This window comes from Sprattus sprattus (assembly GCF_963457725.1).
Source record: "Sprattus sprattus genome assembly, chromosome: 12".
Lineage (NCBI taxonomy): Eukaryota > Metazoa > Chordata > Actinopteri > Clupeiformes > Clupeidae > Sprattus > Sprattus sprattus.
Genome location: NC_137910.1, coordinates 13,244,268 through 13,314,938, shown reverse-complemented (window position 1 = coordinate 13,314,938; position 70,671 = coordinate 13,244,268). Strand labels below are relative to the sequence as shown.

General features: G+C 44.8%; 4 protein-coding genes and 1 pseudogene across 7 annotated transcripts; 1 reads left to right on the top strand and 4 right to left on the bottom strand.

The window, feature by feature from the left end:
• Positions 1-9,986: 9,986 nt before the first annotated feature.
• On the bottom strand, positions 9,987-20,876 carry LOC308373515 (uncharacterized protein; the record flags this gene model as incomplete). Its single annotated transcript, XM_080849089.1, has 20 exons — positions 9,987-10,119; positions 10,395-10,593; positions 10,799-10,973; positions 11,309-11,404; positions 11,690-11,848; positions 12,039-12,209; positions 12,458-13,060; positions 13,673-13,753; positions 14,432-14,588; positions 14,815-14,894; positions 15,710-15,823; positions 16,612-16,635; positions 16,828-16,865; positions 17,369-17,446; positions 17,986-18,124; positions 18,587-18,660; positions 18,987-19,137; positions 19,384-19,467; positions 19,694-19,755; positions 20,864-20,876. 20 exons carry the CDS (start codon positions 20,874-20,876, stop codon positions 9,987-9,989), a joined length of 2,631 nt encoding a protein of 876 aa, XP_080705215.1.
• A 2,175-nt stretch (positions 20,877-23,051) lies between these two features.
• On the top strand, positions 23,052-24,815 carry LOC308373514 (annotated as a pseudogene). Its single transcript has 2 exons — positions 23,052-23,711; positions 24,394-24,815. The product of its transcript is annotated as an uncharacterized misc_RNA (transcript).
• A 5,940-nt stretch (positions 24,816-30,755) lies between these two features.
• xpo1b (exportin 1 b) lies at positions 30,756-50,262 on the bottom strand. Of its 3 annotated transcripts, XM_080848780.1 has the most exons (25): positions 49,956-50,262; positions 47,522-47,653; positions 47,214-47,315; positions 44,130-44,202; positions 41,708-41,769; positions 41,549-41,593; positions 41,152-41,333; positions 40,814-40,862; positions 40,602-40,721; positions 40,325-40,453; positions 40,016-40,174; positions 39,363-39,560; positions 38,770-38,908; positions 38,332-38,513; positions 37,912-38,068; positions 37,604-37,767; positions 36,729-36,863; positions 36,178-36,361; positions 35,285-35,391; positions 34,561-34,755; positions 34,151-34,319; positions 33,889-34,023; positions 33,515-33,674; positions 33,258-33,354; positions 30,756-32,365 (listed from the first exon to the last, which is right to left on the bottom strand). In XM_080848780.1, the coding sequence occupies exons 2-25, from the start codon at positions 47,645-47,647 to the stop codon at positions 32,219-32,221; spliced, it is 3,216 nt and encodes a 1,071-aa protein (XP_080704906.1). In that variant the 5' UTR covers positions 47,648-47,653; positions 49,956-50,262; the 3' UTR covers positions 30,756-32,218. The 3 variants fall into 3 exon arrangements, with proteins under 3 accessions (XP_080704906.1, XP_080704908.1, XP_080704907.1); XM_080848782.1 differs by lacking the exons at positions 44,130-44,202; positions 47,214-47,315; positions 47,522-47,653; positions 49,956-50,262 and adding exons at positions 42,269-42,372; positions 42,625-42,890; XM_080848781.1 differs by lacking the exons at positions 44,130-44,202; positions 47,214-47,315; positions 47,522-47,653; positions 49,956-50,262 and adding an exon at positions 42,269-42,890.
• A 4,706-nt stretch (positions 50,263-54,968) lies between these two features.
• On the bottom strand, positions 54,969-62,289 carry sanbr (SANT and BTB domain regulator of CSR). Its single transcript, XM_080849275.1, has 22 exons — positions 62,197-62,289; positions 61,741-61,848; positions 61,318-61,468; positions 60,778-60,967; positions 60,530-60,623; positions 60,153-60,391; positions 59,670-59,728; positions 59,299-59,459; positions 59,081-59,167; positions 58,673-58,783; positions 58,387-58,510; positions 57,872-58,024; positions 57,554-57,702; positions 57,228-57,327; positions 57,101-57,139; positions 56,899-56,998; positions 56,659-56,747; positions 56,539-56,567; positions 56,104-56,177; positions 55,725-55,813; positions 55,428-55,519; positions 54,969-55,306 (listed from the first exon to the last, which is right to left on the bottom strand). The coding sequence occupies exons 3-22, from the start codon at positions 61,465-61,467 to the stop codon at positions 55,270-55,272; spliced, it is 2,166 nt and encodes a 721-aa protein (XP_080705401.1). The 5' UTR covers position 61,468; positions 61,741-61,848; positions 62,197-62,289; the 3' UTR covers positions 54,969-55,269.
• An 896-nt stretch (positions 62,290-63,185) lies between these two features.
• Positions 63,186-67,425, bottom strand: pex13 (peroxisomal biogenesis factor 13). The gene is made up of 4 exons (XM_080849407.1): positions 67,279-67,425; positions 65,877-66,601; positions 64,674-64,796; positions 63,186-64,372 (listed from the first exon to the last, which is right to left on the bottom strand). Exons 1-4 carry the CDS (start codon positions 67,347-67,349, stop codon positions 64,065-64,067), a joined length of 1,227 nt encoding a protein of 408 aa, XP_080705533.1. The 5' UTR covers positions 67,350-67,425; the 3' UTR covers positions 63,186-64,064.
• Between the last annotated feature and the right edge of the window lie 3,246 nt (positions 67,426-70,671).

Here is a 70,671-nt window from a genome sequence, read left to right as displayed (position 1 = left end):
TTAAAAAATTCAATTATTTGAAAAGCAAAAAGGTCAGCCTCATAGTTAAAGGTTGTTTCTCAAAGCACAAGTATATGTTCCAAAATGTAATAGTGGAGTAATTGAATAAATGATATGGTCATGATAAAATGTAAAGGCTTAAATCAATAAAATCAAAAGTAACAGGCTTTTCAATATGAAACAGACACATGGCCTGCCATGCAGGCCCCCTAAGCAGGGCACATTACCCCTCCTTGTGTTGTACAGGGCTTTTCAAACCTGCTCCTGAGGCTTGTTCTCCCTCTTTCCCTGCTCTGCATACTTCATTTACTTAAATACTTAATAATTCAAAAACAAACCTGATTTAAGGAAAATACTCCTTTAATGTGTGCAGCAGGGCTAGATTTGGCAGGTGGCTTTAGTTGAAGTGGAGCGCAAGAAGGGTGGAGAACAGGTTTGTATATGTGTACTGAACAGGTTTGTGAATGTGCACGTGTGTGTGTGTTTATGTATATGCACAAGTGTGTGTGTGTGTTCGTGTATGTGCACGAGTGTGTGTGAGTGTGTTTGTGTATGTGCACGAGTGTGTGTGTATTTGCACAAGTGTGTGTGTTTGTGTATGTGCAAGAGTGTGTGTGTTTATGTACTGTATGTGCACATGTGTGTTTGTGTATGTGCACGTGTGTGTTTGTGTATGTGCACGAGTGAGCAGGGCACTGCGGAGTCAGCCTTCCCTAGTTAAATAAGGGATGAATACATTTGTTTTTCATTCCAGTTCAGAGAAAGTCAGGAAGAAGAGAGTGATGGATTGGATCTGACTTTTCTGTTTTGGCTGGCAACACATACAGTACATGACAAACATTATGGGAAAAGAAAAACTTTACTTTGTGCCAGTGTGTGTAAATGAATGTGTGTGTTTATATCTATGTGGATGCTTGTTATTATTTCAAATGGAGACACACCCCTCAATTTATCCACATTTCATAATCTGTCTCGCATCATAAACACTTCCTTTTTATCCCTGTGGTCATGGCACTCAATCTATCAAAGAAAGTATCTCAGTGAAAATGGCCGTTTGGAAATGATCAAACATTTCATGGAATTTGAGGAAGTGTGGTCAACGTGATAAAATACTCGAGATTCCACACAAAGTTGCACATCCTGAGGGCACATTTTCTTCAGCTAGGCGGCCAGAAGAACAACCAAGAGTGTCTTATCTGTCTATCCAATGGTGTGTGGGACTGTGAGGACTGGAACAAACATATCCTCCCGAGACACAGGTGTTCCTGTTCTCTCTTACAGTCACAAGAATACGCTGTGCTCTGTAAGATCAATACACATTATGTTTTTACAACATCGAGATGAATAATGAATGGCATCCCAGTGTGGTTTTCTTAATGATTCGAGGATTCAAGCCAAATGCTTCACAGGCCGAGCCTCCGCCAATTAAAGGAATACTAAGCCCACTTCCTACGTAGCTTTTAAGAGAAGTGAATACGTATCCCCGGGAAGGACCTCTGTATAAGTCCTAAAAATGTAAACAGCCAATGAGGTCTGGGAAGAGACTTGAGCCAGAGAGATGAGTGCAAGCTTTTGAGAGAGGAAATGGTTAGTGGTTCAAGTGAATGTACACTCACACTCCGAGGATCGTCTTGACTATAAAAGGCAGTGGTCTCTGTCTGTGTCTTCCCAGGAATTGATAAGAGATGCCTTTTCCAGCAGAGAGTCATGGTGGTGGTGGTGGGGTCTGTGGAGCAAGCGATGAGCATGTCAAGTACATATGCCTGACAGAAACATGTAGGAAAGAATGTGTGTGTGTGTGTGTGTGTGTGTGTAAGGCTAATCTTTTGCGGACCACTCACACCAGTCCCCCAGGGTGTTGTCATGTTCTGTTCTAAATCTGGAGAGCCCTCTGTCCCTTCTGAAGTGACTGACTGCCACACCAGAGTCAGAGGGCATCTTAAAGCAGCCTTGGCAACCCTAACAAAGGAAAAGAGGGAGGGCTTCTTTTAACTGACAAAAGTCTGAGAAATAGCAGCCGACTTAATATAAACTCAGCAAGGAATGAATAGCTTCGTTGGGAAATAATAGAGAAAAAATAAGTCTGTGTGTTCTTTCTAAACACTATTAATCAACTGAGAGACAATTTGGTGTTTTACAGAACACAGGTTAAAAAACAGTCACTAGGGCTCCATTTCCAGACAGAACAGTTGGCTTGTGACACGCGGGTACATAATCAAAGTGCTTCCAGCTGAAAAGCTCAAGAGTTGTGCCATAGCATTTTGGTGGCAATGAAGACGACCACATGTGGAAAGCACGCAGGGCATGAACCTCCTTCCTGATGATGCCTGAAAGAGGATTGGCAGTTGCTCTGCCTGCCGGTGTTTAAAAATAGGTGACGTGCGTGGTGAAAAACACCATTAGCTGAACCCACAGCGCTTCACGGGAATAACAGGCTCGATTTAGTCTGAAGGGGGTGGGTCTGCCAACACCCAAAATGAAATGCAAACACTGGATGTTTTAGCCGCGCTGAATTTAATAACCCAGACGACAAAAATAAAGTCACTGTCGTGCTACTACATCAGACCTACGACAACTGTGTTTGTATCTTGATTAAAAGAGAGCATCTTTTCCATGAGCTCTCCTCTGTACCCTGAACTAAACTGATATGATCTTTTTAGTGAAAAGGTCTGTAACAGAGACACGACTGAAAAATAAACCATCAGCTGTACAATGTTGTCTCGCACATTTACACCTAGTCTCGATAGACTACACAGTAGACTACACTGGACTTCATCGCCTAAGGCAACGTTATTTCCCTGTTTTGAGGTGCTAGGTGAGTTCTCCAGTGTGTTCCAGGAACACTCATCGGGGTGTGACTGTTGGCTAGCGTCCTCTGACGGCATACGGTGATGCCAAAGAACATGCCTGCTTCTTAGTCATGAAACATCTTCATTTGAGGAGTCTTACTGATTGTGATCTCACTGCATTGTGTTGGCAGTTAAATTCATATTAATCACAATGATGTCTTGCTGTCTTATCATATTAATCAACTGTATTACCCGGATGAAAATTTGATTCCAAAAGCCATCTGATTAGAGCACATGGAGTGAAGTTAAAGGTCAAGAGTTAGGTGGAGCTACACAACGATCCCACGAAAGTATTGTTGGAGATTAAGCTTCAGTAAATCCACCTTCGGCAGCGCACAATCAATCAGCCCTCTCCTTAGTTTTCATAGTCTGTTTACAGTGTTGGGAGGGTTACTTGGCAAATGTCCTCTTCTACAGATCACCGAATACATGTACCTACTATGTTATTTATAACATTTAGTTAGATTACTCAAGGTGAGTAACATATTCAAAATATTTAGGATTACATCAGCACTGTCTTACATTTTATGAACTGTGCATGAAAGAGTTATGTCAGACATTGAGGCCCACCAACAACAACAACCCATGACCCCCCTTTGCAGTAAAGATAGATCGCTTAATAGATAGATAGTTATTATTATTATAGGCCTATGTGCCCATGAAACATTGTTAACATAATGTGTCAAAGATCCTACAACAACCAATGTGTTGTCTGCACATAACAATTAACGTGACCAACACAGAGTTCCATGCCTTTTTGTTGAACATTGTGTTACGAAATATGGACCAATGACTGACTTATAGAATAAAATAGACTTTAGAATAGACTTAATTTATCATGGTGCATTAGATACACTAACGGGCTGACTGGATATATTGGGCTACAACATGATGAAGTGGTTGGACATTATAATATTTTGGCTATTATAACCTCAGACAAAAAGAGAAAGGAGGCACCTGAGAGATGCACCTGAACCTGAATAGCTTTTGTAGGCTGGTCTCCACTGACCCCTCAAAGCAGACTATATAAAAACATGGTTTGGCCGGATATAATACAGTGAATTAAGAAGTCAATGGTGTCATTTTAAGGTTATAGGTGCACCTGCTCTCTCGCAATTGATCATCGAGGAATACATTATGACATGGACTCTCAAATGCAAATGCAAACTTGCAAATGTGTACATTTTGGTTAAATTGTTTTTCAGTACTTTAGTTTTTATAAGCTAATTCATCTCTTTTCCTTTTTGATAGCCTAAGTCCTCCAATTTGTCTTTCAAATGTGCATGTTATGATTTGTAAATGCCGGGGAAATGCAGTCACATGTTCTTACGTTTCTGCTCAAAAATGTCGGTCTAGGCCGACTGCATGGGTGCTACTGCATGGGTGCTACTGCGCTACTGTGCTGCGAGTGAACAGCTGTTTACATAGGCTACCACACCTCTGACCTCCAAGCATGTGACCCACTCTGGTTGGTGGAGTCAGGGCTTCTAGAGAGGAACAAACAAACTGTAAGAGAACACAAGCGCCATTCATGAGTGGGGAGAAAACAAGACGTATCAGTATAGGATATGGCCAACAGACAGAAATGAGACAACATAATGAAACAAGGGAGTCATGGCTACAGCACATTGTGTACACAAAGCTGTAACTCAAAGCTCTTTACAAACATTACAAAATAACACAGAAGTGAAGAAGTGAATATTACACTCTAGCAGTTTTGTTACTCACGAGGGCACATCACATTCCTGAAGTCAAGACTTATTTTTCCCTTTGTACTTTTTGTAGATTTCAATATAATTTCCTGTCTTTGTCCAAAACAGGTGGGTAGGCCTATGACGCAAAAATAGCCTTCATCTTTTCATGCTACACTCATCAAGTTCTACAAGTCCTCCAAACAAAGACCTTCTTCTGACAGGTACTGGCAGTGGTATTCAGACATAAAATAAGGTACAGGAAACTGAGCAGGCAGGGTATTCCAAGACATGGTTTAGCGACAAACCTGGATAAGTTAACTCAGAGCAAGTGGTCAACCTCCTGATAGAAGTGTAGTACATTGGGCTGTGTTGTGTTCTGACAGCTAATCACGTTGGATTAGGAAGTTTGGGTCCACTGTTCTAGCTTTCATACACGTTGTAATCGGTTGCTACTGAACTCTGTCAGTAAAGCTAAGCTAATGATTTGCATTTAAGCCATTGTGTTTTCAGGTTGGAGAATAACCATGGGTCTTATCAAATAAAAGCCAATACAATACAACCATACTGTCTCAGTGTACTGTGTTTGATGGGCTTGTGTGGTGTTTGGGCCTGTGTTGAATTGAAAAAGAAAAGAAAGGGTGATTATGGCATTTGGTCTTGCACTCACATGACAGTGGATGAGGCAAGATCCAGTGCTGTTGTCTGTGTTGACAGACATTACCAAGATTACGAGATCACTGAGATTACCACGTGGTTTTCTATGTCTGACAGGGTTTGCACACGAGATGCCAAGAGAACACATTTGCCAATGGCGCCCCCTTTTGAACAATAGTAGATTTTCAACAGCATGTGAGGGCAAACATTTAGGCGCTAAAGTAGGCAACAGTTACAGTTGCTTACTTAAGGTAGGCTAGATTTTTTGCGAGCCATCAAAGTAAACACGAGTATAGAAGAATGCAATGAAAGTATAAAATACAAATAATAAATACATACAAATGGCGAGTAGCCTATGCTGAACGTCTCGTTTAAATGATTCAGTAAGTGGCTATTAGCCTACTGTCTGTCTTGGCAAATCCTATTTAAAGCAACAAGTCACATGCCGGATAAAAACGAATACGCTGAGAATGTAGGGAATCCGAAAGTATTTCACAGTGAAAATTAATATTTTTGAATATTCCGTTTAGTTGGTGTCTATCTAGCACTCACTTCCTGCCAATAGGCATACTCAGTGTTCTGCATTCTCCCGCTGGGTTACAACTTTCGACCTTGTCCCATGGAGGTACGTGAGCTGTGCTGCAGCGATCAAGCGGGTGGGCAGATGGATCACCAGATTGCGTGGCGTGGTCTCTGACAGATGGGCGACTCGAGGTGAGTGTGTGTGTGGTCCCTGTTTGGATTTTTTCAACCCGGATGAACAGATCGAGACAGACTGCACCGGTGGCATCCGTCCATAAACCTCACTAATAAAGCCGCTCTGTCTTCCTAGTCGGGGTCTTAACCGGTACAAGAAATGAACCTAGTTGTGTGACGCTGGGTGGAAAAGAATAGTGGATACTGCTGGAGTACCTGAGACGAAGGGAAAGGTCTTGGGAACTCTCCCATATTATATCAGCAGTAGCCTACAAGCCTTGAGCACACAACAAACACAAGTCAAGTGTCTCTTTTTATCCTACAAATACTCCAAACCAGGGGTCCGCGACGGCATTATAGGGGATCCACGACATGAGCCTATGTTGATCAGTTCACCATTGACTTTTTTATATTTTTTATAAATTCGCTTTGATATTTCAACACATTTCCAGATTACTCTTGAATATCGTGAAAAATATCTAAAATAAGAAAACTATGTCAATCTAAATAGTCTGAATAGCCAAGTTCGCATTGCCTGAAATATACTGATGTAGACCGATATTCAGCGAAGAAATTACACTGACAAGTGATACAGGCGGTATATGCACGTGAGGAGGGGGCGTGGCGGCACGCGCGCGCAGGCACATCAGTGGGCCGCAAATTACTTTCTAGTCAGAATGGTGGTCCCTGGGACAAACCAGATGAAAACCCCTGCTCCAAAACTTTACATGCGCTGCCTTCAGTTCTGCTGAATAGCCTACTTTCGTTTCAGCTACTGAAAGTTCCCGGCTGATCTGTACTAATATGCAAACCAGTCAATCAGTTGTCTGCATAGTGTGGCATATATGTGTAATGCCGTGACCAGGTCATAGAGATCAACACTCAACACTCACTGTAATTAATGGACGTAATCTCTAAAGCTGATTAAGTCACATGTAATGGGACATCTCACTTCAAATCATGTCTGATGGCTTGATTCTGCCCTAAAGCCAGAGAATAGCATATGGAGGTTTGGTTTTTCAGGCTGTAGTCCTCTCACATCTCTACGGTCAAACAGCAGTAGGGGAGGAGAGACCATGTGTCCGTGCGTACGGGAGGGGGTAATGGCATAATCTTACATTAAACAGCACTCTAATGATTTCTGCAGAGCAGTGTGCTTGCTTTGAAGCCACCTGGCAGGTTTCGTATCACCTGCTCCAGAAGAGAGGGAGAATCCTGACGGAGCACTGGCAGTTTGAAGATTGTGGGCGATTGGATGAGCTGGAGATGTCGGCGACGGTGCAGACGCCCAAGCTGCAGGCCAGCGAGGTATGGGCGCTGTATGGAGGGGAGCTGGAGTACTGCCTGGGTGGCGAGGGAGAGGATGAGGAGGAGGAAGGAGAGGTGAGAGAGGTGACCAGCCTGGCACCACAGTTTTCCGCTCTCACAAACAGGGGCTGGCAGCGGTCACAGGCGGTGCTCTCTTAGGGTTATATTTTAACGTGTCTTGGTGTGGTTGCAGAAGTTCTTCCTTCAGGATCAAATATAGTAAGAAAAGTGTAGAGTGAGAGCGAGAGTGTAGTCATTAGCACTGTCTTTCATGGATTAACTCTAGGGAGGACAAACTAAATAGGGTGTGCAGTCTTTTGTTGTCATTGATGTACAACGACCCCCCCCCCCCCCCCATTTTAAGTGCTCTATATCTTGATTCTTTGTAACAGGCTGTATAAAATGGAAAGGACAACTGTGTCTTTCTTTTGTAATATCCTTTAGATGTGTTTCTCCATCATTACATTATCATGGTCAGTCAGCAGAAATGTATGTTCTGACCACAAAAATGTGACACTAAACCTTTAAATTGAGCATTTAGAACTTCCACATTATTGTCACTGGTTTCCTGAGGCACTGTTACAGTCAGTTATCCCCTCTGTCTCCCCTCACTCTCTCAGGACTTTGACCAGTGTGGTGCGGAGTATCAGAGCCTCTCCAACCAGGACTACTACTCTCAAATGGAGGCTCTGAAGAGAATGCACCTGCAGAACATAGAACAACTGGACGTCATGTACCTGAACGAGCTGACGGCTAGCAAGGGCAAGGCGTCGCAAGAGGCTGAGATGAACGAAAAATATGAAATAGACAGGTATGTGTATGGAGAAAGTGAACACTGCACCTTTAGGATTGAACTACCAATGAATTCATTATCCATTCATTACCCGTGTAAAAGCAATAAATAAGTGAAATGTTGATACCACCATTATCCTGCTATGATGGTGACAAAAGTCTTCAGCAGTTGGGAACATATTAGTATTGTTTCTTTCCATGCTTTGAGTCAAAGGTGTTGTACTACTTCAATTGTAAGTAACCTTGAATGATCCCAGTTGTAAAGTCTGACGGTTATCTGATTATCTCTGCAGTGCTCAGACTAACACCACCCCCAGACAGGACATAAAGCTTCAGCAGAACTCCGTCAACAAGTCAGACATATCTGTGAGCCGGGCATGGGAGGTAAAGAAGGAGAAGAAGAAGGCGATGGAGGAGAAGGAGGAGAAGGAGAAGAAGGAGAAGAAGGAGAATAAGGAAGAGGCAGCTGGGCAAGCTAGCAGACAGAGCAGTGCGGTCAGAGATGAGGCTAAAAGTTCAAAGCCACAAACGCAGCCAGAACAATGGGCCGCCTCCAGGCCAGTCAGCGCCGCCGCAAAACACCAGCCGAGGGCCCTCAGCAGACGGCCCTCGGGGGCAGAGCCTTCCAGCAGGATCGCCAAGGTGACCTTGCCCAAGCCCTTCAAGATGATGCTGCGCGAGGATGACAAGAAGCGGCGGAACCTGAAGACGCGCTCCGAGATGGAGCTGGAGAACACGCTGCTGCGCAAGGAGCTGACGGAGCTGCGTGAGTGCCAACGCCAGTTCCGTGCCACGCCCGCGCCACCACGCACGCGCTTGCCCCTAAGTGAGGTCATCGGCCAGAGCGCCACTGGCGGCAGAAGCCGAACAACCTCTCTGGACCGCGCCGCTCGTGCTGAGCCGGGCAGCTACCGGCGCGCTGGCGGCAGCCGAGATATTTCACCAGAGCCATTCAGTTTCATTGAGCGTGAGCGCAGAAAGAGGGAGATGAGGCTGGAGTCAGTCCTCAGCAGCCCGACCTCCAGGGAGGAGCGCTGGGTCTTCAAGGCCAGGCCTCTGCCCCGGCTCTACAGGGCCGCCTCCGACGACCACCACCTGTTTGGGGCTCCAGACAAGCACAGCAGAGGCGAGGAGCAGCACCGCAGGCCAGACGTGAGCAGAGAGCTCCACAAACATGCAGGGAGGCTGGAGGACGAGAGGGGCAGTGTGGAGGTGGAGAAGGAAGCTGACGAGAAGTCTGAGGATGTAGAACATGGAGCGGAGTCCACTGATGGATTGGAGACGCCGATACTATGCAGTAACTGGAGGCTTAGGAGGAAGCCGTCGCTGGCAGGCAAAGGGCTACTGGTGGAGGGGGAGACTAGGGGGGTGCGGAGGGGCAGGGAGAGGGACTGGTCCTACATTCACCCCATCCGGCGCACCAGCATCAGTCTGAACCTTGCTTCCTCTTTCAGCCAGGAGCCGCTGCCAGCTGGCAAGAGCGACTACATCAGTGTATGAGAGCCGGCGGGGGCATTGTTATGGCAGTACACAGCCCACTGGTTATGCACTGACAGCACTTGCTCCAGAAAAATAGAAAGGCTGACATTTGATCCTACAGGCCTGTACGAAACTATAATCAAGGTTCATGCACAGTACGTATATGTATGTTTATAGGTGAAGTAGATACTTCAAAATTCAAGTTTTAGATTTTAGATTTTTATCGATGTACATGTCCATATATGTTTTTCATGTGCAAAATAAAGCAATGATCTTTATGTTCAATATAAAACGTGTTCAACAGGAATTCTGTAAACTAACTCAAAGTAGCTTTTTTTGTGATGCCACTCAGTAAACTCCTAAATGACATAAACTCACTCAGTGATTACAGACACCAGGTTCTGTGTGTTGCAGATATCAAGGGACAGTGATATACATGAGCGATGTACTGAGTTTTGAGTTTTCCGCTTGTCCTTCTGTCACTCCATCTTCTTCAACCCCTTCCGGGTGTTATTCAGTTCATCTCATCCACCTTCATCCCACACTTGCTGAGCGTGCGTCTGACATAGGGCACGGCCTCCTGGGCGAACCACTCCCTCTTGTACAGGACCAGCATCACATCCAGCAACAGGCTGTGCTCCCTCCTCCTGCTCAGAAACAGGCCAATGAAATAAATACATACAGTATTATGTATAACCTATAGGTAATATAAACCCTAGGTAACAGCGGTAAATTATATTTCTGTGCTAGGTCTGTGCTAAATGTTGCGTTACACTGCATGGATGTCAAGTGAGCTGGTAGATACTGCAAGGTAGTAGAGAGCCATCAGGCTGATTTTTACATTTTTATTTGAGGCTAATGTCCTGACGAGAAGTGATTTGTTCCTTGTCAGTTTCCTGGATCTGAGAAGCACATGACTCACAGTTGCTTGAAAGCATCTTTGGTCTTGAGTAGACTGGGTTCCTGTTCGGTCCTGTTCTCTGGGTCCTCTGGTGGTTCGGTCCTGGGTGGGCTGGGTTCCTGATCGGTCCCGTTCTCTGGGTCTTCTGGTGGTTTCTCTGGAGACGCAGGCACAGGTCTCTCCTGGAAGCCACTACAGCTGGTATAGCAGCATTTGCTGTCTGCGCACAGTGAAACATTTGCCAAAAATGAAATTGTGATGGCTCTTGTTTAACTTGTGATCTACACACATTTTAATAAACCTTGCACGTAATAACTCAGCACAATGCAAAATCACATCATTTCAATGAACACATAATATTTAATACAGAGAACGTGTTGATGTGTGTGTGTGTGTGTGTGTGTGTGTGTGTGTGATGCTCCTGCCTGTGTTCACCCGCCCCGAACACTGCTGGGACACGTGGTGGGACACCACCAGCATTTCAGTGTTGGTGGTGACTGTGTGGACATGAGAGGGCCCTGAGTTTCCATGGAGACCATAGTTCACCTCTCTCTTCAGAGTCTCCACTCTCTCACTGAGAACAGCATTCTCAGATTTCACCTGTAGGGGGAAGCAAACACATTCTATCATGGTTGAGCTACTCTTTAACTATGCTCTGATTTTCATGCAATGGGAATATAATTGCTTCTCACTTTAAAAGATTTAAGAAAATATATTTTTATGATTCTGAGAATAATATTTCCAAAAGTATTCATTTCAATATTTATAATGCAGCTTACCTTTTCATAACATTCTCTTACTTCATCAAGATTAGACATCAAATCATCCTTTTAGAAAAACACACAAAACGAATATTGACACATTCACACGCTTGAGTAAAGCCAAAAGTAGAATAAAAACAGGGCTGGTGTGAGAATGAAAGACAGGCAGAGCACCTTATCTTTCTGAAGCTGAGCCACACTCAGGGCAACATTCCCTTTAAATCTCTCGTGCTCGGCCTTGAAAGTCCGCAGCTCTGACAGCAAGCCCTCCTTAAAGGTGAAGAGAGATGGGAAGCCTTTCAGATAACACAAACAGCACACTTTTATTTGTTTAATCTACAACTCTCTCTTCGACTAGCGCTTCTGCTTAAAAACTCTCACAGTTGCATCTCTGCGTCAGTTAAAAAAAACAAAACAACACAAGCAAAAAACGAGAGTGTGGAATGAGTTTGGCTCAGGCGAGAGCCAGGCTGTCTCTGCATCCTCTTCTTCCTGTGTTGTGGAGGCTTAATTGTGTTGCTGTGATTAAGGCGCTTCCTGTGCTCTGGAGCCTACCGTCTGCTGTCTGGCCTGGTTCAGCTGCCTTTGAAACTCCTGTGTGTCCTGGGCAGCCTGGGCCTGCTCGGCGTGCCGGCGCTCGCTCAGGAGCTTCTCCCGCTCCGCGCTCTGATCCAGCTGCTCCCGGGACACCTCCAGCTCCCGCTGCAAGGCCAGCTATGGAGAGAGGGGGAGCAGAAGAAGAAGAAAGTCAAACAGCAGATAACCAGAGACATGGAATTGGGAGGGAGATTGGAGGGAAAGAGGAGTTAGACAAGAGAAGGATGGAGCAATAGAAAAAGAAACTAAGAATAGAGAGGTGAAAACTGTTGCTGAGGTGTCTTCTTGATGATCTCTATGCACTCACAATCTGCCCTTTAAGCTGGTTGTTCTCTTTCTCTAGCTCAAGAAGTTGTTTTCCGTTGAGCGTGGAGCTCACGGCCTCTCCCCGAGTCTCCACATCATCTCTCGGAGTCTCCACATCATCTCTCAGAGTCTCCATGTCCTGTGGAGCTTCAGCAGAGCCTGGTGTCTGCTCCTACCCAAACACAAGGGCACACTCAACACAAACTCAGCCACAGAATAAACCCCTGAAATTCTGTTAAAGATCTACAGTTTGATAGTTTATCTGAATTCTCAACTGAGTATTAGAACTACCTCTGCATTGACAGGTATCTCAGCTGTGTTACATCTTGAAATCTCCATGGCCTCTTCCTCCTCCTCCTCCTCTCTTTGCTCGTGTTCTTCCATCACCCTCTCCTGCTCCTCCTCCTCCTCCTGCTCCTCCTCCTCTCTCTCTGCTCCTCTCGTCAGGAGCCTGGCCTCCAGCTCTGCCACTCTCTGGTTGAGGGAATCTCTGTCCCTGCGCGCCTGAACGATGAACTTGTCGTACTCCTCCCTGATCTTCCTCTCCCTCTTGCAGTTGGGGCACACAGCAGGAGCGCTGGAGAGGGACGCAGGAGCACATGGACCCAAAGCAGAGGAGGAGGAGGAGGAGGAGGAGGCAGATAGTCTCTCCACAGAGCGTCGTGGGGAAGGGTACACCACCTTCTCCCTTCCCGCGCCTCCCCCTCCTCCGTCCTGGGGCAGAGGGAGTGGCCCGGACAGGCTGCTGGAGTAGGATCGCGGGCGGGAGGAGAGCACGCGAGACGCCCTGCTCTCCGTGGTCCTTCCTCCAACTGCTGCCCGCTCCTCTTGTGGACAGTGGCCTCTTCCTGCAGGAAACCCAAAGTGGCTGCTGCCACCGCAGCTACCCTCGTGCTGGCTCTGTTTCTCCAGATGGGGCAGGAATGCTTTTTGCTCGGGATCATCCGGCTGTCTGTGGCCTGGTCGGAACGGCGGAGAGGACGGGCCGGACGGGATGGGAGGCAGGCAGGTTTGAGCCGTGGGCTGAACAAAGGCAGAGTAAAAGAGTATGGTGCAGACTTCATCATCACATGCCATGACTCATACCACACCACACTGTCACCTCATCATAAATCATTCTCAGCATAGTTACACAGTGCCCCGTTCTGACCCACTGAAAAATAATGTATTTCATACAATACCTTAATCTGATGTAAAGGACAAATGCAAAGAACAATCATCTATTCAGCCCTATTCTGTATACTATGTCCAGTACACCTGTTTCATTTTTGGCTGGCCCTCATCTGTAGGAGTTGTGAGCTCTTCTCCCCCACTCCCCTAAGGCCAACATGCAGCCTGTTTATGGTCCTCTGTGCTGTCGCTGCTGGGGAAATAAAATCCTGTAGCTTTGGGGAATGGCCACGGAAACTAAAAAATTCCCATAAAAAGACCATTGCGAGCACTCACTCACTCACACACACACACACACACACACACACACACACACACACACAGGGATGGGTGGGAGAGGCAGAGGCTGGTGGGGGGTCCACATTAAGGTTTATGAGCCCTCCATGCGTGTGTGAGAACACTTGAGAAGACAAACTCTGCAGCCCTCTGGGTCTTGGCTGTCCACGCAGGCTCCACAGTACGCACCCTTTTGTCCCCGCTGAATGGTGTGTGTGTGTGCTGTCTGTTCGCAGCGGGCACGCTCCGCTCCGTCACCGTGCTCTGCACCTGTGTGAGACAAAGAGACACCACTCACACACACTTCCCCAACGGCATAGTCATATTACCACAGGCCCGTATAAACAGCATGCTGTAGAGCTCGTGAGAACTTTAATACTTTAGCAAAAACACAGACATGAAATTAGCTCTGAGGTGGAAATGTGACACCTGAGCACGGCACGTATGCTGAGCAGTTGTACGTTTGTGGGAGTGCTTTATACTGCGCCAAGAAAACGTTTTATTTATAGCCAACACACACATTCAAACTGTGTGAATTGAACCGAACAGCATATTTGGTGTTCCAAATACTACAGTGGGGAAAATAAGTATTTGACCCCCTGCCGATTTTGCAAATTTGACCTCTTGCAAAGAAATATGTGACCTATAATTGTAATGGTATGTCTATTTCAACACTGAGAGACAGAATATCAACAAAAACATCCAGAAAAATGCATTTTATTACAGTTATGAATTGATTTGCATTCGTCACGGAATCAATCAATTCATAACTGTTATAAAATGCGGTTTTCTGGATGTTTTTGTTGATATTCTGTCTCTCACTGTTGAAATAAACCTACCGTTGCAATTATAGATCACGCATTTCTTTGCAAGTGGCCAAACTTGCAAAATCGACAAGGGGTCAAATACTTATTTTCCCCACTGTATGTTCTACCACTGTTTCTGTACCTGGACGAGGGCACACTGCAGCTGTGAGCGCTGGACTGGTCTTCCAGGGATGGCCATAGCACGAGACGCAAACTGCAGGCTGCTGAGGGTCTCAGTGACCGAGGACAAGTGGGGAGACACCGTGACGATCAGAGACATCCGGCAGTTTCCTCCCAGGCTGCGTTTAACAATCCAAGAAAAAGAACCATGGTGTTGAAGAGACAAATGAGTTTGTAGGTTGCATCCAGAAATATGTCAGTACAATTTCAGGCAATGGCTGATTGGGAATGCAACGTGAATAAAGCAAATGAAGACTATATTGATGTAAGGTGATATTTGCCGTGCCTTAAAGCAAGTAGAACTAACTTCCGCATTGTGTTAATAGACAGGAGTCTGCTTCTTACCAGTCCCTCAGAACCCTGGTGAGCTTTGACTCTCTGTAAGGAACATGGTGACAACCAGCCATGCTGAGGGCGAAGATGACCTGAAATGAAATGGAATAAAATCAAAGTGCGTAGAAATAATGTCGCCATAGAGCGTGTTTAAAAAAAAGAAACAGTGTGGATTCAGAGAGTCGGGTAAGTCTCTTTCATGCACTTGCACACACCAGAGTGAAATACTATATTCAACACATGTCAAACATGCTCCTTGCAGTTCAATACAAATGTCAAAACCTTGTTATATCTACAAAATCCATATGGACTTCTTCTCCAGCATTCACTGAGGGGAAGCCAGTCAATCTGCAGCGTAGTATTACTTTAAAAAGGAAAGTGGGGGGGGGGGGGGACCAAAATTCCTTTCACCCTCTCTTGCCTTATCCCCTTCTCTGTATAAGCCACCTTCATTCAAGTGGGGAATGTTCATTGTGTTTTCCCTTGCTCGTTACACTCAAAGAAGCATTCCACAGGGGAAAGAATGGGCCTCCTCTTATCTGCAGGTTGCCATGGAGATGGGGGCCAATATCCTCCTTAAAATCGCTTTCACTTTGTTTGGTCTTGACACGTCCCTCTCCAAAGGAAAGATGTTTAACTCTTAACATAATTTCCTGAGTGGGCAGGGAGTGGGGGGATCTAAAATGACAGATGTAAGATGACAGCATGAAGCCTGACCTGTGAGGGGGACGACTCAAAGCAGTGGGCTGCATGTGATTATCCCCTCCGCTTCACACAGGCTGATGTGTGCGCTCGTTTTTTGGGTGAACGTGCCATAACCTCCGATTAGCAAATTGCGCAGGGGAGGGTGGATGTTTCAATCAAAACAAGGGGAGTTTTGCGAAAACACGAGAGAAATGTGACTCACATTTCCAAATATTGTGAGGGACCGCTTGAGAGTTTTGGCCTCCTGTGGGTTTTCCGGGACTGTTTGGAAACACCTCTTGACTTCCAGGGCAGCGTTACTGCGTTGACTGCGAGCCTACGGGATTGGACACGAGAGCGTCACATAGACTCACATGTCACAGGGCCAAGAGGAACAGTACATTCCTGTCAATTAGCATTACATCACTGGTCTGTGCATTAAGACCTGTTATCGCTCAGACTACGTTAAACAGACGACCCACGTCAGAGGAAATCAGAAAGACGTTGTGTTATCATTCTTGTAATTATGCTTACTCTGCGCAGTATGGATGTCTGGAGGTACTTTATCCTTTGAGTGTACTTCTGCATACAACGTTTTCTCTGTGTGATTTGTGTGTGTGTGTGTGTTTGTGTGTGTGTGTGTGTGTGTTTAAGACTGTATGACTAGCTTTGTGCTTATAAACGAGTGCATTGGTGTAACTGTGTGTGTGTGTGTGTGTGTGTGTGTGTGTGTGTGTGTGTGTGTGTGTGTGTGTGTGTGTGTGTGTGTCTGTCTGTGTGTTTAAGACTGTGTGACTAGTGACTAGCTTTGTGCTTATAAACGAGTGCATTGGTGTAACTGTGTGTGTGTGTGTGTGTGTGTGTGTGTGTGTATGTGTGTGTGTGTGTGTGTGTGTGTGTGTGTGTGTGTGTGTGTGTGTGTGTGTGTGTGTGTGTTTAAGACTGTGTGACTAGTTTTGTGCTTATAAACGAGTGCATTGGTGTAACTGTGTGTGTGTGTGTGTGTGTGTGTGTCGGTGTGTGTGTGTGTGTGTGTGTGTCGGTCTGTGTGTGTGTGTGTGTGTGTGTGTGTTTCAGTGGGTGTTTGTGAATACAGAGATATTGAGAAATGACCAAGGGACTTACTTTCCCTGAGCTCGCAAGATCCACCTATGAGAGAGAGGTAGAGAGAGAGAGAGAGAGAGAAACGTCAACAAATGTTTGAGGACAGCCTGGATTGCAAGTGAATTTAAACACACACACACACTCATCCCACACGCGGCGTCTTACGACCCCACGCCAGGGTGTGCGCAAGAATGCAACACTTCCAACCATTTATCAAGAGACTCATTAGACGCTTACCAGAGTGAGCTTGCTGGCTGTCAGGCCTCCCCCCGGTGCTGAAACATACGCATGAGGACAGGGATTCCTCTGTGTCAGTTCGGATAATACAACCCAGCCCTGCCACGTCAGGGCATATTTGCACAGACAAAAAAGTACGAAAACAACCCCAAAGTGGAGCCTTATGGAATTTAGGTATGCACATACATACATATCAGCTCCAAGGCATGATTTCGAAACACACACGCACGCACACACACACACACAAGGGGAATGAGATTCCAGTTAACGCACGTGATCTTTGTTTTTTAATGTGGTTTATGACGGAGGAGAATTGCAATAATGAGGTTATGAGGAAGAACCGTAGTGAATGTTATCACGCTGGTTTCACTTCAGCCTCTCTGCTGATGACAGCTGTTTGAGCGGAGATGGACAAAGCGCTCAGAGTCCCTACAGTTTCTGGCTTCATTATCTTTTGTGTCTTGTTTTCGTGGGTGGAAACAAACTATATGTCAAAAGGTGTTTCTGGAAAGTAAAACTTGTTTGTGAAATATAAGCTCACCATGGCTGGCCTTTATGTTGATCACCGTTATGTTGAATATAGCATGACTTCTGCTGGCAAAGTCACCCTTGGAGGTGCCTAAAACACAGAACATATTGAGTAGAGAGGAACACTGCTATGGGAAACTAGAGACGACAACGTCAAACATATTTGTGGCAACTCCTCTTGGGAGCATAACATGGCAATTTAAAATGATGAATATGAAGACAGCACAAGGCAACTTTACGCAACAGCGTCACCACAATTAACAAACTAAGCCACAGCATTATGCAAACTCAAATAATTCATGTCAGTCTATATCACAGTCAGTGAGGTTCAAAAAAAGCATTTACTTGGTCATTTTCTTCTGTATCTACCAAAAGCATTTCCCCATGGTTCAAGGACAACCATCATCAAATGATAGAGAGATGCTCATTGTGAACACTCGCTCCACAGGTTCACACTGTGGAAGCTGAAGAAGACTTGGGAGACGCGGTCCTGAACAACTCTGCCACGAGTGAGCCTGACAGCTTTAGTGCACACACACACACACACACACACACAAACACACACACAAACACACACACATACACACACACACAAACACACTCACACTGGACACACACATGTTCTCACACCTGCTTGTCTCTTGGTGGCCCCACATCGGTACACCTGGAGCAGGGCCTGTGGGGAGCTCACCTCCACCTCCTTCAGGCCCTCCAGCACCACTGCGTCCTCCCCCTCATGGATGCGGCTCACCTCCGAGGGCTGGCTGTCCTGTGAGAGAGAGGAGTGCCAGAGGGTAGTGTCCAGTGTCCAGTGGTCACTACTCCTAAGGCGTGCAGGCGTGTTTGTTGCAGGCGTGTTTGTTGTGTCCTTGTTGTCAAAGTGTGGTGGTATCCTTATGTGTTTTAGATATCTCAATTCTTTGCTTCAGGTTATGCATTCGGTTTACATTTCCCAGTGCAGGGGAAATGTATACAAAACCGATACAAGGTCCAAAACAGGCAAACAACTTGCATATAATGCACTTGAATATTGTTAAACTCTGCATTTACATCAGGCTTTCATTTTGGTAAATCATGATTTTTTTTTATATTACCACAAATCTGACTCTAGATGGCAAAACCTTCTGACTGATGCCAGAAACTTGAGTCACTGATGCAAGGAGCTGTAGTTGGTATGGAAATGGAATTGCAAATACACAAACACACACATACACACACAAAAACAACGTACCAGCAGATCATAGATCTTCTCATTGGAAATGTGATAGAAGGACACTCTGACACTGCAGGTGGAAGCCTCGGGCGCTGAGTAGAGCCATGTAGTTAAGGGAACAAAAATATTGTTTTCATCACAGTCGGCTGCTGTCTAAGGGGTTCACTGACAGCAGATTCATAACCTCCGTCCTGCAATACGATCTTGCTTAATACGATCTTGCTTAATTTAATAATACGCCTTGGAATGATCCATCACCTGAAGGCCTACAAAATACACAAACACTGCTCAAACACCAATTTAATTCATATTTCCCTCAAAAGGCCCACGAAAAACGTCCAGTCCAAGATACTGTCCTATACTGGTGCGCCTGACCATACAGGGAGCAGGGGATCGAATGACTACAGGAAAAGGATACAGTTAAAAATGTCCTCGGCTACGCGGCTGAGGATACCCCGCTGCTTGCCCGTCAAGCTCCCGCCAAGCATGGTGTAGGTCTTTCCACTGCATGGGGAGCCGTACGCGATGACACAGCCGTTGTAGCCCTGCACGAGGGACCCCACCAGAGGCTGAGGAGACGCACTTCACGTTACACACGTCAGACTCAGACCTGAGTCATAGCGCTTTCCCGACCTCACAAATCACTATCTCCCATCTTTACTGCACTACATTTCAATTACATGTTTCTCCAGAGACTTCCAGTCCGGTAAGTCTTTCGGTGAGTGAATAATGTACTGCCAAAGTTAAGCATGACTATGCAAAACAAAATGTCTTAAACAATTCGATTCTCTTCAACATGTGGTGTGATGATCTACCCTGGCTGTCGATTCATAAATATCCTTCTGGTTAGCGCTCTCGTTCCACACTGCATCAAAGAGTAGAGAATGGGGCTGATGACCCTGAAATGCAGAATATTAAAAAGATGTGATGTTACGCGTCCTTATAAGAAACACATTAATAAAATGAAACTTCAGACCAGGACTCATGCCTCTAAGGTTGTTGTCCTACATTGGGTAGACTACATCATCTCTGCATAACTTAATCTGTAGAGGAAGCTATTTGAGGTCACTGCTCTAATTAAAACTGCTGTTTTGATTTGGACAGTTAGGCTACACAAACACTTACCCGGCCAGTGTCAACAACAATCCTGTTCGGTTCAACCACTTTGATAGAGCATCTTGCCTCGTCTGAAAGATTTCATTATGAAAGGGTGCTCGTTAGCGATTATTTGTACTGCTCTGTGAAGACATTTCCTTCTTTAAATGAATCTGCAACAAATGCCAGTTTATCAAAGACTCTAATCTAGTTTGGGAGTAGACTCGATTTATTCGTGGTTATGGAGCCTATTGTATACATATTCTACACGCACCATTAATTTACTCAACAGAAATATGCTGATATGGCATAACGTTTGTGATATGGCTGGATCAACAGCATGTGTGTGAACGCCACACTGGGCCAGTGCAAGTCTGCAAGGGGATATCTTAGAAAACGTGTGACCTGTTTGTGGGTCCCAATGTCGCTGGGGGCATAAGCGAATGGCCACTCGAAAGTTTTTCCCTGGATTCCCGGCTGCGCCCTCTTCGTTACTGTCTTTTTGTCTGTGGATACAAAGTGCAGTGTCGATGAATACAAAACAATAAAGTCGACTTGCCAAAAACCTTGTGAATTTACAATTGACAGAGTATTAACAGTACATCAAACTACACTAAACAATCAAAATGTAGTTGTTAAGCTTATTAGCTATATTAAATCATGATATGGGATTTTGAATAAGAGAACTCAACCCAGACACTCTGTCCATGACAGGCGCTCAGATCTGCCTTTTTCATGACAACAGGGAGGCTACCCAAATGAGAGTAGGTTAACTGCACAAGAAGCAAACAGAACCTGGTTAAAATAGGCAACGCTGCACATTTTGTCATCTAATAAGGAACGGGCATATTCCATATGGGTTACACTAGGCTACTCACCGGTTGGATTTCCTTAAAATCTTTGTTGCGGGCTGATAGAACTCCATCAATTGAAGGCTACCTGGAGACTTTCTCTAACTTGGAAACACTGGACACCGTGCGATGAAAACTACACCTCCAGCGGAAACGCGTTTTGAAATTTGCGCTCAGATAATAACGAACAGATAGTCGAAAATGAAAAGGCTGGGGCTAGAAAGTTAGTATAACCACAACTGCATACATCCTACGACTGTTCCTTGCGAACAAATGAATGAGTCCCTGACCCGCACCTTGACGTAGGCTAGACTGCAGCTTAGAAAAAAAACAAAGACGACTCGCTCACTCCCACCACGCATCCTGACATGTCCTCGTGAAAGCTGACAGGCTAAACTGTTCTTCAATACTAATGTGACTTGAGGTTATCAGTTACTTTAAGTAACCCTGTCAGTATTATATTTTGAAAATGTCACGAAAAGACAACAAGCAAACTGAAAACTTTGGAGATACGGGGAATTTTATTTTTATTTTTTTCAGGGACCACAAAGAACTCCCGTAGTGAATGCATCACTCTGGTCTTTTCAAGAAAACCTGAAAGAATTCCTCATACACTTAAAATAAATGTCAAATCAGATAATCAGCGATTGAAACATGTCATATTTCGGTTCTTCCGGGAACATTGTTAAAGACAATTCATAAACACGAATCAGGTCTGCTGTGGAAACGGCCTGATTTGCGTCACATCCACGGCTACCTTGACCTGTGTCTCAGAGGACATATTTATGGCCGGTTGCCTAAGAAGCGCCCTGGAACGCTGAGCGCGAGAGCGCTTACAGGCTACACTGTTCCGATACCCTCGTGCGGATCCTCTGGGTTGTTCTCATTGTTGTTGTTTTTTTGCAGGAAGCTAAAGGAAAATAATAAACTGAGTCAGAATTAGGCACTTCAGTTTTTGTGTAACCAAGGTTGGAATGAAGGTTAACCAGAGGGCATATTCTGATGCATTTTTTTCATTTTTATTCTTAAATGTTTTGTCCTCTCTGAATTTCAGCTGAGACAATATTCTGAAAAGGCCCATTTACATCTTGCCTGTTTAAGTGCGTGCCACATTTCACTGTACTCAAGGACATATTAAAGTGACCCAGAGAAATGCTTCAGTGGTATAGAGCAGTAAGACAGTATCCAGTATACCATAGCGCATATCAAGTAATGTAGCAGGTGTATTGCATAGGGCTCTGTGTTGGCAAGAATCTGGCAATACTACGTTTCATGATACAGGGGTTATGATTCAATGTATTGCAAGATATTGCGATATTATAAGTAAAGCGATAAATTGTGACTTTAAAATATCAAATTCTAAGAAAGCTGTCACACCACCAAAATCATTTGCGTTACATTTGTTTTACTTTTTTATGCTATCAGAACATGACTGCTTTCTAGCAGACGGGGTTTTAATCACAACACAAACTGAACCACTACAAATCTTTACATGTAAACTACTAATTAGAAATGGACACACACACACACACTCAATTTGAAATGGACTTTGTGTTTTTGAGAACCCATACAGTATCACAAAACAACATATCATGATACTCAAGTCTATCAATATTTTCTTAAACTCCTAGTATTACAAGGTCCTATCCCTGCCACCAGAGCCAGGCACAGCAGAAGACAAACAAACACAAAGGAGGTGGTGTTTTTGACACAATGCTGACCAGTAAGGTTCGATTTAGAAACAAACATTTATATGGGTGTTCATTATTCACATGCTATAGATGTCAACACTCTTCACAGTGTTGAATGGAAGTTCACACCTGACCACACACACACAGCAATTGCAATCACCTGAAGCTAGTTGGTGAATTAGGATTCAGACAGAGAAGCTGTGCCTATAAAAGAGCAGGTTGGGTGTTTGGGAGTCAAAGCTAGGGTGTTGCTGTTGCAGTGGTGAGGAGAGTGTTACTTTTGGATCTTTGATTCAAACCACTGACGTTTGCAACGTCTCTTGGCATGATGTTCAGGTACACATTCAATTGTTTGTCTTTAGGTATATCTTTTTCTACTTGGTCTAAACAAAGTGTATTCTGCAGGTTCCCTTGGATATGCCTATACTTAATAAGTGAAATATGCTGTCAACAACTTGAACAAGGTATGAGTTGGTCTTTTTTTGTAAATTTGCATGTAGAGTATCTTTTAATTGAAGCTCTTGTTTTGTTCTAGGGTTGGAAGTTCCCCAGAGTTTTGGGTACCATGGTTTCAGGCCTGGGACTCCTGGCAGTGGCTCTGTACCCTCCATGAATGACTTCAGCTCTATCAAAGGTGAAGGTGTCAAAAGTTACAATGAACCTTTGAAGATGCCCCCAGCATGGGCCCAGGTGAACCAGGCGGCCAAGATGCATCCAGTGAGCCAGGCAGCCAAGATGCCCCAGGTGCAGGCCCAGATGCCCCAGGTGCAGGCCCAGATGCCCCCATCATGGGCCCAGATGCCTCCAGTGAGCCAGGCAGCCAAGATGCCCCAGGTGCAGGCCCAGATGCCCCCAGCATGGGCCCAGATGCCCCAGGCCCCTGTGAGCCAGGCAGCCAAGATGCCCAAGGTGCAGGCCCAGATGCCCCCATCATGGCCCCAGATGCCCCTGGCCCCAGTGAACCAGGCAGCCAAGGTGCAGGCCCAGATGCCCCCATCATGGCCCCAGATGCCCCTGGCCCCAGTGAACCAGGCAGCCAAGATGCCCCAGGTGCAGGCCCAGATGCCCCCATCATGGGCCCAGCTGAACCAGGAGGCCAAGATTCATCCAGTGAGCCAGGCAGCCAAGATGCCCCAGGTGCAGGCCCAGATTCCCCCAGCCCAAGTGAACCAGGCAGCCAAGATGCCCAAGGTGCAGGCCCAGATGCCCCCAGCATGGCCCCAGATGCCCCTGGCCCCAGTGAACCAGGCAGCCAAGATGCCCAAGGTGCAGGCCCAGATGCCCCCATCATGGGCCCAGCTGAACCAGGAGGCCAAGATTCATCCAGTGAGCCAGGCAGCCAAGATGCCCCAGGTGCAGGCCCAGATTCCCCCAGCCCAAGTGAACCAGGCAGCCAAGATGCCCAAGGTGCAGGCCCAGATGCCCCCTGCATGGCCCCAGAAGCCCCCAGCCCCACCAAGCCAGGTGCAGGCCCAGATGCCCCCAGCATGGGCCAAGATGCCTCCAGTGAGCCAGGCAGCCAAGATGCCCCAGGTGCAGGCCCAGATGCCCCCTGCATGGCCCCAGATGCCCCCAGCCCCACCAAGCCAGGTGCAGGCCCAGATGCCCCCAGCATGGGCCAAGATGCCTCCAGTGAGCCAGGCAGCCAAGATGCCCCAGGTGCAGGCCCAGATGCCCCCTGCATGGCCCCAGATGCCCCCAGCCCCACCAAGCCAGGTGCAGGCCCAGATGCCCCCAGCATGGGCCAAGATGCCTCCAGTGAGCCAGGCAGCCAAGATGCCCCAGGTGCAGGCCCAGATGCCCCCTGCATGGCCCCAGATGCCCCCAGCCCCACCAAGCCAGGTGCAGGCCCAGATGCCCCCAGCATGGGCCAAGATGCCTCCAGTGAGCCAGGCAGCCAAGATGCCCCAGGTGCAGGCCCAGATGCCCCCTGCATGGCCCCAGATGCCCCCAGCCCCACCAAGCCAGGTGCAGGCCCAGATGCCCCCAGCATGGGCCAAGATGCCTCCAGTGAGCCAGGCAGCCAAGATGCCCCAGGTGCAGGCCCAGATTCCCCCAGCCCAAGTGAACCAGGCGGCCAAGATGCCCCAGGTGCAGGCCCAGATGCCCCCAGCATGGGCCCAAATGCCTACAGTGAGCCAGGCAGCCAAGATGCCCCAGGTGCAGGCCCAGATGCCCATGCCCCCAGTGAGCCAGACTGCCAAGATGCCCCCAGTGAAGCAGGCGGCCAAGATGCCCCAGGTGCAGGTCCAGATGGCCTCCGTGCCGGTCGAGATGACCCTGCCTCAAATGACTCAATCCAACTCTTTAGGTAGTCTTGGCAGCTCCTCCATGGATGTCAGTGGAGAAATCACTTCTAATGGTGGTGCTGCTGAGGGTCCCTCATCAGGGCAAGAGCGCTACCTTGTGATCACAGAGCCATCAGGTTTTCAGGCACGCTACGTGGTTAAATCCTTCAATCGTTACGTGCGTGGAAAAATTGTCTTTTCCCAAACCACCTACATCCCACTGGATGTTCCTCCAAGTGATGCTGAGCCTGCTCCTGTCCCAATTTTTCTTGGACATGAAGCCCAGACTGACCAAACTGTAGACTACACTCTTTCAAAGTAGGCATGGGTTTTTCTGTATATCTGTTCATAAGTGAGTGTTTGAATTCTAATGTGTTTCTTTCTCTTCAGGAAAGGCTAGATTTGCCCAGTTGATCTTAGCCACGGAGGTATCTGTCTACTTTTGTTCTCAAATTCTGTTTCATGTGGGAGGGAGTCTCTTCTTACTTTGTCTTCTTTTTTCAGGCCCTGAACTCAAACCTAAATGGATATCAAGGATGCACTTTACATTTTTGTTAAAACAATAAAAGTCTTTCTCTAAATTTGCATCTCCAATTTCTTGAAACCCTTTTATGGACTTGATGGGTAAAAGGCAGGCCATCCATGGATACCATTGAAATCTTGTCCTGCTGAGGGAGGTTGACTCAAATGGATTACTGGAGAAAATCGGGATGTAACTTCAGGATGTAGAATGTCTTTATGGGGCTCTCTATGGCAAACCAAATTTATAATCAGCATCCTTGAGTAAAGGGTCTCTTTTGAATCGTTGTCCTTAAGCTTTAGGTGTGTAACGCGTGCCATGTGTTATTCCAGAGAAGCAAATCATCAGTGTTTCAATTATATTCTGCGTCAACCATATATAGGGAAGTGTTTTACAGCTAAAATGGTTCATACACTTTAATGATGGGTAGTTCATTGATGCTACCTCTTGCATCCCTAGAGATGTATCAGCAATAAGTAGCTATGAAGTTGGCAATGTAACTGAGTTTGTGAATAAAAGGTTATTTAAAAAGGAACTAGTTTATCTCTTGTAATAAGAACATTATGTGGTTCCAGGAAGCGGTTTAACTTAGTCAACTGAGGAAAGCGACATGAAATGGATGCACTGAAACCGCCAGGTCTGTTAAAATTGACTGGAATTGCTGCTGCTAACTAGAGGACATTCAAGGAGCAATTCAAGCTGTACGTTGCCACGCTTGAAATTGAGATGAGCAGATGAGCGAAAGATGGCCACTGTTGCCGGCAGAGAAGCATTTAAAGCTTCAACACATTTCTGTTCGCTGCAAACTCCCCTCTGATCTGTGATCAGAATTCCGGCCCCTCTCGACGACCTTGAACAGGGTATATAAACTGACAGATTTCTCCAAATGGCTGCAATATGAGGCATGGTGCCAGGACCGTTAAGGCCAAGCCAGACAGTAAGCAGAAGAAGGGCAACAACAACATATATGTTTAAATTCTTTCTTTTCTCTTTTTACCTACATCATTATATGTGATTTTGTAAGTTATGTGAGCTTTATCATAAATGAGAATTGCTACTGCAACAACACTAAAACGGCTGAATTGGCTGAAGCTGATATTGACAATCAATTTTTTCAACCACATTTTTTTAAATCACCACAGTAGGGGTGAGGGGGCAGTTGGGAGGGTTAAGAGCATTTTTGATAACACACATTTGCATATATTGTCATTAAGCCAGGGCTGAGAATTAGCTTTTGGTCGAAATAGTGTCAAGAACTAATGTATACACTGAGTTGAAGCAAGTAACTAGCTCATCGATGCAAGACTGAGAATGAGACTGATAAATAGGTATCACTACAACAAAATGTGCTGCTAATTTAGGCCAAACAATGATGCTGCTTTTCCCTCTTGTATTGTAATGGCAAAGTGACATTGAATATTGTCAGTGATGTCTTGATGTCTAGAAAAGAAAAGCTGCTTATCACATATAAATAGATTACCATGTTATGTGTCATTAAATGACACAGGATCTTGTGATATTTCCTTGGAGTTGGCTAGTAGCACCTCGTAGTGCTGGGCAGCAACAGACATTTAGAGTGTCTGACAGTGATGGAGGAGGTATGAGCAAAGAACCCCTGTGACGGGCCTGTAATGAGACTGGGGTAAGTTATGGCACCATGAGATGGCCAGTAGCCACAAGCTGACACAGCCAGCTGTGCTCTCCCTAACAAATAGCCAGCCTGCCGGGACGACTGTGGTGCTGCTTGCTTCAAGAGAGCACATTCAGACACCAGAGGTTACTTTCAGACATAAGAATGCTTCGAAAGATAAGAGGGAAATTATGTAGCCTTGCAGGTTTTGACTTTATGATATTACATGATTAATTCCATGTTAATAAATATTATTAGTGAGAAGGGAAGATTTAACAAAAGCAATGCCCCTCCCCCTAGACAGGCACAGTCTGAGACACTGACATAAGTTGAAATTCTTGAACATGTCAATCTGTCACAAATAGAAGTACTATAAAACAAATGTATTGGATCATGTGGTGAATCAAATAAATAACTATACTATATACTTTTAGGTCACTGTAATGTATTAGCTTCAAACATGCCCTGCAGAGATTTCATTCAGATGTCTGTATTATGTGTTCAGCTGACCGATGAAATTTAGATCTCTGGTATGTTACCTTTCCTTATATCATGACTGCAACAAGACACAGGAAGTTGCATTTATCAATCAGTTCTTCATCTATAAAGGCAGTTGGTGATATGGTTGGCATCATTAGTTTCGCAGATAGATAGATAGATACAGTAGATAGATACATAGATACATATAGTGTTGTCTGACTAGTAGGTTGTGAAGGGGTTTGGGGTGTTGTCTGACAAGACCATTGAGTAGGGGGTGTGTAGCGTTGTCTGACCAGTTGAGTAGGGGGTGTGTAGTGTTGTCCATTATGTTGAGCAGTATGAGCTCACAACCAATAAGGGCTCCAGAGCCCTCCCCAGCACAGAGCCCTCCCCAGCACAGAGCCCTCCATAGCACACAGCCCTCCCAGCACAGAGCAGTCCCAGCACAGAGCCCTCCATAGCACACAGCCCTCCCCACACAGAGCCCTCCCCACACAGAGCCCTCCATAGCACAGAGCCCTCCCCACACAGAGCCCTCCATAGCAGAGAGCCCTCCATAGCACAGAGCCCTCCATAGCACAGAGCCCTCCATAGCACAGAGTAGTCCCCAGCACAGAGCAGTCCCCAGCACAGAGCAGTCCCAGCACAGAGCAGTCCCAGCACACAGCCATCCATAGCACAGAGCCCTCCCCAGCACAGAGCCCTCCCCAGCACAGAGCAGTCCCCAGCACAGAGCAGTCCCAGCACACAGCCATCCCCAGCACACAGCCATCCCCTGCACAGAGCCCTCCCCAGAACAGAGCAGTCCCCAGCAAAGAGCCCTCCCCAGAACAGAGCCCTCCATAGCACAGAGCCCTCCCCAGCACAGAGCCCTCCCCAGCACAGAGCCCTCCCCAGCACAGAGCAGTCCCCAGCACAGAGCAGTCCCAGCACACAGCCATCCCCAGCACACAGCCATCCCCTGCACAGAGCCCTCCCCAGAACAGAGCAGTCCCCAGCACAGAGCGCTCCCCAGCACAGAGCGCTCCCCAGCACAGAGCAGTCCATAGCACAGAGCCCTCCCCAGCACAGAGCCCTCCATAGCACAGAGCCCTCCCCAGCACAGAGCCCTCCCCAGCACAGAGCCCTCCCCAGCACAGAGCAGTCCCCAGCACAGAGCGCTCCCCAGCACAGAGCAGTCCCAGCACACAGCCATCCCCAGCACAGAGCCCTCCCCAGCACAGAGCCCTCCCCAGCACAGAGCGCTCCCCAGCACAGAGCCCTCCCCAGCACAGAGCAGTCCCCAGCACAGAGCGCTCCCCAGCATAGAGCCCTCCCCAGCACAGAGCAGTCCCCAGCACAGAGCCAGCCTTCTTTATCAGCTTGTTGAGTTTCTTGGGTCACTGGCTCTGATGCTGCTGCCCCAACAGAAGCCTACAGAGAAAATGGCAACTGCAACAACAGACTGGTAGAAGAAAGGCAACATCCTGATGCACACCTTGGAAGACCTAAGCTTCTTAAGAGCTTCCTAGAGGTTGTTCTGTCCCTTCCTGTAGACAGCTTCAGTGTTACGTGTCCAGTCCAGGCTGTGTGAACTGGGTGAACGCCCAGGTATCTGTAGCCCTCCACCACCTCTTCTCCCTGGATGGAAATATTGTTCATCTTAGTCCTGGTCCTCCTGAAATCCAACACAATCTCAGTTGTCTGGGTCACATTTAAGAGAATGTTGTTGTTTCTACATCGCGCCACGAAGAGATTGACTAGTTCCCTGTATTGTCAAAGTGTCATACCAAAATATTCTTTTTAACATGGCATACAAAATGCAGACCAATTGTATAATTAAAACCCTTGTTCACATAAGACCACTGTATGATGGGGCTATCAAAGCCTCACATATGTGTCATAAATGGCGCAACACACAATCTCCATTAGGTGGCAGTGTAATCATAGTAGAATAACAAACAACTGTTGTCGGGCAAACATCACGGAACTTTATTATGCTCTGAATGGCATTTTGGATCGTGTCGTATTTCTACGATGTCTATAATAGACCTGTTGAGTGTAATGATAAGACTTTTTCTTGAGATATTTCCAAATATCTGTGAGACAATGACAGAGCATTTGATAGTTTTTAAGTGATTATAGGTAATTGAGAATGTGTTGTTTTATCTTCCACAGGTTGGTCTTTCTCTGAAGAAATGCTACGCACATGTTGGGTGTGGGGTCACGCATTCACCTAAATTGCCTGCGGCATGGCCACTATAGGCCTACTCTACGGCGCTCTCGGCGATGTAGCCTATTTTTAAATCGAACAGAATGACGGCCAAACTGGCTGGCAACCAGTTTTCTACAAGCGATTCAGCTGTACCCCCGGATGGCTCCGTCAAAGTGGGTCAAGAGTAGATGCATCTCATGTTTCCCTGGAGGTGCATCCCTCGACCAGGTCGGGGGCGTGGAGAGATCGGTGGCTATTTCGCCACATGTGTGACGGGATGATTTACCAGCAAAACGACGACACTTAACTGCTAACCAAACACCATAAAGTATTTGAATAACTCCCGTTCCACTGACAGTGAAGTATGTTTAACCCGGTTTGCCGTTAGATATGGTTCCGTGCAAAACATATGTTTTGCAAGACAAGGAGCGTTGGACCTATTCAAGGATACTGCATCAACGGAGAAACCGAATACGTAGTTTCCTTGCCAGACAATCATTCTTCGGCCTTAATCAAATGCCAACATGTTATCAGTGATTAGTAGCTGTGAAGTATCATTTTACTGCGAGCCGTGCCTGGGCGAGCGAAAGTGGAACGTTGCCACAGGAATAACCAAGGCATGTGAAAGAAGTTTCTGAAACGGACACCACACAAACGAACTTCCCTTACCCGCGCGCTGTAGTTACACGTTCAGTGCACGCGAATACATTTCATGAATGAATTTCATTAGAAATAATGTAATTCATAAAGATGTATGGCATCTGCAGCAGCAGATCACGGTCCCAATTAATTATCCAAAAAGGACCTGACTAAGCCACAATTTAAATGAGCTTAATATTTCAATGGAGATGTAATGGGCCCGGTCTCTTTTAAGACCATTGCAGATTAACTTTATTACTACATACTGAAAGTTAGACGTGGGAACTGTGGACCTGGTTTTCCTTTGCTACGTATCCTCTTCCGGGTACCAACTTTACCGCCTTTTCAACTAAATCATGGAATGGAATTTTCAGAAAGAGTGATAGAGTAATAATCACAGCAGTGTTATACTACTACTAGACATTTCTACAAAGAAAATATGAACTACAGTTCATTTCAACTTTGGAGCAGACATTTGCCTCTGCACTTAATGTCCAGCATCTAAAACACACTTTAGTTAAATGATTTCACATCAACATTCCTCTTACCCATGTCGCTGAAAGTAAATGTAGGCCTATTACTATATCAGTAGCATCTCTTTGCACTACTGGAGCCATTTCATAGCATTGTGCCAGGCACATGTCTACCATAGGCAACCATAACGTTGACGCAACACTTTCAACCGATACAAAGTGCTCTCTGTGAAATAAATTAATCCAGAGACGTGATTATAAAATTCTTTCAACTTTAATCAGTTCAAAAAGTCTCACAACAAATGTAACACTTAGAGAAGGGGACTGCCACTAGCCATTGGTGTTTGATTTATACATTCCTTGCCTAATTAGATTGTTGGCAATTACATTTTTTTCCTCTCTGGATAAAAGCAATTTTTAATTTGAACAATTTAAAGATAAAAACGAAAATGCAAAAATACAAAATTAAATGTAAACCGAGTTTTATTTTGCTCTAAGTAGTGTCTTGAAGCACTACCGCATGGTAAACAATGAAAATTAGTACAATTCATTCTGAAAAAAGCTGAGTTAACATGAGTTGTTATAAAGAGGTAACCTACATTAACCCATAAATATTTCTGAACCACTTTCTTATACTTCGATTTAATGAAGGCTCACAAATGAGCAACAATCCTCATTGAGGAGAACAGAAACTTGATGTCGGCAAAGCGACAGCACACACGCACACACCTACCAAAGAAAAAGAAAAAAAAAAGGACAATAACCTTATGTTCCCATGGTATGACAGATGCTATACAATTGGGATGATATGCACATAATCCAAACACTCCTCCAACCTCAGCAAAGAAGTGCCTAGAGAAAGCGCGCAAACAAACACGACCCTGACACAACTGAAGAGGAAGAAGACCACGGAGACGAGAAGAGGGGAGAGGGAAGAAAAAGCAGCATCTTCCAGACCTTCATTCATAATCACATTCTCTCGTCACCGGCAGCTACAGAGGGCCACGGGACAGGGTTTAGGCTCACTTCCCTCCTACATACTGACATCACTTCCTGTCGGCAACATCATAGGGGGACTTGGAGGAATTCTGCAGATGACTAGAGACACACCTTTGCACAAAAGAAAGAAAACTAAACAAAACAAAACAAAAGGAAAAACAAGGGATGTCCTGCTGCCTTATATATAATATAATATATATATAACAAATACAAATAAGGGAGGGGTCAGTGAGTTGTTAGGGCAAACAAATCCAAACAAAACCAAAAGTTTAAAATGTCTAAATCTTACAACCTCATGCAGCTCGTAGATAAGGTATGTCCAACTGTATGCTTGAATGAACAATGCAAAGATATTACACAGAGGTCTCCATATAAAACGCATACTATGTAAAAAGGGCCACTGGGTGACTAGCATTTACATATTGGCATTGTTTTGGTCGACAACCGCTAACCTCACCTCTCCGCAAGACAGGCTAACCACACACACGCGCGCGCGCACGCAACCTTCCAAGAGCATGTACACACATACATACATACATACATACATACATACATACATACACACACACACACACACACACACACACACACACACACACACATGCTGCACAGGGAAGGCGTGCCACCTCAGCACTCGGCTCTTGGTGGTGTGCATTCTAGTTTATCATTTGTGTCCTTATGTACAGTTGTAGGTGTATGAGTGTGAGTGTGTGTTGAGTGTGGGTGAGACTGATTTGTTTGTGCGTGTGAGTGTGTGTGTGTGTGTGTGTGTTAGTAAGTGTGAGAGATCTCAGTCACACATCTCCTCCGGGATCTCGTGGGGGTTGAGGATGCCGGGCACAGACATCTGAAGCTTGTGCTTCTCCTCCTGGGCCTGTCGAAGAGACGCCTCCCGTTCCTCCAAGAACAGGTCTGTGGTGTCCTCGCCTGCAAACTCCTGCAGCCCAGGGAGACGCAGAGAGATGGCGAGGGGAGGATGAGGTGGGAGAGGGCAGGAATGATCAGGATGAAGGGAGACAGAAAGGGAATAGGGAAGGAAGTTGGACAGAGGGAAGAGAGACATGGGAAAAAAAAGTGTGAGTGAGCTGCCCTGGCTTAAAGCTGAAGCATGTCAGAGGCTCCGGTTCTACTGCCTCTACTGCCCTCCCTGCCAGAGATCTGTCAGACCCCCCTCCACACATGCAGACACGCAGATACACACCCAGGCCCAGTTACAAATTAATCCTACTGTACCCCTCTCCTACACACACAGGCAGGATTACATAGTGCACCCATAAACTGGAGCGCACACACACACACAGCCTGACTTCTGGCCCACTAAATCCTGTCCCACTGCACTCTGCCTGACAGTAAATCTGTACTCAGTGACCCTCAGAGACACACACACACACACAGGCTGCTTGCATTCAGGCGTACCCCCCCTGATCCCTCACCCTTATGCAGCTCATGGGAAACCCTGGACCAGTGCTGCGCTTTGTATTTATAGGAGGAGGAAAAAAAAACCTCTACGGCAGCCTGGGTCAACAGCAATACAAATTTAGCAACATTGTAACCGTTCTTTCCCTTTGTATTTATAGGAGGAAAAAAAAAACACTATGGCAACCTGGGTCAAGAGTAACACAGATTTAGTAACATTGTAACCGTTCTTTCCCTTTGTATTTATAGGAGAGAAAAACACTATGTTAACCTGGGTCAAGAGTAACACAGATTTAGTAACATTGTAACCGTTCTGCTCTTTCTGCTATCAAACCCTGGATACAAATGTTTGTATTGCTGTGACCAGTGGAGTGATGGCACTTCTGCCTGGGGTGGCCATAGTAACCGCTCACCTTAATCTGGACCAGGAAGTCCCTCAGGTGCTCCTTGAAGGCTGGGATGTCCTGGTTTAAGCTGAAGAGGCCTGTTACAAACACCTTCACTTGGGCACTGTCAGAGAGAGAGGGGAGGGGGGAAATGAGAAGAACATAAACAATTGCACAATATGCTCAGGTGCCTGGTTTCTTGTGTGTGTGTGTGTGTGTGTGTGTGTGTGTGTGTGTGTGTGTGTGTGTGTGTGTGTGTGTGTGTGTGTGTGTGGCTGGCTTACTCCTGCAGGTGGGGGAAGGCCGTCTTGAGCAGGTTGGCCACATACTCCTGGATGAAGCCCTGGTTGTTGACTGGGCTGGAGGGATTGAGGGCTGTGTTGATCTTGCCCTCCTCCACCAGGTTGAACATGTACGCCAGGATGGAGGCATGCATCGTCAGACCTGCCAGAAACACCAACGCTTGCTTTCACTCATTTTGTTACACACTCTGAGCCAAAGTCTTTCCGGGCGGCCAAGTGAATTTAGGCCCAGTGCAACTACTGGGGAGGGGGTGGGGGCAAAACCACAAACAAACTACATAAACAGCCCTGATCCCTGCACAAGTCCCGCAAGCCGGCAGTCATACACAAACAAACATGCACACTCGTACACTCACCGGCAGTATGCGACGTATCCGTGACAACGGAGAATATGTGCTGCAGGATGTCACAGAAGTAGGTCTGGTAGAAGCTCTGCGCCGCTGCCTCCTCCTGCGCCACGTTCTGCAGGAGTGTGTAGAGGATCTGCAGACCTGCAGCAGAGCAGGCGGAGGGGAAGCATAGCAAGGGTCAGAAGATCTCCATTTAAAAACAATAAAAAAATGTTTTGACACTCAAAGTTTTTTTTAAATTATCGTGTCATTCGATTTGGGGGCTCACCTGTGTCGGCCACATTCCTCATAGTGTGCTTGAAGGCCCAGATGATGGAGTCCAGCACCAGCTTGAACTGGGCTGGCGGGATGGCCAGGAATGCTGGGAAGCAATGGGAATTCACTGCCTGGAGCAGGTAGAAGAAGTGCGTCCTGTGCTCAGGGTATTCCTCAAAGTCCTACACAGAGACAGAGGGGAGAGGAAGAGTCAGGATCTCGGTCAGCAGCAGCAGAGCTTTTTAATTGGGGAGAGAGAGTCCTGTTGTAGACAGTGGAGGGAAGGGCCTTGTTTTAACAACCTTGGGGATCTCACACATGGCCGCTACCTCGGACTGAATGGCGCCTGTGGCACGGAGAGCCGAATAAGCACACCTGGTGAACTAATCTATTTAAGGCAGTGTGAGGTCCAGAGCGTGTCACCTTGTTGATCATGTTCAGAGTGCACTCGAAGACAGCATCAAAAATCTGTGGGATTTCCGTGGTGATGTGCCCGCCAAGTTTGTTTACGATGGTTGCCATGGTGCTGAGCACCTCAGGTTCCCTGGCAGCCGGAACATTCCGCTGGTAATCGATAAGCACAGCATCCAGAAGTGGAGGAACAAAGTTCTCCCCCACCTGCACACACACACACACACACACACACACACACACACACGCACACAGAAACAAATACACAGGGATTAGACAGGATCAGTGGCAGGCACCAGACGTACGCCTGCTTGTGTCGTGTCACAACTAAACTAATCTCAGACAGGAGGTTACAGTCAGGTGCACCCTGGGAACACACCTCAGCATGTACATTTCTAGGTCTCACTCAAGGTTATTTTGCCCCCAAAACAAGAAGAAATAAAACTTACATCTCAAAAAAAGAACTAACAAGTATACAAAATCTTTCTAGTTAACTCTCAGTGGAAATACAGCTATTACCTACAACAGCTACTCAAACTGCACTTGCAGAAACGACTAAAATAGCTTTGGCTGTGAAGTACGTTTCTTAATGCTGACACTTAATCGGTCTCTTCAAACTACTGTACTGAAATTCCTGTCACTGACTAGTCTGGGCGAGTGCATCCTGGGGGTAAGAGCATGCATGCCCACACAGCGTTGGTGCACTGAGCACTGGTTCGGGCCGGGTCAAGCTCACCATCTGTGGGTCGTTGGAGCGGCTGACCCAGCCAGAAATCAGCTTTAGCGTCTCCCGCTTCACTGTCCTCATGCTCCTGATCAGAGGCTGCTTAGTCACCATCTCACCTGTGGCACAGGAAGGAGGAAGGACACTGGTTAGAGAGTACACACACACACACACACACACACACACACACACACACACACACACACACACACACGCACACGACAGACACACACACACACACACACGACAGACAGACGCACACGACAGACACACACAAGACACACAAACACACACACACGACAGACACAACAGACAGACATACACACAACGCACGACAGACACAAGACGCACGACAGACACACACACACACACACACACACACAACAGACAGACACACACACACAGACACAACAGACAGACACACACACACACACGACAGACACACAACAGACACACACACACACACGACAGCCACACACGCAGACACACACACACGACGCACACGACAGACAGACACACACACGTCTCTCCATGACAACTGGATTTAAGATGCTGATAGTTCAATTCTCAGTGGGATGCCTTTCATTTCAGGATCATCATTACACTTTTACATTTCCTCAACTCGTCATCCTATTTATAGAACCACGTAGTCAGTAGTGAATTCTGACCTGGCTTACAGTCATAGTAGCACAAGCTCACAAGAGTGGTTCTCACAAAACACACGCATGGCATAAAACAGATCTGACACACACAGGAGTTAAAATACCCAGTAGATGTGATGTCAATCATGGATGCAAACTGTGCAAGGTAGGATGTTTTACTCACACACACACACACACACACACACACACAGAGACACACACAGACACACACACACACACACACACACACACACACACACTCACCATTGGTCTGGATGGCAGCAGAGATGTTCTCGCTCAAGCACTTGTAGACGTTGAGCATGTCCAGGTAGATGCGCCCCAGCTGGATGACGAAGGGGTGCCCCACGGCCTTGCAGGCCCGCACGTTGGTCTTCAGGATGCTGCCCAGCTGCTTCACCGTCTCTGGGTCTTTCAGGATGTCCACGTTCTGAGCCGGGGGTGGGGTGGGGTGGGGGTGGAGAGGACAGGAAGTGGACGGGGGAGGTTAGTTATGCCACTTCCATACTATTAACAGCTCGTTTGCACTGCTTTTATCCCCCTGTCTTCTTGGGAAGCATTAAAACAAGAACCAAATTGTGAAACAAGTTGATGTTGAGCTACATATAATCCAGGTTAAAAATATTTATGTATTAATATTGGAGCAAACCTAATATTTGCTTTAAAGAATGCAGGGGGGAGGATTTGTGCAATTAGGTCTACATTTGAAGATGTGGATGCTGACCTCCCTCCAGACACACACCCAGCCCTGGAGCAAAGGATGAGTATAGACGTATGTGTGTGTGTGTGCGTCTTACCTTGGTGGCCTGCTGGATGATGCTGTCCCACACCTGGTTGGGCAGCAGCATGTACTTCTCTATCAGGTGCTCCTGCACGGCCTGGTCCGTCTGCGCTCCGATCATGTAGCCCACCGCCTCGTAGAACGTGTGCACCTGGAATAACGACCAGATGACAGATAGAAAGATAGATAGATAGATAGAGAGATAGAAAAGGAAAGAGAGAGAGGAAGAAAGAAAGAAAGTACAGGAAAAGAAAGCAGTTGTGTTGACTATACAGGTCCCGATGGGGGAAACAAAGGCAGAGTGCAAACAAATAATGAACGCTTCCCGAGATACAACTGCTGATTTTCTGCTCAACCCCGAGGCTAGCAGCTCATTTCAGCCAATTTCCTGCCTCTAAGCCTCTGCAAACGACCAGAGACAGTTAACTGCGGCGAAGTTGCTTCCAGTCCTAGACCACACTACTGTGGGGGCCATGAGGCCAAGGTGGAGAGAATGTGTTCTACGCTTCACACAAAGGCAATACACTTCTACACTTCCATGTCCTCCCACAGATCATACAATCATGCTGTCAAATGAGCTGGTATACTGCTAGAATGCAGAAGCAACCGATCAATAATTTGACAAAGTTAGCGTATTGGCAAAATCAACATAACATCAAGATGGGGCAAGAGATAACTTTGACTGTGTGCTACTGAGACAATGTGGCGGACCTTTAAAGAAGAGGAAGCACCTCTATGATCATATATACGTATGATATATACAATACATATACATACATAATGCAGAATATAAGACGATAATGCAACAGCTAATCTATGACAATCTCAGGTCCGTCTGGCAGTAGGTGTGTCTAGAAGGTGGGCTTAGAGGCAGATATCAGGAGGTCTTACCTGCTGGGGCTGGAGGTCACAGATGATGGTGTTGATGTTGTTGAGGATCTCATCAATGAAGGGCATCACCTCTCCCACCTGCACCTGGACAAAGTGTCGCCGGCACTTCTGGGCGATCTTGATGAAAGTGTCGCACGCCATGTCTTGCACGCCATCGTGGGTCTCTGCAAAACATTGAGGCTCATTAGCATACCACAGTACACAAGAAGGTGAATGTATACAAACCCTGTTCGCAAATAAGATGGTAAGAGGACATGCTGAGACGTCCGTGCTAAACTGTAGCAGATAGCCTACTGCCAAACACTCACCGTGCATGAACTCGAACAGCTTGTTGACGACAGTCTTGAGGAACTTCCAGTGGGCACGCAGGAACCGTGGGTACTGGCCCACGATGTACATGATGTTGGAAGCGATGATGGCTTTGTTGTCTTTCCCCCTCTTCTGCTCACATAGTCCCAGGAGGTCCTGAGCCACAAACACATCAAACAAACACTCATCAATTCAGAACTGCTATTTCTATTCTTTATTAATGATTGCAATCATTTCCAGTTATTGTTCCAGCTAATTGGTTATATATGGAGTGTTACGGGGGTAAACTGTAAATAGTTTGTGATGATTAATCAGAACAGAACTAACGTAGATGCTTTGCACTAGTCAGTCTTTCCTGACCACCTCAGATGAAAAACTGGACCTTACGTATCATACTAATCCATTTAGTCTTCACCCACCTTGATAACAGTGACCAGGAACCTCTTCTCGTCCTCCTCGTGCATGGCTCCACTGATGGAGCCTATGGCCCAGCAGAGCGTGTTCAGGTTCTTCCAGGACCACTCCGTCCCGTTCACCTGGTTGTGCAGCTTCTCGGTCATGATGCGCTCCGTGTCGGCGTAGTCCAAGTGAGTCAGGTATACTGAGGACCACGAGGTGGAGACGGGCGGAGCAGAAAGAAAAAAGAAAAAGAAAATCGTTTTAACCCATGATACTGAAAGGGTGAGGTTGAGCTTAAAAAGCCAGTTGTAATTTGACTGTATAATTGGTGCTCTAGGACGCATGAATAGACAAAAGGCTAAGCTCTAACGAAATTAAAAGTTCAAAGTTCAAAGCACTTTATTTGTCAAGTAAACAAACCAACAAATGCCTTCTGGGTCGTGGAGAAGAACACTCACCAAGCGTCTCCCTCATGTTCTTGTAGAGGTTGATGGAGTCCGTGTCCTTCATGAACTCCCGCACCACCTCGCCCTGGTCGTTCTCCACCACCAGCACCTCCTCCGGCTTGGCCATACGGCTCACCATCAGCGTGCGCACCTGGGGGAGAATGGGGGGAGGAGGGGGGTTTGTGAGCAGAGGAGTCCTCCCCTGATCTAGTGGGCAACACTTCAGCAGTTAGAAAACTGTGCATGAGGAGGAGGAGGAGGAGGAGGTGGAAGAGGAGGTTTCTAAAAAAATTAAGTTTCCGTGTTTAGCTGTGCGTATCTGCAAGCTGCTTCAGCTGAGGGCTTGCTGTTGATTATACCATGGGGAGGTAGGAAAACTGCTTTCAGCTAACGACTTTTTTGGGGGGGGGCTTGTTGCCTTTTAATGAGGTAGGACAGTGAAGGTTTTGGACAGTGGGGAAAGAGGTGGGGAGTGGGGTCGGGAAATGACAGCAGGTCGGATTCGAACCCATGTCCCCATGCTACTGCTTGCTTCACATTGCCCCACTGCTAACGGCTTTTGACGTTCTGGGCTTCCATCAGACTTTGGGTAAGTAGACACTTACCTTGGAGAGGACCGGCAGGTAGAGCTGCCTCCTGGGGGGCACGTCGAAGTGCTGGCTGCCTGACAGGAGCGGCGAGGTGGAGGTAGAGAAGGGGCTCTCGCGGTACAGCTCGGCCGCCAGGTGGTTCCAGTACTCCAGGCAGATCTTGAAGATTTCCGTCTCCTCCACCTCCGAGACCAGCAGCATGTAGTGCAGAGCCTGGGAGGAAGGAAGACAAAAGATGGAGAGATTGAGGGGACTGTGCTAACGTCAGTGTGATACCAGACACACAGAGAGCCGTCAACCAAGACAGATCGGGCAGATCAGAGAGAAGGCTGCCGGGGTGCTGCTTAAGGAGCAGTGGAAGCAGAAGCATGTGATGGGCTGAAAGATAAGCATGCAAGTTTCTGGCTTATTTTAAAGTTGACACCACTGTTTCGCAACTTAGAGGTGGCAGGGCCTGCGTAGCACTAATAAGGCCATGGCGCAGTGGTGACGATGCTAATCAGAGGGTTAGAGTGGGAGGAGAGGTGCGGGGGCAGAGGAGATAGCAATCATAGTCTGGCCTGGCTTGGGATAAAGAAGGCCAGCTCAATCAATCAATGACAAAGATTGATTGATTGATTGATTGATTGATTGATTGAGGAGGCCGGCTGGAGGCCGGGGAGCCTCACCTCCATGAGGGTCTCCCGCAGGTTGAGCCTCTTCTCGATGAGCTGGCCGTGCTCCTTGAGGAAGGTGCAGAGGAACAGGCTTAGGTTCTGGATGAAGTTCTGCTCGTCGTCCTTGCCGTTGGCGTAGGCCAGGCGGATGTTGGTGTTCAGAGGAAGCATCTGTTATGGGACGAGGAAAAAATGCCTTTGAGGTCAAGGTAAAGAAGATGACACTGACGGCATGTCAAAAACATGCAAAACATAAAAATTCCAAAGCAAAAAAAAATATTCAAACAAGACATCTTGTGTTTTGTCTGGTAGAAGCAGTACCTGTTTGAGCTGCATCATCGTGAGTGTGAACAGTGTGACAAACTGCTCCTCATACTGACTCACGCTCACACCGGCGATCTCCGTCAGGCACTTCAGCGTCACGTTGCGGAACATGGGCACGTTTAGGAACTGTACAGATGAAGGGGGCAGAGCAACACGTCTTTTACGACCAGCTGGTAACAGAACACCCTTACGCATGTCGTCGTTTGGTCGTTAATATCTTAACTAGGCGGACTGAAACACCATAGTATCATCTGAGGTGAACTAAAGCACATACCTTATATACAAGAGTGCTGATGAGCTTGGTTTCAAATATGTAGCCCAGTGGTATCCAGTTGAGAAACCGAAGCAACGTTTCTAATGTGGCGTGGACCAGTGGGGCATTCTGGGAGTTTTCCTATGGAGCAACAAAGACCAGAAACGAAATGTATGTTTGATTTCCTCACGGCAGAAACAAAGACAGACAAACGCTCAAAGCCTGATACATACCATGACAAACTGGCAGAGCTGGAAAATCTGGGAGAATTCATTACACATGCTAGAGAAAAAAACAAAACAAGAAATGAGTGTTAATAATAAAAGGACAGCAGACTTGAATATGACAGCTTTGCCAGTAAACTTCTGAATATTAGTCTATTGATCAACACTGACTATATCAAAACAACTCATAAAGTGCAAGAGTGGCTTTATTCTTATTTTACCTCAGTACAGCACCCGCATGCTTGAGTTTAAGAGGCTGATGTTTACTTAGCCCGTTTCCATCGTTTTAGCTCGATCTCAAAGCTGTGTCACAGCCTTAAAGCCATCTCAAGGTCTCAGTGTCTCACCTGTCTTTAAGGTGCTTGGCTTTGACCTGGGTCATCTGTCCACTGGAGAAATCAAACACCTCCTCGCTCAGCAGCTTCAGGATGACCATGTTGTTCTGGCACAGGCTCTCGCTGGTGCGGCTGGCGCCCACTATGTCACTGATGAAGGTGGGCCAATGCTTAGGCCACTCCTGCTTAAGGATCTACATGTGTGCACACACACGCACAGAAAATACACTCCAATTTGTAACTCTGTATAGTTAGAATGCAGACATCACTGCAGGAATACAGACATATATATATATATATATGGCCTCATATCGACATGACATGTTTTCCATTTATTTTTATATATTTTTTATAAATATAAAAGTATTTACAAATCAAATCACAAAAATGTAGGACAAGTAGACCTTACCTGCACCAGGATCATATTCAGCTTTCCTATGTATACCTTCTCTTTCTGCAATGTCACATAAGAACAGTGTCACAAAGAGGAATAACAAAAATCAAAGAAAAACTGAAACCGACTCAATATGTCAATATGCATAAGGCCTATCCGAGCTGCACCACTCACCTCAACACTTGCTGCGTCAGATGACGTCTTGATTATCAGACCGACAACATACTTTTTGATTCCTGCACACAAGCAGATAAAAAGACAGAACGTTACAGTCTGCTTATAGACAGAACAGGCCACAGGCAGAGCCAATCCTGACACATATAAGGGTTTATGACAGTGGAATAAATCTGAAGGAAAATAAAAAAACAAAAACCCAGCACATTTCAGAGAACTGGTTACAATCTTTCTTGCCATGCATAGCTCAGTGAGTAAACTAGTGTGCGCCAGATTTGGTTGTAAAACTTGAAATTGATGAATTTTATTTTCTTAAAGTGTTTGGAGATATTTGCCAATTGTGCTACTGGGAATGATCAATGACATTATTCCCTTTGAACAGGACAGGAGGGGGGGGGGAACAAAACAAAAAAAGCTTTTAGAGACATTGCCCTTTGGAAGATGACAGTTCTAGCTCTATCCACATTTGCTAGGAGCATCATCACATGACCACAGTAATGTGTAGAGAACCAATCACAGACCCGGATGCAAGGCAGAACGCTGACAGGTGAAATGACATACTTGCCAGTCGCCCTGCATTGGTTAGCCACTTGAACAAAACTCAGGCATCTACGGTCAGAAGTGGGAAGTCTTAGGTCAATGATGGAAAGAAAAAAAGCTAATAGCTTGGAGGGGAAAACAAAAAGAAGTGACTTTATAATGAAATGATTAGTTTTGACTTCTTACTTTCTTAACCTAAAATGAAATAAAAGCTTTGATTAGAGGCCAAACAAAGGGCTATTCAGCATTAAGACTCCTGTAATGTATCTTATCTTACAATTACATACTTATTATGGGCTGCCTTAAATCCTCTTAATTAAAAAAAAATTGTGGTAGCAACTTAACATGGATGTAGAACAATTGACAATTTCTCTTACTTGTTAAGCTGTTGAGATGTGCAAAAGAGTACCGACTGAATCCTATTAGTAATCTGGAGTCAAAAGCTCTTCAAAAGAACACATATATCCTGTTAGCATTAAAATGTGACCCTCTAGTCTCTGTGCACTTAAAACATTAGAGACTTTCCCAGCTCTGTGCTGCTGCTGATGATGATGATGATGATTACATGAGTCTGAGGATTGTGAGTGATGGAAAAGCATGAGAAAATGGGTGGACGCTAAATTAAAAGAGGCATGTGTAGTTCACAACTTCATTCTCCTCAATGCCTGGTGACATACCATTATTTGGCAGAAAGGGGGCAGCAAAGTATGGGACCTTTAATGAGAGCCAATGAACTATGGGCTTGTCAATCAAAGGGTAAGAATCTATTTCATTTCACAAATTACACATTCTGACAAAGAAAATAATAAAAAAAGAAAATCAACCATATTCTAGCGCACACACACACACACACACACACACACACACACACACACACACACACACACACACACACACACACACACACACACACACACACACACACCCCTTAGGTAGAATGAGGAGCAGAGAAGCTGGCCAAATTACACCCCAGGGACAAACGGTAATAGTTGGAGTATTTAACTTCATAACCCTATTGCTGTGCAGATCATATAACACTGAGAACTGAATCATCATATGGGTACAGTAGTGATTAGAGAAGGACATGCTCAAATCTATTTCATGGGGAAAAAACTATTGTAAACTATACAAATAAATAATCAAAATAAATCAAGCTTCATAGATAAATAACTAACTAACAAGAGGCTTCAAATACATGGGATAAAAATCCACATGTGAAAGCTTTTTGTGGCAGTCTTGTCTGCAGCTAAATCAGGTGAAGGCATAGCTGTAAATGACAATATTGAACAGTGGCTGCAACAGATATCACCGATGATCATTCCTATGCAAGGCACTTGCCAAAAGCATTCAGTATACCTTTACATTTATGCGACACAAGTTAGAACTTATCTCTTACAATAACAAACAGCCTTCACAATATGCCTGTTGGGAGACAGCTCCGCTGCGAAAAGCATGTTCTTGCTTTGACTTGCCTTTTTCTGCAGTGGAAAAGGGCCGCCACAGTACTGAATCCAATCCTTTCGGAGAGGGCACTGCACCCAGCAAGCAGAAACGCACACCAGCATGCTTAGCGGAGAACACGGTTCAGCTTGGCAACGGCACGTCTGGGTTGCTAAATGTGAATATGTGGCCGCGAACGAAAAGCGCCTTACTATCGAGTGCTGTTGTCGCAGCAGTCAGTCGGCACAGCATCTTGCCCAAACCCCCTAACAGCTAGGGAGGAGACTTTGTCCACTGGGGTGTCATGTGCGGAATTGAAAAACTGCTCATATGAAGCCATTTGATTGGTCAGCTTAGAAAATAAAAGCTCCTTTGACCTTTTTCTTGGCCTTGGGTCAGAGATATAAGCACGGATGACAAGGCAGTGTTGGACGAAACGTACCTTCACACTGGTTTCGTGGTAAAATCTTCCATCTTGTTTTTATAACCGTTTCCAGAATCTGCAGGGCATAGTACTGTAATGCCAAAAGAGAAAGAGTCGTTAACGGCATCGGTTTCACCCAAGCAGGTCAAAACATGTCACCACAGCTGTGCAGTTTTACCACCAAAAATTATTACGAAACAAAACAAAAAAAAGGCCTGAATTGAGCCTGCCTGAAATGTTTTAAAATGTTCCTTTTAAGTAAAACAAACATGAAGGGGGAGAAAAAAAAAAAAAAAGAAATCTGATTTGACAGGTTTTCATGCAGATTTTCAGTGGGGTTAAAATAACTCTCTATGAGCCGCTATTTGGATGAAAACCCTGTAGCAGTCCTGCTGTTATTCCCTGCATCACACCAGAACAGTGAAGACAGCAAAGAGAGGAGGGAGACGGAGGAAGGCAGGCCAACGCATACGCCTCAGAGTTGCTCACTGCTTCAGACACTGCCAAGCAGCACAACAAAATGAACGACATCACCCAAAAAAGGTGTGAAACAAACTGAAAACAAAAAAGTTGCTGACCCCTGCAGAGTGCCAGAATGGAATTATCTCTGCTTTCTTCATATTTTCATTGGTTTCTTTTCTGGGGTCAAAAAAAAAAATGGTCAAGTCAAATAGCCACGCCCTCACAGCTCATTTGCTGAAGATTAATAGATAAATAAATAAATAAATAAATAAAGAGCTGAACAGTTAAGACAATATGGGAAGTCATTCTTAATGTCTGTTTTCACCTTGAACTGGTGTGCCTCGTAAGAACAGCAAGACAAACCACAGGTTTAATTTCACACCCTCAAACGCTGTAGTGTGATATGCTTCTCATTCTGGTTTGGTCTTTCAGAAATGCAAGGCCAACTCTTAGTTAGTGTACTTGTTAATGTCACTAGTGTTATTCGGATCAACAGTATTTCAGCTGTAGGGATCATTGACTTTAAGGTGCAGTAAGTAGTTTTTGTTGCAAAAAACTTTAAAATGCTGGAAGGTCTAAAATGAAGATGTTATTCTGAGCTGACAGGGAACATATACATGTTCCTGTGCACACTGTGCATCTTGAGTCATTGTTCACATATTTTATGCATTTGTTCATATTTTACAGGGAGACTTAAAAACATGGAAAACCTGAAACAAAGAACCAAGAGGTATAGAATGCAAGAATAGGACGCTTCTTTCTATTATGTCTTCACAAGGGTGTTGTGAGTATAGAACGAATTTGAGCTATTCATGAGATTGTTCTGACAACCAAAACTACTCACTGTACCTTTAAGAGGTGAGGGGTAGGGGAGGGGCAAGGCTGAGAAATCAAGAGATGCACAGCAAGCTGTTAATGTTCCAAAGCCATGGGGTAAAGGGTTGTAGAGGGGGGACGTTTTCAACACAGCTATTGTAGTTATTAAAGGTGAACTTGAAGGTTGGACTGCCCTTAATGCTAAACCACTTAGAACCTACAAAACCTGAAGTTTTCCAAACCTTCATGTTGTTGCACCTTTAATTTCCGTTCAACATAAACATGACAAAGGAGGAGGAGCACATAGAAAACAGTTACAAAAAGCAACAGCTCCTTCCTTACAGACATGTTTTATTCTGCCCCGCCCCATTATTATTTCCTTGTTTGTTTGTTTGGAGGGATAACAGAAAGAGAGTTAGGAGCTGAAGAAAGTACAGTGAATGCGAGATCAGACACAGGGGAGACATGAATGATCCCTACAGGAGAAATAGCTGCTGCTAGCACTTGGCTGTGATGAGGTCTAGATAGAGTCTGGCTGCGGTTTCCGGAACCCTCCCTCAGCCCAATGAAACAAATGCAATAGAAAATTGATGAACAGTATTCAGTCAAAGGGAATCAAAAGGGTAGACCTTGTGGAGGCCTGCCGCCCAAGCCTAGCTGTGTCAAGATGCACAGGAAGACACACCCCTTTTCTTCCTATTACAAGCAATCAACAATAATGGAACATTATGATTAATATCAAATATTAACACCTTCAATTAAGTAAAATACAAGCTGTTTAAAAAAATAAAAAAAGCAATTTAGAGAATAAATATAGTTAAGAGCCAAATGTTAAGGAGGTGCTTTACTAACAACACTTTTTTTTCTGTTTGATTTTTTTCTTTCCTTTTTTTTTAAGTAAGAAAAATTAAGACTTTAGACAAACTTAAAAAGGGTTTACCTTTTCTGCTTTCTCTGTTCCTCTAATGACCTCACTTTTGGGTAAATTACTTGTTTGAACTTAAAAAATACTGTTGATAGATCAACTCAAACATTAGTAATGACTTGTCAAGTGTTAAGAGCAATGTCACAGGCAAGCAAAAAAAAAGGCAAACTGGTTTACCATTACTTTGAGGAAGTCTTTGAAATATTGAAGAGGCTGCAACTTCCACACAAACATCATTGGCATGACACGCTACCATGAAGTAATGGAAACGGGTCACATTCAGTTTGCTCACTCCAATCAAGACCAAATCAACGAATTTCTTTTTGTCAAGGAGATAAAAAAGCTTTGATCTGGAACATTTTGCCGCCATCAGTTGCCATGCGAAGAGAGATTTGAGGACGAAACTGGCCGCAGCCTGAGTCGTTCAGTAAAAGGACTTGGCATTATGGGAAAAGACTGGGCACTGTGCAGAGGCATTTCACTGTAAACAGTGGATCGTCACACAGTGCCTTGAACTTGGACTGTGAGTTTTCTCGGTTGAGAACGGAGGCTCTCAAAGGGTGGGAGGGCAAGGAGTTTATTCGTTTCTATGTGTATTTGGCAAGTGTGTGTGTATTAGAGAAGGAGAGGGGGGTTGTTAAAGGGTTATCTGAAGATACTCCAGCGCCATCACTCCAAATGATTCACTCCACCCGAGAGACAAAAACAAAAGACCCCCCCCCCCTTTCAAAACACATCAAGGGCAGGAAACAGGTGGTTACACGTGGGGCACAGCACAGATAGGCGATCAGAGATCTGTTCTTGATCAGGTCTACTGTGAAACATTCTGCTCAAGAAATCTGACAGGACTTCCTCAAAGTAGAGAAACGGCCTTCCTCCACCTGAGTTGCCAGGCTTACTTTGGTGTTCATGTTCTGCGAGAACTCCAAGATGGTGTCTACTCTGGTCCAGGCATCCGGATGTTCTTTCAAATGGGTCAACACCTCCTGTGCCATTCTTTGCTGAAAAGATAATCCCCAGGCAGGTAACTGACATTAGTAATTTATTACAGACCCCAATTTCAGAAGTTATTACTAGTTGGTGCATCATTTGTGACAACTCTTTTGGTATGTCAACAACAACGATCTAACATTCAACAGCATAACAATTACAATGTCAAAAAGTGTACTACTACTATGTGTCAACAATTGGGATTAGCCATTCTTACCTGAGGTCCCACACCGTGGTAGAGACAATTCACAACATTGTCCAGCAGGTTTATATCCAGTTTCTGGTTGAAGTCCAGCAGCTGTCGCGCTGCATGGTCGGCTAACATTGTCATAATTGCTGGCATAGAGCTCTGCAAGGACAGGGAGGTGAGGTTATGGGGGCAGAGAAAACATCCAGCAGGCAAAGTCATGTGAATTGAAAGTTTGGGCACACAATTCCAAACAGCTGACTGTATCCACCCCACCGTGCCCCCCCCACCACCACCACCACCACCCAACACAATAAAGGTCTACTATCAACAAGCCTTAAATGACCTGCTCTGAGTTCTGTGCAGTGTCCATCCACTTCTTTTTTACCCCACATAAATAGCTTGTAAAAAAGACTTCACCAAAACGCTTTCATGTAAAGTAAACAACAGGGGGCCTAAATACTAAGCTGGCTGTGGACACCAGAAAGCACATGGTTGTGCTTAACCAAAGAGTATGCATGCCAGGGCACATTCAGTTCATCTCCACAATAGGAGCACGTGCACCTCTGCGCGTCCAACGACGTCACATTGTTTACATCTGCAGCTGACAGGCGTGGCCCAATCTTTCTTCGCGATTTTCTGTGTCTTCAACCTCAAACAACAGCCAATTAATTAAACATATCAGTCGTGCGCATGCAGTAGGGTTTGTTTATATGCGGCAATTTCTGTAAATGGTAGGACAGCCTGATGCCATTCGGTCCAAGAATCGACAAGGCGAGAAAACTTAATGAAGTCAATCTAGTCTTTGCTTCCCGTGACATGCCATGTCTACAAATGTATTTGAATTTTCACAGATGACTCCCTTTACAATGATCATACAACTAGACGACTCAAAACAGCAGTTTTGTTATTAACACTAGCTATGTGCACACTTGTCAAGTTAATCACGGTTATAGACATGTCTAGTTAACTATCCAACACAAGCTCGCCTACAAGACTATATGGTAAACCCATTTCAACGTCCACAATAACTAGTGAACAAGCTTTGCCGAGTGTAATATCGGTTAAGCAATTTATATCCTTAAGCCGAAGTGGACTTTCTAAACTGCTAGCTTGAGTGTCCAACCAACTTTGCAATGATTGCGCCAAACAAGATTAGCTCATTGTTGGCCTAGGTACGTTAGTGGTTTGAGTAACTGCTCAAATTACACTCGGCTGCAGGTAGCAGAATTACAATCCATGTTTGATATCTTGTAACGTTATCAGTATGTCAGTACGCAACTCTATTACCATTTCAATAAAGCTAACGCTAGGAGATAACTTACGTCTGAATAATATTTCGTGCTGTAACAGTTAGCCGTTGGCTAAACAGCGAGTCAAGTACACAACAGGTTCCAAATCACGAGTGGGCTGTTTACAACACTGTACTCCTAACTACAGAAAAGGTAGCATTTGTCAGTTCGTAAGTTATCAAAATGTAAGTTGCGGACAAATTTGAATAACTTGTGACATGAAACAGTCCACAAATACATAAGTTACACCAACACACGCATCATGCGGTCACTCCTTCACGCGATTTACAGAGATGACACTGACTTTGTCTTTCCCAAGTTGTATGGGTCTACCCGTTTCCACGCCAATGTTACCCCTCCCACCAACATGCTGCTTGGCGCAGCAAGCAAACAGTCGGACAAGTGAGTGCTAGCTAGCAACACAGCTTAGATATAAACACGGCATTACCTCGAAAAACAACAGAAAAACATCTACAATGCAGTTGTCGTTAACTAGGTTTAGGACTCTTGTCAGTCGTTTGTCGGGTTTGCAGTGACGTTATCAAGACAAAAGTTGTGTGGAAAATTTGCAGCTCACTTGGCCAACGTTACCGTTAGCGGCAAAGTGCCTTTCTCCTGCAATGTTAACATGAACTGAGCACCCTGATCATACCCCGTTAGCTAAGCGGCTAACGTTTACGTTCATTGTAATGAGCTGACCACCAAACGTTAGCTACCGTTGCAAGGCGTAAGTGAAACAGCCTTTATGCTAAATTTGTTTATAGCATGACGTATACTCCACTACCTATCCGACATTGAGAATCGTGAGAATTAGCCAGTTAGCTGACTAAGAAGGCAGCTGGGTTCATTCAATCCTGACTCACACAACTGCTTCTAGCTAGCTTACATGAAAATCATAGACACCCATTCACAGCACGAGTTCTGTCACACAGCCGCAATACCTAGTAACGTTAGATAGCTAGCTTTACAGTCCTAGCTGCAAAGAACACCCTCGACCTTTTAATGTTACTTACCTACGATTAATCTGTGATGTGCTTCTTTGGTTTTATTCCCAAAGTGAAGTAAAACAAATAACAGTGACAATTTTACAGCACTGTCCCCACGTATAAACCCAAAGGATATAATGTTAAGGTTAACCCGTAAGTTTTAACACAGCACTGAGCGTTACCTACCAAAAATCCAAGCCTTTGCCTGAAAGAGGGATGGCTTTTACGCCACGAACTTACAAAAGCTGTCTAGCTTCAGTATTCCAGTTGCTTGGTACTTGCTAGTGTGCTAGCATGAGCTACCTAGCTACAGCTAAAAAGGCTGTCTATCCCCTAACGTTAGACAGCCCCTGTTCCACTATAGCTATGATAACGTTGGTTGTTGGATGGTGAGGACCACTGATGTGGAATTCGCACCAATAATCACGGCAAGCTGAGTAACTTCGTACTCCGATGCATTTTACGAAATAAAATAAAGCTTAATTTATAAATGATATCTTTACTGAGATAAATTTTGCAGCGGGCGGTTTGAGAGACTGTGAGCCTGCGCCTGTTCTCCTCTCAAGCAACAAACTCATAACCGGTTGAAACCGGTTCAGACTGGGAGATTCCATCTCGGTTTAGTTTTCAGCCGATGGCGCCTCGGAAAGTTTGGACTAACGTCACGCCCATATTTGCTTTCAATTGGCTCGGCCTTCAAATGGTCCACCCTTGTTTCACATCTATTGGAGTACAGAAGTGTCAATTTGTTTCAATTCTTTCAGGCGCCCACGCGACCGCTCCACCCGTGGTCAGAAAAAGAAGGCGGACTCCCAGCCGAAGCTACAGAATGGAGTTCAGTTCGTGTCTCCCTTACATGAGTGGCAAACAGTGCTGTCAATACTGATATTAAATTGTGTGTCGCGAGTCTGCTAACTTACAAGTTGTTAAGTATCTTTACCATTGGCTCTGGACCGTTGAATGACATTCGCACGAGTGTTCTGTAATGTCAAATTCTTTATCAAAGACTTAGCCAAAATGAAACAAACGTTAGAGGTTACTACATTTTCCTGACAAATGCTGACAAATAAATGCAATGTAGTACGTCTTTAATACAGTGATAACTTGTCTGTCAAGGACGTCCTCATTGTGACTTCATTTCGGATGTTGGTAGGCTACATACACTTCCACCGTTTGTAAGCTGGTAATTTTCCACTCGCCACGAAGGGGAGTGGTTGCTCTCAGACAGGGCATGTTAGACGCATGGCATGAGGATTTAAAAAAATGTGTAAACGTGAGTCTGGATATCGTAAGGTTCTAACAGAGATGGGATATGATTCTAAATGACACTTCCACGAAGACTTAAGTCTTGTTCACACTGATTAGAACTCTTGTCCATATGTTCAATAGGCTGAAGGCGCAGTTACAGCGGATGCAAAAATGATTAGCCTAGTTTTTTTTTCTCGCACGTCACGTGATTCTACGCCAGTTGATGGAAAAATACAGGACTTTCTGTAGGGAGTGTGTACTGCTTTACAAAGCTTGGAAAGTGTCCAGCAGAAATACACATTATTACGGTTATTTTGTGAAATATATCATCCTAATTTTAATTTTCTTTAAAGAATGAGCGAGATAAATGGTATTCATCGTTATACAAACATTCTGAGAATGTTTTATTATAGATTTGATGGTTGGTTAATATAGGTTAGCACATGTTTGACTCGGAATCGGATGAACAAACGTATATCTTCAGGTAGGTTTAACAAACGTATATCTCCAGGTAGATGAACACCAAATAAACCTTAAAACATAGACAACAACAACCTAGGCTAGCCTGTGGGATGCATGTATAATCTGTCAATGGTATCACATGCCAACAACCTGCAGCCTATTGCCACCTAACTAGTTCAAATTATCACAAAAAAAAGTCCAAATGAACCTCTACGCAGCCTATACATTAGTAAATGGCACCCAAGCTTGTTTTGCGTCCCTGCTGACACTGAAGCTGTCAGTGTCAAACATCCGAATGAACCCTCCTCATAATACAGGTTAGGCTGCTTTCCAGGAACGCCAAACATCATTCACTTGAAGTGGGTTCTCTTAGACAGCAGTGTATCTATAGATGAGCCCTATTTTTTATGATCTGATTGCAGGGGTTTTGAGTACAAAACACATCTAGTGACATCTTTCTTTAAGGGTGTCATTGCTGTGATTGGGGCAGTAGGCCTACTTTAATCACTGATATTGAGGTTGCTTTTTAGGCATAATAAGCATGTAGTTACAGGAGGAGGAATTTGGAATTATTTGTGAATTTCAGGGGATTAAACCTAACATTAACCTTAGTAGCTGATTGTCTGCCAAGTCCATACTCATCGCCTTTACTGTCTGCACTTCTTTTCATGTATCATTTACCTGTGCTTTACAGTACAACAATCAGAAAACGTGCATAGTAAATTTTATCCTGTTTTTCAAATCCACAGTCATCATTAATTATCAGTTTATTATCACTCCATATTACTGCCATCTTGATCGCCTTAGTAAATCATTGTTGCAAGGGATTCATTTAAAGATTGTACTTAATACTGCCAAGCTAAATCTGTTCAAGTCTTAAGAGCAAATTTGGTGTTGGGTTACGCTCCATAATAATTTCTATGAAAAATGTCTATGATAACACACCACAGAGTGACAGTATTCAAACTGAAAATCACAACAGCCTAATGTGTTGACAAAAGACAGCAAAGGAATTTCACTGTTAGACACGTGTGAGATTTTGAAGTGTTCAGGATTGAGCTGGTTAAATCTTGTTCTGTCTGGTCCTGGCAAACTGTTTACATACAGAAGGGGCTGATCCTTCAGTGGCTTTATACACAGTGTTGTTGTTTTTTTTTGTTCAGCTTCAAACATGAAAAAAGTAGTTGAGTCATTGTTTATGGGACGATATAGCAGTGTATGCATAGTATCAATGTGCACATCATCTCTTGCTATAGCTGTACTAAACTGTGCCGTGTTGTGACTTTTCTATGCCTATAAGAGCTGTAGTTGTGTAAAGATCAAAACTGCTCAGTCTTTGTGTTAAGATTCAGGTTAAATGATTATCAAAGCTTTAGTGGCTGTTGGGACTAAACTGGACTATGCAGAGCTCCAGCCTTCACTTCCCTCCATTGTATTGAAGCCACTGTGTGCATACAGACTTTATGTGCACATTACACTGTAAATTGCGCCTTTGAGCTAGCCTAACTGAACATACAGAATAGGGGAGGGGGAATGTAAAGCCCAGCCCGGAAGTCTGTGTTGTTAGAGCACCCCCTAACATTGTTGAAAAAACAAAACAAAGAGCTCTCTCTAGTGGCTGATTTGAAAGCCTTAATGTTTGTGATTCCAGCGCGAAAAGCCTCACGGCTCCACATGGAGTGGGTATCAATTTAAACAACCAGTGTTAGCAACTGAATGTTAATGACATAACGTTAGAGGTATGTTTAGAATGTAATCGATCTTTTTCTAAGAAAATCATGTACACTCTCAAGGAGATATAATGATTAACAACCAACAAGTGAGGTTGGAGAATTGATTTTTGTATAATTTCAGTTTTTTATATGATGGCACAGTTTTCTGCACAATAAGCATGATGTTTGTGCAAGTTTGTCTTTCTTTGGTTGTAACAATAGACAAAGGGCCAGCATAAAAGGCCGGATGTGTCCAAATGTCCATTGCACTAAGAATGGAGACACTGTCCACATTTCACTTCACTCTGTCCAGTCTTTGTTCCCCAATACCAAATACAAGAGCCATTCATTGTACTCTTACATGATATCAATTTGCTCTGTGGCAGGGACAGTTCAAGCCACAGAACGACAACCCTACAATTCCCAGCAGAGGAAATATAAACATTAATAGTACAGGGACATGATTGACATAAACGTTGCTTTGAAGAGCAATAGCACACTGGCTCATTTTCAGTATTCAGGAGTCGTGGCTTGGGCAGATTGAATTAGGGGGATGCTGTGGCCGACCAGCTTGGTTCCCAGGACTCGGCGATGTCACATGGCCATTTGTGTATTGTGCAACAAGGTCCCAGACTGGTAACCCAACCCGGGTCAAATAAACACTGGGAGTGTTTGCCCTTCAGCCCCCCCCCCCCCCAGACTTTTGCCCCCAGCACCAACTGCTATGCCTTCAAGTCAAGGTACTAGCCCTGCTTCCTGTGGCCAGTGTTTATACGTTTGTTTCAATGCCATCTGCTGAGTCAACCTACCCTATATCCACCCCCTCCAGCTCTTTTACCCTGTCACTCTCCTCTACATCTCTGCTGGCTTCCTGCTCAGTGTCCTGCAACAAGCTTTTAACGGATAGGCTTGTATGCTAGACCACCCACATGACCGACTGATGGGGAGCCTGCATCGCAAAGATGATGACTCACTGTCTGCAGAGCTGACTAAGGAGGGCCTCTCAAATCAAGGCTCTTCTCCAAGCACCAGACAATCATTGTGGGTGGCAGGTGGTGATGCTGTTGCAACAGAGTTTTGCTTATAGGTAACACCTCTTTTTATTGGTCTCTCAGCTTTCCTTACAGTTTTGTCAATAAAAAACAATATATATATATATATATATATATATATATTGTCATTTGAGCTCATTGTTAATGTATGCTAAATAGAATTAGATGGAATTAGAAAGACAAAAAAACTCGGACATAAACACGTTTTAGTGAGCAGAAAACTTGTCCAAATGGCTTTGGAAACAGGCACTGGAAATCTCATTACTGGTGAACAATGTGTGGTATTATCAGTCACTGTGCAGGACCTGATAAGGGCTTCTTTGGAATATGGCCAGTGTTGTGATACTGACAGCCTGTAGGTTATCAGTTAAACAGATTTTGATGGTTCACAACTTGTTCACACGGTTTACATTAAGTACCATCACAGAGGACAAGACAACAAAGAGGAAACTATTTAAGCCTGAATTTAACCCAGAAAAATTATAACAACAACAACATATTTTTTCAGAAGATGGGCAAAAGACAAAACACTCACTTGATTTTAGTTTTGATAATACTTTATTTTTTTATTCTATTTGGCCTCAGTGTTGCACAATTGGTCTAAGTCTACATGCCACAAGGAGGTAGTGATGGAATCAGGCATTTGACCATCAAGATTCACCCTTCCTTCATTCATGTCGCCACAGCGCTGCCCCCTCAGCAAAATACTAAATCATCGCACGGGGATGGATTAGGTGAAAGGGAACGCACTAAAGGTGATCAGTCATAGGCAGGTGAGCTGGACCTATAGAGCCACAGATACGTCAGGTGATGAGAAGGACTACCTAAGCTACTGCAGACCATGCAGGCTGGGGACCTGGGTCCAGAAGTGTACCGGAACCAGACAACTCCACAGTGGGCCTTGGAGCGGCTCTGGAGCTGAAGGGGAGCAGGAGGAGAGATGTGGGGTGGGGGTTCTGGAGTGCCCATCTGGACTGTACTTTGCTGAGGGTCTTGTTTTCTTCTTCAGTCCACATACTGCAGCTCTTATGTTGGTCTTGATTGCCCGAAGCGTAACTTTGCTCTTTAGAAACAAGACAGGGAAAACAGGGCAATTTTCAGTGGAACTGTATGTAGCAGAGTGCTGAAAAGGAACAGTATATGACCCGCATGATGATTTCAGCACTGTACAATGTTCACAATACCTGTGAGCCTTCTCTGAGCTACTATGTCGTCCACTTCCCTGGGAGGCACTCCTAAACTGAGCTTCAAGCCTGGAGTATATCCCTCCTGCATACTGAAACAATACCCAATGAAAGATGAGATCCAAAAAGATGCTTTTGCAGTGATTGACCACCGCCAGAACCGAGGTTATCAAGTACAACCCCGCTGAAGTAATATTATTTTTTACATAACTAAATATAATTAATACAAATATAAATTAATGTTGGTGCATATAATTTAACTAAGAGATGTGACACTTTTCTGAGTTGAATGTTTACCTCTTTCACGTCCTTGGATTTGCTCTGTTCTAGGTCACCAAACCTCAGCTTTGTGAGATGTCCAATAATTTCCACCATTCTCCGCTGATCTAAGACGCGGGTTGGAGAAAGAAAGGCTTGAGCAAATCAATGCAAAAAAAAAAAACAGATACTGAGAACAGAAGATGCCTGAGGACTTGAATAAAGGATCTATTTTGGTCATTCGCGTCGCAGCCACAGCTGTCAACCTGCTTCTTTTTTTAAACTTTAAAAAATAAATAAAGTCTATGAATAACTTTGTTCCTACACTGTACCAGGATATTGTATTTAGACAGAAATAAAGCATTTCAATTATTTTAGTGCACAGCACTTCAGACAAGTGTGGACAACACGCACATACCGTCTTCTCTCTGAGCGTCCTGGTTGAACCGCATGGATCGGGCGCTGTCCCATTTGCTCTTTTGAATGCTGACACTGAAACAAGGGAACATTTCACTTTTGAACACAAGCTAGCTCCCTTCAATGATCCAGTTTGGCTTTTTTATCACTGCATCTTGGTTAATCTTGACAATATTTACATGATCAGAATGGAATGATTACACACATCGCTAGCATAATATTGATTTGCAGAGTAAGACACTAGAGAAACAAGAAGCTGATTGGATTCAGTGTGTGTTTATTATGTATGCACACCCATGCCCCCCCCCCCCCTCCCCCTCCCTCTCTCTGTGTGTGTGTGTGTGTGTGTGTGTGTGTGTGTATATGTCTGTGTGTGATTGATTGAGAGAGAGGATTGACAGAATGATCACAGTACATGAGTTATAAGTGTACTCACGTAAATGGAGTGGAATCTCGTGAGGCAGCCTGTTGTTGACCAAAACAAAGAGAAGAGTCAGGGCTATATTTCATTGCTCAATGGCACATACACTGGAGAGATAAGAGACAGGAGAGCCACCTTCTCTGCACCCTTCTCTTTGCGCTGAAAGCTGGGTGAGGACACCTGCCTCTTCAGTGGTCTGTTTGCCCTCCTTGCTTTCTTCGCAGCTAACCAGAAGAACAAAACAATTTTCAGAACATATTTATTACAGTATTGTAATAGTATTTGTAGCACAGCAATGTACACATGGTTTAATATAAAAGCATCAACAAAACCACTGCTGCCATCTACTGGCTGCTCCTTGTAAAGGCATATGACCTTGCTTCTTTGAAACCTCCTCTTCATCCCCGACCTCATCTTCAGTGACCTCTGAGCCGGTGGTGTAATCCTCATCCTCAGAGAGCAGAGACTGTGAACGCTGCAGGAAGTCCAATTCATTTCAACAGAGAACGGACACAACTCACTGGATAATGCACACTGCATTAATAACATTTCTTGAATGGAATGAAAAAAGCTTTACACAAACCAGCTGCAGACTCCAGTTCTTCAGCAGTGAAAACTGCAATAAAGGGTACAAATATTGAATTTATTGCAAGACAATCAATAGTTAATGAAGCATGTTAAGTGAGGGTCAGATGATAACTCACAGCAGTGGTCTCTCCTGGTCTGAGGCAGGAGAGGACACCAGGTTCCAAAAGGATATCGCAGTCTGTTGGCTTCTCTCCTGTAGGAGGGGACTCCACAGGACTAACACACACACACACACACACACACACACACACACACACACACACACACACACAAACACAAACACAAACACAAACGTTGAATGAATGCTGTTATAAGACAGACAAGTTAACCATTCAGTACGGTAATGATCTTGATGATTCTGTTGCAGTTTCAAGGGAGGCATGTGTGCATAATAATATCTGTGGGTGTTTGGGAATTGGGGTCTGTTAAATGTGTCTCTTACCTCTCAGGTTGTGGGGTGAGGGTCACGCATACAGCATCCCTGTGGAGCAGAAGGTCATTGAGCAGCCGTATCTCTGCCGTGTTTACCGGATGGCCACTGCAGTCACCACTGTCTGCGGCACTAACCACATGATCCCGCATCTTACAACCCTGAATACAACACACGACCCATGCTTATGTTTGAGGGCTATCGGAAGGCCCAGTAGCAGAATTAGCGTCAAACAAGGTCAGAGTTTGGACATGACGTGTCCCCTCTTCATGGCAGCGTCCAGAAATAGCCGGACTGGCATGAGAGTTGGCATGGGACCAGCTGACATACCTTGGGCATGCATGTGGGGTCAAAGCGCAGCACTCTCTGGTTGCAGCAGGGGTAGATGCCCGTGCCGTGCCAGGCCTGCTCTGCCCCCATGCCCGCGTACACCACCGCCTCGGGGTGATATTTGCAGTGGGACAGCTCAGTGCATAAAAATTTCTATGGAGAAGAGATATAGGACACAAGTGCTCAGCCAACACAATACAAACCTCTAAAATAAGCCAATACTCACCTTTTTTGGTGTGTTAAGTTACGATAAGGAGCAGTCTTGATGCAGTAGAACACCACCCACAAAGATGACTGCAAGCATTTATCTTTGGTGAACTAAAAATTAAACTCTATTTTGTCACGCTGAGTTATAAAAGTCGCATGAAGCTTCTCCTACTTAAAAGTACTATGGTTAAACATCATCAGCTCAAACAGAGCAATTCATCCATCTATAATATCCAATAACGTCTTTACATAGCACCAAGTAAAACAACGAAACCCAGCGGCCTTGCGTACTTTGGCAATGTGCTCACCTGTTTACAGCAGGAGCAGGAGAGGGCGTTGATGGTTCCCCAGATCCTCCAGTAGACCAGCACCCACGACTTCAGCTCCTCATACAAACCATTCAGGAAGTCATGGACCTCCCAGCCCTTGTGTCTGCGGATCACACAACAAGAACTTTAAACCAACTTTCGCTTCAAAAAGAGAACCATTTGTGCAACCAGAGGGGACTATGCCGCGACCTTGGTTCAGCAACGGAACTACAGGGAATTAACTATTACTATTGAGAGTTAAAAGGCCCACGAGGGTCTTGTTCACCTGGTGTGAGAGTATATGATGTTGCCATGAGGGTCAATGTTGATTCTCCCTGGTACACAGGGGATCTGTCTCTCAGTGTTCTTGGTTAGTAGTTTGAGGCAGAGACCACACCTGGGAAGAGGCAGACGTGACAGTGAAACGTCGAACTGCAAGCGATAATGTTGCATTCATAATAATTATTATTATCATTTTTTTTATTATTATTGTTTTTGCACTATATCCTTGTTTTTATGTTTATTTGATGTCTATTTTTATGTGGATCACTGTGCATGTCATTTCTTTGTGCACGTAATGTATTTGCTGTAAAGCACTTTGAGCTGCATTCTTTCGCATGAAAGGTGCTATATAAATACATTTTATTATTATTATTATTATTATTATTCAAACCATCAGAAAGGCCTTTCTAACCTGTACAGAGAGGCAGCATTCCCTGGCGAGTCGGGGTTCTCGTGGTCGGGGTCGAAGAGCCTCTCAATCTTTTTCTGAAATAATTTGCTTCAACAGAGATCACACACATTTAAGAAGGGTAATTCACAAAAACATATAACCATAACAACTTCATCACACTATGACATTGTTTTATACAGAACATAGAATAGAAAAAGATAATAAATCCTAAAATGTACCTTTTGAATTTGTCCTTTTTGTCCTTGATCTCATCTGCGTCGTTGTGACTGAACAGGTCGCCTATGCGTGCAGCCAGGTTGCTGTTGATGCAGTTCATATTGCATGGCGTTGCTACGATTGCGGTCATGTTTTCGTGACAGAACTGAATGCAATCTTCAACCTATTGAGTCATGAAAAGAAACCACTGTCTTAAATGCCAACACCTTCCATTTCTTCAAACATAAAGACACCTATCTTTTACAGCTGAACTAGTCATTAACACACTGCTGTAGCATACAATTACCCCAATTTATGGTCAGCATGCACGCAGCATGCTATGAACACAAAATCACAATGGCTTCACAAGGCTTCACACAGGCACCACACTTACTAATGTATCCATCTTCAAGAATTCGGAGGAGATCAGGATTGAGATCACATTGCTGGGTTCTGTAACCGACAAACACCACAAAACCCACCACGTGACAAATGGCCTGAAGTAGAACCCGCATGACACATACCACAAGCACCCACACCAGCACAGCACAGGTCATGTCCCCCACCCCACACAGCACTGGCAGAAATGGATAAACCAAGCACCAACAACCATCTATCATGAGCATTGCTAATATGGAGCCCCACACACACACACACACACACACACACACACACACACACACACACACACACACACACACACACACACACACACACACACACACACACACACACACACACACACACACACACACACACACACACACACACACACACACACACACACACACACACACACACACACACACACACACACACACACACACACAGTCAAAGTGAAGAGGGGGAAAAAAGAGACAAGCTTGAGTGGTTTTACCAAGTTTGGGCTTCTCGTGGTGGCTCTCAGGGTCTGTGTTCCTCTTGACGTAGTTCATGAGCCAGTCGAAGATCTGCACGTCACAGTGCACCGAGATATCCACCTCCTCCCAGCGCTGGGAGTCCACCGACAGATACTCAGCGAAGTAGCGCATCTCACTGACCAGGAGGTCCCGGGGGCACCCAAAATCCTGCTTCAGGTTCTTAGCCTCGTCGCACACGTGGATGACCATGTTGAGACTGCAGGGGAGAATGAGAATGGAACTTGGTTACAGTCACTGGCAGGACTGATCGAGTTAAGATAGCTCCCCGTTAGCTGTTAACCCTGTTAGTTGAAGTTTTTTTTTCTTGACATAACCCAGCTGCGGACGACCTTACCTCTTCCCTCCGTTAACCTTCTCGCCCACTTCTGAGGTCACCTCGCTCTCATTCTCAGCCGCTGACCCCCTCCCAGGGGGCATCACACTTAGCCCTGTGCACAGACCACACAAACGTCTCGTAAGACCAGGAACGCTGCTGCTGCTCAAAGGTCTTGTATTTTGGAAACACCAGAAAGATTCCATCTCTTATCCCTCGTATGCCGTTTGCAGGATGCCGGTGCTTCATCACACCTTTTCAATGCCCACCTGAAACTGAGATAGTGCTCTGGATGGCTCGTGTGTCTCCTGTGTCTCCCGTGAGCTCCAACAAAGAGGATTTGATGTAGGAGGAGAGGGTGTCTGACGGTGAGCCCCCCCCTACTGTCAGAGGGTTACACTGCTCATCCACGAGAGGGAAACTACCAGTGCTTTTCAGCTCCTCAAACCTCCGCGCACACTGCACAGGAAATACGGATTAAGTCTTAATGATCATGACCAACGGGGGTACATCTTATAATAAAGATACTCCATAATTAGATACTAACTGAAAACACATAGTTTTATATCATCTAAGGGCACCTCCCTCCATAGAAGGGCAGTGTTTTAGAGAAAAGATAATAATAATAAGAAGAAGAAACTTCATTTATATAGCACCTTTCATGCAAAAGAATGCAGCTCAAAGTGCAAGAATGCAGCTCAAAAAGATGACTGATTTAATGAGATAAATAAGGACTATAGATAAGTGGTTGGAAGTGGCTACTGACTCTTAACTAGTAAAATGGCAAAACCACTGGAAACGACGTTTACCTCCTTTGGTGTGAAACCAGGGACCAGCTTAGCCACACTCTCCCAGTTAATGGGCTGTGGCATTGCCCACAGTGAGCTGAGTACCATGTCCAGGGCCAATGTGCTGTTGTCATTGGGGAAATTGTTGTTGACTGAGCACAGACGACTCATTCTGAGAGGGATACATTTAAAAATGATTGTAACTGTGTGTGACTCAATCAGTAGAAGACAATAGCTCTGCATGACAATACCCGTTTTATGACACAGCGACTCTGACACTGTTTAAAACAAATCGGACTGTTTGAGCACACACTCAGACCGACTATGTGTTTGGACTTGAGATCAAGCTCAAACTGCTGCCATCATATCTTAATATTATATCATATTAAGACAAGACAAATAACAGTTTATGGGCTTATGGCTGAGTGGGATATCAAGACTTACTTGCATACTCTTGTGATTCTCTTAATGCAACGACTCCCCTCTTCTGTCGGCTGCTGTCATCAGATAACCTTCCTTCTTCGGTGCACTGGTGTGGAGGGCAGGTTCTCTCTAAAGTAGTATGTTACAATTTGTAAGCATATCAATGTATAACAAATACTACATCGCTACACTGGAGAGTGTCAACAACTTAGTGCAAAAGCTTGTTAGCTTGCTACCCAGCTAGGATATAATAGCTAGCTTATTTATTGAGGCCAGTTAGCCACTTTGACAACCCCAAATGTTGGCCATCATCACTGTCATAGACTGTTGAAAGGTTACTCACAATCATTACTTCACTGTTGTTTTAGTATTTGAGTCAGCGGAGGCTTTCGTCGTTTCAGCTGATGAGTAGACAACAATTTGAGCAATCATTAGCTAGGTAGCTAACTACAAGTAGCATCGCAGTAAGGTAGTTACCAGAGACATGCCGAATAATTCAGTGTTGAACACAAAATCTAACTATCTACTGCAGCAGCGGGCATCCTCCTCCCATCATCCCATAAAACCGACACAGCGGCAAATTGACAGACGGCTAAGAGACGCAATCATCGCAATGCCTAGGGAGGGAACAGCTTAGTTGGACTTATGTAAAAGCTTACTCGGGCCTATCATTTCTAATGGTAGGACCTAGTTATCCAATCTCTCCTACGTTTGCTCGTGCTCTTCCGGTGCCGCAGTGCAGCAGGTGCAAATATGCGTCCCCGTTGCTGGGTGACGGCAATGACTTTTTTTTTTTTTTTACCATTCACACCCTCTTTAAATGCTTTCTCATCCACGATAACAAAAGGCAGTCAGCGCAGGGCAGACATACTACCTACCCGGTGGTCGTTCCCCCAAGAAAAAAACTATCACATGTTTAAAACAGAATGATACATGTCAGTTAAAGTAATGTACTCTAATTAAAGAGTAACTCTCTAAGTAACTAAAGTGTTTCTGTGTATGTGCAACACTCATAAAGAACCGAGACCAAACAATGGCTTGTTGTTGCTAGTGCTTCAAACGGAAATGTAAAGTTTTCTTAGTTTAAACTGTAAAATGAAAAAGACAACCAATGCAGCGTGCTTTCACCCATCATTATTTTGCAATACCACCATCTGCTGGTGAAAGGAAAACCTCAGTGTTCCCTTATATTGCCGCTAGATGGTAGTATTGCATGGACTTCAGCGTAACGCCAACATAAGTTCATTGCAGTGAACAGGTCAAGCTGGTCTTTTTGGTTTTCACTAAAATATTTAATTCAAGTCAACAAGTATGCCATCAGTAATCAGTCACCAGTTTTGTGAAGGCCTATATGGATTATGTTGGCAACCCGGTTTTGGGATGCAGGTCAGATGCCTGGTTATTTGCTGTTGACAATTTGTTATTGTTGTATAAAACGATGTACTGTAGTCACAAACAGACAAGAGTTAATTGGAAATATTTATTCCCAAAATAACTGCAAATATTTACATAATTACACAGTCGATTCAAGGAGAATTAACAGGCAATAATTAAATAACGGCAGAAAAAGTGCATTTTCAGGAAGGATTCAAAATTAAAATCATATTCAAATGGATTAGCAAGAAAAGACATCTGTCTAAACTGGTATACATTATGTGGTTCATTCGTATGCTTTGAAATATCTATAGAATACACACCATGAGGCTGTTGCAATTCTAACAATGGAGTATATTCCCTGTTAATGAGGGGTGTATGTTTAATGGTGTTTTCAACCAATTCATAACTTAAAGAAAGCATTAATATCTCCTTTCTTGCTTGCTTTCCTCACCAATAAAATCTAATGTGTGTTATGAAGACACATTATGGTTCAACTCATGTTATGGCTTTCATCCAACTAACAATTATCCTCAATTCAATACAGTTTTTTTTATGCAATTGTATGTTTTCACTGATTAACTTTCAAAATACAGTGACAGAGTAATCTTTAATCACAGCCTTATATAAAAGGACAAACACTTTCTCTTTTACACATAAATCTCCAGCGAAAAAACTGAACATGAAGCGAACCAGATAAAAGAATGGATGATAAATCTGCACACTTCTCTCTGTAGAAAATGAGTCTTCTGTTCGCTCACTGGGCGATAAAGCATGGTTTTGGGGCCGTGTGGTGTACCAGTGTCCGTGAAGGGCCTATCTATGTCGCAGTGTAGCCACACACAGCTCCATTCTCCAGTCCTACTGCTGGGGCACGGGGACGGGGATGGGCACAGGTCACCTGATACGGTGACAAGGGAATGAAATGGAACCGCACACAGAGCTCCCGATACATTCTAAAGCACGCATCCCTATAACAGATCCATCTTTACTACTGTGCTCAAGGGAGGGGGACATGGGGCTGGCGTTTCCCGGAATACTGACTCCAGCATCTCTTCCGGGCAACTGGGAGGCAGTGCTGAGGCAGGGTGGGTGCCAGAGGCTGAGGCCGAGGCCAGACCTGGCTGGGGGGCCTGCTGCTGCTGCGCCAGCCTCTCCACCTCTGCTTGCCTCCTACCTTTCCGCTTGCCAAGGACCTTCACGTAGTTGGCCGGAACCAGGCCTGTGGTCTGGCTGCCCAAACTGGCCAGCAACCAGCCTCGAATCCGAGGCTGTTGCTCTGCACATACAGAAAGGAGGCGGGGGGGGGGGGGGGGGGGGGTGACACATCACAAAACATTGTTTTCAGTTGAAGGACATCTCCCATGAGGCTGACAGATCGGTTTACTTTTATATTTACTGTAGTCACAAACAGACAAGACAGTTTATTGGAAATCTTTATTCCCAAAATAACTGTCTATATTATTTTCATAATTACACAGTTGATTCAAGGTGAATTAACAGGCAATAATTAATTAAAACGTATAACAGCAAAGAAAACATGAAGTGAGAGATGCCATGACTTCCGCCCTCCTCCTTACCTTTGGGTGCAAGATTGAGCATGTCTCCAGCCTGACAGGACATCTCTTCCTCCGAGGCAGCCGTGAAGTCAAACTCCGCTCGGGCCACTACATGGTCATCCTCTCCGCTCGCCCAGTTGGTGGCTGGAATGGGATTTCAGAATTACAAATCATGCAGGTGAACACTCAGAGCTATCCTCTGATGTCTCATTAAAATAAACTACATAGCTTTTTGCATAACTTTGACATAACTACAGTCGTGGCCAAAGGTTTTAAAGACACAATTATACATTTTCACAAAGTTTGCTGCTTCAATGTCTAACCCTAGATGTTACTATGGAAGACTAAAGTATAATTACAAACATTGAATTAGTGTTAAAGGCTTTTATTGACAATTCCATAAAGTTAATGCAGTCCATATTTGCAGTGTTGACCCTTCTTTTTCAAGACCTCTGCAATCCGCCCTGGCATGCTGTCAGTTAACTTCTGGGCCATATCCTGACTGAGGGCAGCCCATTCTTGCATTATCAATGCTTGGAGTTTGTCAGATTTTTTTTGTTTTGTTTGTCCACCCGCCTCTTGAGGATTGATCACAAGTTCTCAATGGGATTAAGGTCTGGGGAGTTTCCTGGCCAATGGACCCAAAGTATCAATGTTTTGTTCCCCGAGCCACTTAGTTATCAGTTTTGCCTTATGGCAAAGTGCTCCATCATGCTGGAAAAGGCATTTTTTATCACCAAACTTCTCCTGAATGGTTGGGAGAAGTTGCTCTCGGAGGATGTGTTGGTACCATTCTTTATTCATGGCTGTGTTCTTAGGCAAAATCTCAGTCAGGATGTGGCCCAGAAGTTCATTGACAGCTTGCCAGGGCGGATTGCAGGTCTTGAAAAAGAAGGGTCAACACTGCAAATATTGACTCTTTTCATTAACTTCATGTAATTGTCAATAAAAGCCTTTGACACTTATTAAATGTTTTTATACTTCAGTCTTCCATAGTAAAACATTTTAAAGAAAATGCGGAAACAAAAACTTGTAGCCTTGAAGTGCAGATACAGCATACAAAAACAAAACACATGTGGTCATGAGGTGCAGATGCAACATACAACCACAAAAACGTGCAGACCTCCAGTGCCAGCTTACTTACACAACGACAATGCCTCATACTGTCAAAAATGTATGTGGAACAATTATTCTCATACAAACATCACCTCACACTGTTCGCACCTGTTTCTTCCGGCCCTTCGGCAGACCGCAGGAGCTTCCAGATCAGGTAAGGTCCTCCAAGAACCACAGCGAAGAACAGGAAAATAGGCCAAGACTTTACGGCCCGAGGTTCGTTACTTGCTCCGCCGGATGATAGGGCAATCGTTGCTGTGGCCTCACTGTCGGCCCACAGATCCTCCACCTCCGCGTCGCGGCGCAGTCCAAGAAGCCTCTGTAGTCGGCGGTAGAAGTAGCGCAACGTGCGCACCAGCGCAAACGCTGACAATACTTTGGCAAAGTGTGCGCGCAGCCGGGAGAAGTGGTTGGCTACGTCCAGTACTGCACGGAAACTGTTGTAGACAGCTGAATAGGTGGCATCCATCATCATACTCACAGATGAGAAGGCGTGGACTATGCTCTCGATGGACTGGAAGGCCCCGCGGCTACTCTCCTCCGCCTGTTGGACGAAGCGACTAGGCTGGGTCTCCTCCATACCAAACCGACTGTAACCCATAGCGCCTCCACCAACTCCATACCCCCCATACGGATTGTAACCACCATACATGGAGTTCCCACCATACATGGAGCTCCCCCCATAGTGGCCGTAAGAGGATGGGAAGGAGCCGAAGCCCGGGCGGTAGGACTGCTGGACGGGTCTCGGGGGCAAAGGAGGTGCTACCCGTGTCAGCCCAGGGGGGGCTGAGGTGGACGGACCGACCGGCGCAGATAATCCAAAGTCTGTGGAACTGGAGAAGAGTAACATTATAGCAGCTTGAGGCCACACCATACAACATGTGATTATGTACATATCTGGATTAAGTTATGCACCAGGGACAGGGTTATTGCGGACAGTTTTAAAGTCACTAGTCTTGTCGAAGTCAGAATTCGCTTTTGCCGAGTCTGTAATGATTATCTGAGCAGATAATAAACTTCGACGAACTCTTGGCATTTAATGCTCATACGTGATTGTAACAACACAATAAAGTAAAACACTTGCATCTTCAACACGGAAAACGATAACAAGTTAATTAATATTACGTAATGTCTTTAGTGTCCATAATTAATTGCCTGACAAGGAAATGTGGCTAACTACCTGACGTGAAGGTATGATACCTTCTTCAAAACTGGCAAAAGGGTTCAGTTGTTTCAATTCAAATACAGACTAGTGTCTTTCAATAACCTAATGAACACGTATTACATTTGCACAACTTCAATACAGCTAGCTAGTAAACTACATCTGCCTAGTGGGGCATCTAACCTTCCTGCCAATGCACATAAACAAAACAGGCCCCTCTCTCAGGCCCCGCTATACACTGCGAGGGAAAAGGAAGGCTAACCAGTCTGTTAGCCAGCTACCAAGCTAACTTACTATTGAGTTAGCTAGTCACGTTGGGTATTTTCTAGGGGGTAAGTTGATACTAACCGATAGCCCAGAGGCGCATTTATTGCCCCAGGAATCCGTCTCTCCCAAGGTTTTGGGGGAGGCTGTGACATCCTTCAAAATGGTTGAAAAAAGAAGCTATATTTTTCAAGATCTCCGACCCTCCGAAGCTTGGCTAGCCAGCTACTCGAACCAGAACCTCTACGATCGAAGAAGACTAGTGCCCAGACCAAACCAATCAACTACAGCTCGATCAACGGTGCATTTTAAAGTGTTGATTAGTTTAGGCTGCGAAAATGTTGCTTTTATATTTGGTTACTTATTATTTTACTGTCATTGAATCACAACATCAAGTGTTATTATTTGCCTAGTCCGTTCGAACTTAACCGAATGCCTTGCTGTGAGTGGATCTGCAAGTAGCATACCATGTTAAGAATGCAGTCTAAGAGTGCGTCCACACTAGCCCGGGTAAACGTAGAAACATGTCTGATAGTCTTTATCACTTTACAATTTTAATCAAGACGAGTGGTCAATTCAGCTCCGCTCAAAGCATGTAAATAATGCTTTATTTTTAACAGGCGTTACAATTCATTGAATGTATTATAATATCAGTTTGAGACGAACTAGGGGATAGGCTTCTAACATCATGAACCATCCCATATCCATATGGACCAGTCGAGTAGGCAAATAGATTATACCGGTATAGTGTGATGAGTGATGATTTGTATTAGTTTGTGCTTCATCAGAAATAAACAGAACACATGCTTACCACATATCTGAAGAGGCTTGTCTTTATAATGCATGTGTATGAGATATAAGAGTATTTATTTCTACCAATAATTATTATTGAATGTAAAAGCTACAGTACGCAACAATTAGTCACTTTCTAAGGTAGCCTTAGTTTTTATAAGAAACTTTTTTTAGCTATCATCTTCATCATCGTATGTTCATGTGAAGGACCAATTAACCTGTTGTTCTCGCTATCCGACCATGCTATGTAATTCTGTGGTCCGGATCGGAATCGTTTCAAGCAAAACTACTATAGCCTACTTTGGGGACACATAGCCTACATATGTAGCCTACACATAATAATCTGCGTTGCGCAAACGAACGTGACGTTTGTGCTGACCTCCTCAGATTCCAAGCATGTGTTGTGATCTATAGTAGGCTATTATTAAATCATATGTGCTCGGCACAGTACCTCCTAACACTCCGAGCAGAAAAGCATGGACACTCACTTGTGAACCACTAGTGCCCTCTGTTTTTAACCCATTCTACCCACTTGAGACATTGTGGAGGTAGGCTACCACTGTACGGCCTCGGATCAAATGGATCATACCAGTACATTATGGCCTATACACCACACCTCTGTGGTGATGATGACTGATGTGATTACACATTTAACAGTCTATTTTTCGAATGAAATAAAATAATGATAATAATGTGCTCTATTCTAAAATTGCTGTATTCAAACACAAAGGTCGCTTTTTTTGTCGTAGCCTATTTGTTTTGAAAATGAGAAACGAATGACCCATTCTACACGGACCCCAACTTCATGCAATTTGAGCTGAAGTGGTGACATAAAATCGACCAGTAGAGGATGCCCGTGCACAGACTTGTGACTGAAGTAGGCTACAAGATCCCTAAATGTCAGGAGATGGTCGGAAAAATTGGTTTGGTAACTATTTTCATAATGTTTTATGGATTCAAAGCAGAAACAACGGCCCATGGTCTACCAAGTATGAACGAAAAGGAAAACATAGCCTATCCGTCACAGTTATTGAAACTGTTCTGGAGTAATATCCATTTTTGGACTGACTTATTTTACAACAATATCTTAGTGTAGGTCATGTGATATTAGATCGACCACGTTGATTTGCCTAAATATTAAATCTAATTGCCGAAGGGATAACACTTGACGATGAAGTAGGCAACTTTTTTGGGATTAAAGTTTATTAGGATTGATGAAATAAAGTTATGTAAACTGTGCCGCTGGCCAATTATTTAGTTCCCCTTCCTGTTAAAAAACAAGAAGTGACAGTCAACGAGTTGCTTAGTTGAGGTGGGGGCTGGTTACGACAAAGTGAAAGTGGTTGGGTGTGGATATAGGCTTGTGACGTTAGCTGTGGTGCGTCTCTTGGATTCATACTCTTTAAGAAAGGTGATTGGTGATGTCACTCTGCGTGTGTGTGTGTGTGTCTGTAGGGGGGATATCGAGTGAGTATAGCCAAAGAATAGCCTATATATTCACGTCACTCCGTGAGTGGGTGAGTAAAGACCGTAGCGTCTCGAGCGCGATGCTTACCATGACCTTTAGAGTTTCTCTGACTCCCCCATCCCCACCACATAAACTCCCACTGCCCACCCACACATGCCTCATTCAATGAGGCTTGACCACCATTGCCTCAGCATTTGTCAAGTTAACACTGCAAGGTCAATCAAAAATGATGTAATGCATTGCGTGTTTACTGATCAGACACTATAGCTTCACATTATAGGCCACTCAATATGTACTGTATAGTGCAATGATGGAACATTTAGAACAAAAAAAGATAGGCATAGGTATCGCTACCTCTATCTTTAATGCCTCAGGCAGCTTTCCCATGAATTATTGGATGTGTGGTGGGTTTATTGCTTTACTGTATGGCTGTATTTATGGCAAGAAATCCCTGCTACTTCTGTCACAAAATGATGTCATTCAGTGAGTGTCACCAAGTCTGCCAGCAATAACTTCTCAGCATTGTGAAGATGCGTAAGGTACTTTTCCCAGCACATGTTCCCCTTTGCTGGCTTGAGTGTCTGAAGCTGCATGGGCCCCTGGGGTTAAGTTATCTGATCAGTCATCTGTTTGGCTTCGTGTTGTCTAGTAGCATACGTATTTGACAGCATTTTTTAGATGTGGTGTAATGGTTTCAAGAGAAGAAAAATAAATCAGCATACTTTTTGAAATGTCTTATCAATAGAACATAGCAATAGGCTTATTTCTCCTGATGTTATTTCTACTGGGATTTATACTTGATGTTTCAACTGGGATGACTGAAAATTCCAGAACTCTAGCCTATTCCTCTCACACAGGTATGATCCTAGATGTGGAACGAGCATTGTTCGCAGATGATTTTACAGGTTGTGGGGATTTTCCCTGTGTGCTGAAACATGATATTGATATGGCATGTGGAAGCATTTCAGTCAAACTCAGAGATAATGTCTATAATTAAATGGTGCTTTGGAAAGTCTCAGGAGACTCTAAGCACACAGAGTCCCTTCCATTCTCAATGTGTGAGTTCTCATACAGAGATATAAATAAACATGACTTGTTAAGTCATCTCAGGGACGGTCAACAGCATATTTCAACAGAATGAATTATGATAATAATAATTCATTATATTTTCACTTAGAATTCTACATTAAGACACTGGGATATGCGCATGAAACTCA

Coding starts and splice junctions, on each gene's coding strand:
- pex13 (XM_080849407.1), bottom strand. CDS start 67,349: ATGTCACAGCCTCCCCCAAAACCTTGGGAGAGACGGATTCCTGGGGCA. Junction 64,797..65,876: donor CGAAGGGCCGGAAGAAACAG/GTGCGAACAGTG, acceptor ATCCCATTCCAG/CCACCAACTGGGCGAGCGGA. Junction 64,373..64,673: donor GCTCAATCTTGCACCCAAAG/GTAAGGAGGAGG, acceptor CTGTATGTGCAG/AGCAACAGCCTCGGATTCGA.
- sanbr (XM_080849275.1), bottom strand. CDS start 61,467: ATGAGTCGTCTGTGCTCAGTCAACAACAATTTCCCCAATGACAACAGC. Junction 59,168..59,298: donor AAAAAGGACAAATTCAAAAG/GTACATTTTAGG, acceptor TCTCTGTTGAAG/CAAATTATTTCAGAAAAAGA. Junction 55,307..55,427: donor AGCTCAGAGAAGGCTCACAG/GTATTGTGAACA, acceptor TTGTTTCTAAAG/AGCAAAGTTACGCTTCGGGC.
- xpo1b (XM_080848780.1), bottom strand. CDS start 47,647: ATGCCAGCAATTATGACAATGTTAGCCGACCATGCAGCGCGACAGCTG. Junction 40,722..40,813: donor AGCTCTGCCAGTTTGTCATG/GTATGTATCAGG, acceptor GTTGCTCCATAG/GAAAACTCCCAGAATGCCCC. Junction 38,909..39,362: donor ACCTGCCGGTCCTCTCCAAG/GTAAGTGTCTAC, acceptor ATTCTCCCCCAG/GTGCGCACGCTGATGGTGAG.